Source organism: Rutidosis leptorrhynchoides, chromosome 11 (assembly GCF_046630445.1).
Source record: "Rutidosis leptorrhynchoides isolate AG116_Rl617_1_P2 chromosome 11, CSIRO_AGI_Rlap_v1, whole genome shotgun sequence".
Lineage (NCBI taxonomy): Eukaryota > Viridiplantae > Streptophyta > Magnoliopsida > Asterales > Asteraceae > Rutidosis > Rutidosis leptorrhynchoides.
This window is the reverse complement of record NC_092343.1, coordinates 99558645-99630733: the sequence shown is the minus strand read 5'-3', so window position 1 is coordinate 99630733 and position 72089 is coordinate 99558645. Positions and strand designations below refer to the sequence as shown.

The window sequence follows — 72089 nt, the reverse complement described above, 5'->3', positions numbered from 1 at the left end:
AACATACAGTTGCTCATGTGCATACACAAAATTTGTTTAGCTGAATCAATAGATAAACGCTTGCAGCTAATAACTATATAATTGGTAATGAGTACAAAACTCTCAATATTTATATGGGGACATGTAAATTTACATGATGCGATATTAATTCGCATTAAACCAAGTGCAAGTCATAAATATTCTCCATTACCAACTTAATTTTGGTCGAGAGTCAAATATTTTCCATCTTAAAACATTTAGTTGTGCGGTTTATGTTCCTATCGCACCACCACAACGCACTAAAATGGGTCCTCAAAGGAGGATGGGAATATATGTTGGATATGAAACATATTCAATTATAAGATATATTGAACCCATGACGGGTGATGTTTTTACAGCACATTTTGCTGATTGTCATTATAATGAAAAATTGTTCCCTATATTAGGGGGAGAAATAAAAAATAAAGAAAAAGATGTTTCATGATGTGAACATAAATTAATGTATCTTGATCATCGCACAAAAGAATGCGAAAAGAAAGTTCAAAAATAATACATATGCAAGAACTTGCAAATAAATTACCTGATGTATTTACAGATACAAAAAGGAGTGACTAAATCATATATACTAGGAGTAAATGCTTCAGCTAGAATTGAAATTCTAAAATCTGCCAATAATGTCACTCGTGAGTCTTTGCCACGCCAGAAACATGTGAGACCAATTGGTTCCAAAGATAAAAATTCTCGAAAAAGAAAATCAGCTGATAATAAGGTAAAAGAAAGTGTTCAATAAGAACCACAAATCAATACTCCTTTTGCAGAGGAGATTGATGATGTCAATACGGAAATTGCAATCAATTATGCACATTCAAAAAAAATATTATGGAACCGAAATGACATGAAAAATCTTAATGAGATATTTTCATATAATGTTGCATATGACATCATGAATGATGATGATGATCCAGAACCAAAATCTGTCATGGAAAAATAAACACGATTGGGATTATTGGAAAAGAGCAATACGAGCTGAATTTGAATCGCTCAATAAAAGAAAAGTTTTCGGATCTATTGTTCTCACACCTAAAGATGTTAAAAATGTGGAGTATAGATGGATTTTTATGCGAAAATGAAATGAGAAAAATGAAGTTACAAGGTATAAAGTTAGACTTGTAACTCAATATTTTTCTCAAAGACCGGGAATTGATTATGATGAAACTTATTCCCCTGTTATGGATGCATTTACTTTTAGATACTTAATCAGCCTGTCAGTTTCTAAAAATCTAGAAATGCATCTCATGGATGTTATTACTGCTGATCTTTATGGATCACTTGATAGTTATATATATATATATATATATATATATATATATATATATATATATATATATATATATATATATATATATATATATATATATATATATGTATGAAGATACTTGAAGGATTTAAGGTATCAGAAGCATCAAATGAAAAACACAAAGAAATGTACTCAATTAAATTACAAAGGTCTTTATATGGATTGAAACAATCGAATCGCATATGGTATACCCGATTAAGTGATTACTTGATAAGAAATGGGACAAATAATCTTATTTGCACATGTGTCCTTATTAAGAAAACAATGTCCGGATATGTGATTGTAAGTTGTTTATGTCAATCATCATAACATCATATGAACAAATAAAGAGATCAGTATTGCCTTGGATTGCAAATTGAGCATATGCCTAATGGTTTACTTGTACATCAAACAACTTATACCGAAAAGATTTTAAAACATTTTTAAAGACAAAACCATTGGTTGTTAGATCACTCAATATTGACACTGATCCATTTTATCACTGTGAAGATCATGAAGATCATTGGAGCTCTTATGTATCTTACAAATTGTACAAGACCTGACATATCTTTTGCAGTTAATTTGTTAACAAGGTTCAGCTCATCTCCTACCAAAAGACACTGGAATGGGATAAAACACATATTTCGATACCTTCGAGGAACTACTTATTTAGGATTATTTTATTCTAACGAATCAAAACAAGATTTGGTTGGTTATGCAGATGCAGTTTATTTATCTGATCCACATAAATCTAAATCTCAAACTGGATATATATTCCTAAATGGAGGTACTGCAATATCATGGCGTTCTAAAAAACAAACACTTGTTGCAACATCATCAAATCATGCTGAAGTGATTGCATTACATGAAGCTACTCGGGAATATTTTTGGTTGAGATCAATGACACAACTCATTACTGATTCTTGTGGACTAGAACGTGATAAAAGTCCAACAACTATCTATGAAGATAATGCAGCTTGCATAGCACATATGAAGGAATGATATATCAAAAGTGATCAAACAAAACATATACCTCCTAGATTCTTCTCATACACTCAAGACCTCATTAAGGACAAAGGGATTGAAATGAGATATGTTCAATCAATCAAAAACTCTGCTGATCATTTCACCAAAGCACTTTCAACTGCTATTTTCAGAACGCATGTTCACAATATTGGCATGAGGCAAGTTCAAAAGATGTAACAGCTCAGCAATGTCTACTTGAGGGGGAGTCAACTATATGCTGTACTCTTTTTCCCTTAGCTAAAGTTTTTATCCCACTGAGTTTTTCTTTGGCCAAGGTTTTTAACGAGGCAGTAACTTATAGTTGATTTCAAACAAAACAAAATTGGTATCCAAGGGGGAGTGTTATAATATTAGGCTTTAATGGATAGTCAATTTTGTACAAATCATAGTCAATATTGGATACCTCTTGTATAATATTTTTTTGTACTATAAATACCCATGTATGCAAGCTAAAAAACTTGCACCCTCCATTATACTTACAAGAATCATTTCTCTCATTAGTATTCTACTCCTTCATTACTAGAATTTTGTAGTAAGTTTAAGCTACCAATGTTGTTATGAACAACTAAATTACAACATTTTTAACTTTGTAATTGTGTATTTTTTTTCTCCCGATGTTGGGCTCCATTCTTGGATTAAACTTGTTACATAAAGGGTTAGTATACCACAGTAAATTTTATGCATTATTTTGTTTTTAACTTTGTAATTGTGTATTTTTTTTTTCTCTTTTTACTTAGCGAGATATCGACATCGAATACTCTTATGTGTCACTGATACACGCGTTAGGAGGAAACTCAATTCGCGACGATGTTGGCAGTACAATCGAAGTTTGGGAAAAACCTCACAAAGACCTTCCCAAATCGCATTGATGTTGACAGTAACATCAAATGTTGGAAACTCCCTACTTGAAATGAGAATCGAACCTGAGTTGATAGTAACCCAAGTTGGATCCTACCTCCATACCACTCAAGTTAAGCTTCGATTAATTGTGTATTTTATGTTTCTAGCTACACAAATGTGCTTTCATTTCAATCTAGCTCTAAAAGCATGAAATAAATCATAGGTATCGTGTGTAGGATATAACATCCAATAAGATGAGTTATGTAAAACGTATAAGATGATATAATACGTATAAAAAGTTGACGGTTACGAGTTATTAGTTAAAAGCTATTAGCTAGAAGTACTTTTACCAAACATACCCATAGTTAAAAGGAAACGATATAAAAAGTTTCCTTAATATGGTCTAGCGTTTATTCATTGTGATTTGTCTAATCACGTCTTTCGCTTTTAGTGTAGATGCAAATGAAATAGGGAAATTGAAAATGTGTGAATGAGGTGATATCTGTTATAATAATAATAATAATATAGATATGGATAGTCAATTTTGGTGTATACATATAGTCAATTTTGGTACACAAAGTATGTATTTTTATATTGAGATTTTAGGCTATAAATACTCATGAATGCAAGCATTAAACTTGCACCATTTTCTCACACTTACAAAGTGTTTCTTTCTTTCTCTCCATTATCATCTTTGTTCTTACACTTCATTATTAGTATTCTAAATCAAGAATCAAATCACTAAAGGTAGTTATAAGCCTACTGAATTATAACATCAAGAATCAAACCACTAAAGGTAGTTATAAGCCTACTGAATTATAACACGTTATCAGCACGATAATCTTAATACTAAATATGGTTGGCTCTGCCACCAAAATGATATATGGTCGGTTATACCACCAAAATGATATATGGTCGGTTATACCACCAAAATGATATATGGTCGGTTATACCACCAGAATGATATAGGTCGGTTATACCACCTGAAAAAATATATGGTCGACACTGTCGCCAAATTTTCATTTATGTTTACTAATATTTATATTTTTGTTATATAACATTTATTTATGATTGCTTACACATGGTCGACACTGTCACCTACTTATCATTTATGTTATATTAAATTTATGTTTAATGTTTATATACTTATGAATATAAATTGACTCTAATTTATCATGATGTTTGTTTTAATTTTTGATAATAGAAAATGTCGAATCTGGAAAAGCTTAAATTTACTCCTTTAGAATCAACTGGAAACAACTACATGCCATGGGTTATAAAAGTAAAAATGCATCTTAAATCAATGGGCATTCTTGAAACCATAAATGAAAACAATACTTGTTCTGAAAACGAACAAGCTACGGCATGTTGCTTTATTCATCAACATATTGATGAATGCTTACAAAATAATTATGTGACTGTAGAAGATCCCCATGTTTTATGGGAAGGTCTCAAAAGCAGATTCAATAATCAAAGAGAAATTTTACTTCCAGCTGCAATGGAACAATGGAGAACATTAAGGTTCCAAGACTTTAAGAAAGTAAATGAATACAGCTCAGCTCTGTATAATACATGTTCACAACTTAAATTCTGTGGACATGAAATTAGTGATGCAGACATGATGGAGAAAACTTTCTCCACAATGAATGCTGCAAACATCACAGTGCAAAGAAATTTGAGAATGCTAAAGTTCAAAACATATCCTGAACTTAATTCATATCTCTTAGTTGCAGAGCAAAATGATGAGCTATTAATGAAAAATCAGCAATCCCGTCCTACTGGTACACTTGCAATCCCTGAAGCAAATACTGCAAATAATTATAAACAGGGACAAGGACGCGGGCAAGGTCGTGGTTATAATAACCATCACCATCATCATGCCAAAAGCCATAACTATGGTAGAAACCATCCTTATGGTAATGGTAATGGGCGTGGACGTGGTTGTGGTCGTGGCCGTGGTGGTCAAAGAAATAGTAATCCACGAAAATATAAATATCAACCACAAAACAAGCCCATTAAACAAGATGTTGAAGAAAATTCTTCTAAAAATTCTGAAGAATCTTGCTACAGATGTGGTAGAATGGGCCACTGGGCTAATACTTGCCGAACATCTAAACATCTTGTTAAGATGTATCAGGATTCGCTGAAAGGTAAAGAAAAGGAAGTAAATTTTGTGGATAATATTGATCCAACAGTCACTGAGAAACCATCTGATTTATATGAAGATTTCTTGAATGTTTAAGTTGTGTGTCTTTTGAAAAATAAATGATTTAATATCGTCTGTCTTTGTCATTATGTTTGCTAAATGTTTCAGTACTATCTATTTGCGTTTAAAATATTGTGTAATATTAATGTACTCACTATTTATTTCTTATATATGAAGTTCAATATGAATTTTGCTGGAATACAACATCAATCAAGTGGTGGAGATCTCTGTATAGCAGACAGTGGAACTACACACACTATACTTAAATCCGAGAAATATTTTATTGATCTAAAACCAACGGAAGGAACTATACATACAATATCAGGACCTGCTAACTTGATAAAAGGGATAGGAAAGGCAAATTTCATACTACCAAATGGTACAAAATTTTTAATAAATGATGCCTTATTTTCTCCCAAGTCAAGCAGAAATTTATTGAGTTTCTCCGACATATACCTTAACGGGTATGATTATCAGTCAGTGACAACAGAAAATGAGAAATATTTAAGTATCACTGACAAGAGTCATGTGGTTGAAAAACTGCCAAGACTTAGTTCTGGATTACATTATACACATATAAATGTACCAGAAATACATATGGTAGTTAACGAAAAATATATTGATCCTGGTGTATTCAGTTTATGGCATAACAGATTAGGCCATCCAGGATCAACAATGATGAAAAGGATTATTGAATGTACTCATGGACATCCACTAAAGGATAGAAAAATCCATCATGATACAATGGTTCCATGTACATCTTGCTCTCTTGGAAAATTGATAACTAGACCCTCACCACTTAAGGTTGAGAAAGAATCACCAATGTTTCTTGAAAGAATTCAAGGTGATATATGTGGACCAATTCATCCACCATGTGGACCATTTAGATATTTCATGGTTCTAATAGACGCATCTAGCAGATGGTCTCATGTTTGTCTGTTATCAAGCCGTAATGTGGCATTTGCAAAATTTCTTGCCCAAATTATTAAATTGAGAGCTCATTTTCCTGATTACACCATTAAAAGGGTGAGACTTGATAATGCTGGTGAATTTACATCTCAAGCATTTAATGACTATTGCATGTCTATAGGAATTGTTGTTGAACATTCTGTTGCTCATGTGCATACACAAAATGGTTTAGCCGAGTCATTGATTAAACGTTTACAGTTAATCGCTAGACCATTGATAATGAGAACAAAACTCCCTGTATCTATATGGGGTCATGCAATTTTACATGCTGCTGCATTGATTCGCATCAGACCAAGTGCAAGTCATAAATATTCCCCCCTACAACTTGCTTTTGGTCAAGAGCCAAATATTTCCCATCTTAGAACATTTGGTTGTGCAGTGTATGTTCCAATTGCGACACCACAACGTACAAAAATGGGTCCTCAAAGGAGGTTGGGAATATATGTTGGATATGAAACATCTTCAATATTAAGGTATATTGAACCTATGACAGGTGACGTTTTTACAGCACGTTTTGCTGATTGTCATTTTAATGAAACATTGTTCCCTAGATTAGGGGGAGAAATGAAAAATAAAGAAAATGATGTTTCATGGTGTGAACCTCAATTAAAGTATCTTGATCCTCGCACAAAAGAATGCGAGACAGAAGTTCAAAAGATAATGCATATACAAGAACTTGCAAATCAATTGCCTGATGCATTTACAGATACAAAAACGGTGACAAAATCATATATACCAGCAGTAAATACTCCAGCTCGAATTGAAATTCCAAAAGCTGGCAATAACGTCACTCATGAATCTTTGCCACGTCAGAAACGTGGAAGACCAATCGGTTCAAAGGATAAAAATCCTCGAAAAAGAAAATCAGCTGATAATGAAGTAAAAGAAAGTGTTCAAGAAGAACCACAAATCAGTACTCCTACTGCAGAGGAGATTGATGATGTCAATACAGAAATTGCAATCAATTATGCATATTCAAAAATATTATGGAACCGAAATGAAATGAAAAATCTTGATGAGAAATTTTCATTTAATGTTGCATATGACATCATGAATAATGATGATGATCCAGAACCAACATCTATGGTTGAATGTCAAAATAGACATGATTGGGCTCAATGGAAAGAAGCAATACGAGCTGAATTAGAATCACTCAATAAAAGAAAAGTTTTCGGATCCATCATTCTCACTCCTAAAGATGTGAAACCTGTAGGATACAGATGGATTTTTGTTCGAAAAAGAAATGAGAAAAATGAAGTTACAAGGTATAAAGCTAGACTTGTAGCTCAAGGTTTTTCTCAAAGACCGGGAATTGATTATGAAGAAACTTATTCCCCTGTTATGGATGCAATTACTTTTAGGTACTTAATCAGTCTGGCAGTTTCTAAAAATTTAGAAATGCATCTCATGGATGTTGTGACTGCTTACCTATATGGATCACTTGATAGTGATATATATATGAAGATACCTGAAGGATTTAAGGTACCAGAAGCATCAAATGCAAAACCCAAAGAAATGTATTCGATTAAATTACAAAGATCTTTATATGGGTTAAAACAATCGGGACGTATGTGGTATAACCGATTAAGTGATTACTTGATAAGCAAAGGGTATACAAATAATCTTACTTGCCCTTGTGTTTTCATTAAGAAAACAACATCCGGATATGTGATCATAGCTGTTTATGTTGATGATCTTAACATCATAGGTACAAATAAAGAGATCCATGAAGCCATTCAACTTCTAAAGAAAGAATTTGAAATGAAAGATCTCGGAAAAACCAAGTATTGCCTTGGTTTACAAATTGAGCATATGCCTAATGGTTTACTTGTACATCAAACAACATATACTGAAAAGATTTTGAAACGTTTCAATATGGACAAGGCAAAACCATTAAGTACTCCTATGGTTGTTAGATCACTCAATGTTGAAGCTGATCCATTTCGTCCATGTGAAGATCAAGAAGACATTCTTGGACCAGAAGTACCATATCTTAGTGCAATTGGAGCTCTTATGTATCTTACAAATTGTACAAGACCTGACATTTCTTTTGCAGTTAATTTGTTGGCAAGGTTCAGCTCTGCTCCTACTAAAAGACACTGGAATGGGATCAAACACATATTTCGATACCTTCGAGGAACTACTGATTTAGGATTATTTTATTCTAACGAATCAAAACAAGATTTGGTTGGTTATGCAGATGCAGGTTATTTATCTGATCCACATAAAGCTAAATCTCAAACTGGATATGTATTCCTAAATGGAGGTACTGCAATATCATGGCGTTCTCAAAAACAAACACTTGTTGCTACATCGTCAAATCATGCCGAAGTGATTGCATTACATGAAGCTACTCGAGAATGTTTTTGGTTGAGATCAATGACACAACTCATTACTGATTCTTGTGGACTAGAACGCGATAAAAGTCCAACAACTATCTATGAAGATAATGCAGCTTGCATAGCACAGATGAAAGAAGGGTATATCAAAAGTGACCGAACAAAACACATACCACCTAGATTCTTCTCATACACTCAAAATCTCATTAAGGACAACCAGATTGAAATGAGATATGTGCAATCTAGCAAAAACTCTGCTGATCTTTTCACGAAAGCACTTCCAACTGCTATTTTCAGAACACACGTTCATAACATTGGCATGAGACATGTTCAAAAGATGTAACAGCTGAAGCGATGTCTACTTGAGGGGGAGTCAACTCCATGCTGCACTCTTTTTCCCTTAGCTAAAGTTTTTTTCCCACTGGGTTTTCTTTAGCAAGGTTTTTAACGAGGCAGTAATTTATAGTTGATCTTCAACAAAATAAAATTGCTATCCAAGGGGGAGTGTTATAATAATAATAATAATATAGATATGGATAGTCAATTTTGGTGTATACATATAGTCAATTTTGGTACACAAAGTATGTATTTTTATATTGAGATTTTAGGCTATAAATACTCATGAATGCAAGCATTAAACTTGCACCATTTTCTCACACTTACAAAGTGTTTCTTTCTTTCTCTCCATTATCATCTTTGTTCTTACACTTCATTATTAGTATTCTAAATCAAGAATCAAATCACTAAAGGTAGTTATAAGCCTACTGAATTATAACATCAAGAATCAAACCACTAAAGGTAGTTATAAGCCTACTGAATTATAACAATATCACATCTCTAAACATGTATATTTATAGTTTAGTGGTACGTGAATAATCATTTCAAGTATTGAAAAGGCAATGTTTTGGCGGTATCGAAGTCACTCTTACAACATTAAAGTTGAGGATTTGAGTCTTGCTTAGGACATTTCGTTATGTATATATTCATGTCAATATGAGCTGAGTATATTAATATGAGCCGAGTATGTCAGTTTGAATTTTAAAAAAATCATTTCAATTATAATATAAATATTAGTGGATGAATTTGTATTAGGTGTGAGTTTGGCATTGAAAAAAACTTAAAGAAAATATATTGCTAGACCAAAAATCTTAAGATTATCTTAAAAAAAAAAAAAAAAAAAAAAAATTATTATAGGAGTAATATCTATTCTAAAACTCACAACATTTTAGCAAATCTGTGAAAAAGGGGGGGCAATAACGTAAATTACGCCAAGGGGATCTAGGGTTTTTCCCTTCAATTGCGAGGGCTCTATAAGTACGATGCGGTCCCCATACCTGACACTCCAATTTATCTCCTTCAAATTCATTCCCAACTTCTGTTTCAATTTTTTTAATTAAATTAATTAAATTCGGTTTTGTTGAACTTGTTTAACACAAATTCCTCTGTTAATATTTTATAACTGAGAGACATATTAATTGTCTCGTCATTTTAATAACAGAAGGATAAAGTAAAGATGGCAAGATATCGTTTCAGTCGTTGTATATCTGGTTGACGATCTGATTGTTGCTTGTCCACATTTTTATCTTCCTTAAATATTTGATTATTTTTTTGAGTTAGTTTAAAAAATAGATAGTGCATATATTTTGTTTAACTTACATTAGACACTTTACTTACTACTGAGTACGATTTAATGATTTATTTAAATAAAATGTAAAATAATAATGTAATCTACAATTCAAAAAATTGTTGCGTTTTTTTTTTATTTTTAAATTAAAAATTTTATGATGCCTGTAAAAGATATTGAAGAAGAAGGATTATTAATGAGAATCACTCAATTTATATTTATATACGATTTAAGTTACAATTGATTGATATTGATATTGCACTGGCATTTGAAATAAACATAAAACCATATTACCATTTTAGCAAACCTTAAACGACAGCAAAAAAAAATTATTGATGCATCTAAGCATTTGTTATTCCACATCTTGACCGAGAACTTCACTAGACAGTTGAACGTATAACAATTGTGTGTAAAAAACTTCACTAGACAGTTGACTTGTGTGTAAAAAAATGTAATAATAATAATATATATCATAAATAAATATAATATAATTAGTAAACACCTTATTTTTCTTCTCAAGTAAGATGATTAATCATCTTATGACAATCTATGAAAAACTAGAATCAACCACTGAATCCAGCTTTTAGCTCGTTTATGAATAAAAAAGGTGTGTGTAAGAAAAAGTTCTGAAATAGAGTTTGTGAAATGTGAATTCTTAGCCTTGTTAGATTGATCTGTGTCATCCCAGTTGATGGAACATTTCTAGAGAAAGCTTTAGCTATAGAGATTTTTCACACGGTGAATTTTTTTAAAAAACTTAGTAGCTTTTTAGGTAAAATATGGAAATTTTTGATCAAAATATGAAGATTTTTGAGCAAAATATAGAGGTTTTTGAACAAAATATGGAGATTTTTGAATAAAATATGAAGGCTTTGGTGAAATAAAATAAATTACTAGGGGTAAAATTGAAAATTTTAAAATATTTACATTGAAAATTGCAAATCCGCATTTTTAACATATGTCATATACAAGCATTAGCTAAACCTTTAAGAAAACAAATAAACAAAGTTTACAAATATAATCTTTGCAACAAACATGTGAGAATGATAATGATGTAGATATTAGTTTTGATATTAGAAGATAGTACACGATTACACTACGTATATTTTGTTAGTAACTACTGCTATATCCGTATAATTATACAAATACACTTGATTTCTGTCTACTGCTTTTTGTAAGTCGGACCTGAAAATGATTTCTTTATACAATCTACGATTCCTTCACAGTCGGTATTTGGCAGGACGCAACCTAAATCATCTTCAGTAGTAACGTTATCCTTATAAACAGCGTGCGGAGAACGCAGGCTCCCATGAGTTTGGCATGTTTTCATTGTCTTGCAATGTTCAGCCTCATCATCCCTGATGTTCATGAACACGTCGTACATATTTTCTGGAAAAAAAAAATGGAAAATTACAGAAAGTTGAGGATAATGAACCATCAATCGCCAGTTTTATTGTTAGACAATTGCATCCGTTTTCTTTTTAGAGAAATAGAAATGCAATCACGGATCATACGATTTAAGATGTGTGGAAAAGTGACTAAGACGATCACTTTTAATGGATGTCACAAAAATTACTCACCATACTAATTGTGCACCATGTTCACCTCCTTAAATACCCCTGTGAACAGTAACGTGTTTACTCGGGTATTTTAGTAATTTGACATTTTTATTTGTTCCCAATTTTTTAATTATTCCGTTCGTTTGCTTTTTGCCCAGTGAAATGGGGCCCACACACCCCTCGTTAATAAAGAAAATGGGAGTGTTCAGTTACCTATTTTTGGCCTTCGAGTATTGGGTATCCTTGAGGTCTGGAATTCATCTGAAAATAAACACCCAAAAGGTGAAGCTTAATAAAAGATTAAAAAGGGCAACCCTAATTCACATTTTTGACATTTATGGGCTAATGTGTTTCTTTTTTTCTTTTTTTTTTCTAATAGGTAAATCGACAGTTGTGCAAAGCGTATTAAAATAATGTATAAAACCTAAGACATCTTTATGTTGAACAGAATCACATATACGAATTGTCATTGTAATAACGTTAGTATAACTAATTATTCATATAACTTGACGTATGATTTGGCAAAGAGATTTTTTGCCGGTCAGCTCAACTGACCCGATGAACAAACAAATTCAAATTACCCATTTAACCCCGTAAGTCGACCCACCCAACCTGCTAATTTTGCGAACGGGACTAATTTTGCCCCATGGACTAAAGTTGGACTTACCAAACAAGTACATGTCTCCTTGTGTGTAGTAGTTCACAGCAACTTTAGACGGAGCCTGTTTTTTCAGTTCATCTGTACAATAAATAGCAAGTTAAAAAAAACTATTAGAGGCTCAGATAAGGAGAATATGATCATATCCTAATATTGCAAATCTGAAATATCATTATCATTTATCATCCACCAATATAGTAAAAACATAAATCTTAGAGTGTTACCTCCTTTCTCTTTGATGAATTCGTCGTAGGTTTCAAACGCATGGCTCTCCACACATTCAGAAAAGTGATCTGCATAAGAAACGAAATAGATACAGAAAGTAAAAAAAATGCAAAACACATCAAAACAAAAAACTATTTGTTTACAAAAGGCTAAATTAAAATTATGATACTTACATGCCATTCTTGGACTCAAAGCATACATTAATACCGTCATGATATAATAAATGAATACAGCAACTTGTGCAAAGAAACGGTCAAACCACCAAGCGTTTCCTCCTAGTTCCTGCAGCAAAAAACATCCGTTTATAAATATTAGCGTACACCTTAAAAGGTATTTGTATCCCAGGTGCATTTATATAAATGTTGTCTTGATAGCTTTTAGATCAAAATAAGTAAGACTATTTTGCCTAAAATACAATTCAAAGAGGGCAACTTGGATGCATTTACTTAACATTGGCCCAGCCTGGGTTGTGCTTTATCAGTAATGAGTCGAACAATTAGATTATTTTTTAAAAAAAAAAAAAAAAAACAGGGTCAAATGGATATAACGAGTTAATACGGGTCAAAAGTTGCCAAAGTGTGTTCAACTATGGCATAAACGCGTCAAAATTGTCATTTATAAGGATTGTTATATATCTGAGATATTTTTCAATTTTATGATCATATTTTGGCAATCGATAATGATAAGAAAAAATTAAATTGTTGGACACATGTATGCCCCGGCCCAACCCGGTGCGTTTTTTTTTTTTTTTTTATCTGTACAAACAGCTAACAGCGTCCACATAAGGCCCTCTAGACCCCAATACTCAACGCCGACCCACCCATATCATCACCCTATTCTTATAATAGACGTACAATAACCTTTTGTATTTTTAAGTTATGTGTCAAATAATACATGATTGCAAAACATTTCATTAAACATTTAATAATTTGATTAATTAATTGAAAACTAAGTGCTTGTGAAAAAAATGACCATATTAGTTTTAACTTACTTCCATAATAAGCAGATGATGCATCTCGTTCCAAGTCTCGGCAAAATGCACTTTCAGATAGTCTCCTCTTCTCCACCAACCGCAACTTTCGTACAAGTGCAGCACCGATATAAAAGCTGTGTTATAAAATATTGTAACGATCTATTATTTTGAATTCTAAATAAAATGACCTGGAAGGTTCTATGCATTAAATTTAAACTTTGTCTGACTCCAAGTTTAAACCTGTTTTAACCCTTTCTTATCTAATAACCTTATTGGTTTTTATTATTTATTTCACTCACTAAAGTTAGCACATAAGTAGAAATGGCGAATTCGTAAGTGAATTGGTTGAAATTGAGAAGATAAATTAACATTTACCAAAGTATGGGACCCTCGCTATAGTTTCCAGAACGAAAAATCTTGGATAATCTCGGTCATGATACAATATATCTAACATTTTGGATAATGTGTCCTGAAACAAAAGAAAAACCATCACCTCTTTATAAGTTCTATAATTAAAATACCATTCAAGATTTATGAATATCATGCTTAAATCGCAATTTCACAGTGTCATGCTTCCGATTTAATCTGAGAAGGCATCAACAAGTTTATAGTAATACCAGTATTGCAGAACTCGGAATTACTCGGGAGTACTCGGTTTTTGCAACTGGATGAGAACTCGGTCAAATTTGGTCAAACTCGGTCAAAACACGGTCAAACTCTGCTAAAACTCGGAATTACTCAAAAACTCGGTCAAAACTAAGCCAAAACTCGGGATTACTCGAAAAATCGGTCAAAGTCAAACATGGTCAACATCCGAGAGTACTCCCTAAAAAGTCCCGACCGAGTACTATCGATTTTTTGCAACCTTGAGTAATATTTGAATATTTCTACAAACAAAAAGGTTACATTCATACCGTAAGAAATATATTTATAGACTGTTCAGATTTAATGACCCATCTCTCCATAGAACTTGAAGGTTTCTGGTTAGGTGGCTCGCCGGGATTTCGGCCGGTTTCATCAGGGAAAGTCTTAGGTCGAAAAGTTTCTTCTACAGCTACTTTTTCCTCGTCCTCTCGCAAAGTGGTTGCTTGGATCTTTGACAACCTCCTACATACGTACAAATATAACTAAGACGCAATAAACTGTATACAAGCATAATCTGATAATTGTAACAAAGGCAACAAATTAACAAATTAAACATAGAAAAATCACCAAAACACCATCTATCATCTCCTGCTATTTTCATGCCATAATGAAACGGTTCAAACATTAGAAGCCAATATTAACAACAATATACAAGTCGTACACTAAGCTGATATATGTAGGTCATTTTTCGATTGCACCACGTAAGGCTATGTTATATTTGTACACTTGCAGCTTAAAAAGCGTATTCACATTGATCAACATGTTTGCTTATCCTAATTTTTACCTACACTCGTTTCATAAACGGAACCCCATTATCACAACATAGTGGACTTCTAAACAGAGCCATCTCTGATTTTTCAGACGCCATGATCGAAGTAACGTTAATAACACAAACTTAAATTTTAATTGAGGAATCTAGTATAGAAATTAACTAGAGTTTTTTGATTACTCAATCATCTTAGACACAATCAGGCCCAATTTTTCTAGCTCAACACTCAGATATTTATCATATTATCATACTCCGTATAATATACACACTATAATCCTATATATACACATACACGCATTATTAAGCTCCCTCTGCTTCTAAAGTTGCAAATTATATACACTTAATAGACAAACAAAAACCCTAATAACAACCTACACAATACAATAATCATACTCCGCAAACATAAACAAACCCTAGCTTCTTCACAGTATATCAACTTAAGCTGCATATTTAAAAAATCTCAACTACATGAGTAAATTGAAAAATTGAAATTACATTCACATAATTAAGCTGAAAATACCTAAGCAATTAAAAAAAAAAGAAAAAAGAAATACTATTAACTTACCTGAACTGGAGCTGATGGGAGACAGTGAGTGGAGTATGAACAGAAAGAGGATTAAAGAAAGATGAATGATTGGAAACAGAATTAATTACAGGTTTTAAATATTTGGATGGAGAAATTAAAATTGGAAGCAGAGCTGTTGAACATAAAGAAATTGTCGTCATAACAAAAATACACACACGCACCAGTTTTTGTGCATTGAAATGAACAAATTTTGGGGGTTTTTAACGCCTAAAATGAAAATGAGAAATAATTATTATTCACGTATTTTTAAAAAAAAGCCACCCAAGTTTAATGTTTTTTGTTTTGGTCTCTATCGGTTTGTTCGGTTGTTTAAAGATTTACTTGTTTCTTTCTTTGTTTTATAGTTATCGTTATTACAACAACAACAACAATAACAACAACAACAACACCAACCAATCCCACGAATGTAGGGTATGGGAGAGGTGGGGTGTAGACAATCATTCCTCGAACCCTAGATTAGAAGAAAGTCCCTACTCCACTCGCGGGTATAGAACCCGTGACTAGATAAGATCGTCCCTCCCTCTTCTCGAAGAGCCAAGAGATTGCTTCCTAAACGACCTCCGGTCATGAATGCTCCTCCAAACGGAATAGTGCGGGCATACGTACCTGTAGGAGTTATGTGCAGAAATAGCAACCATACAAAGTATCCATAAAAGAAAACACATATAGCAGTCATTTCATGACCCGTCCTAATCCATCTGGACGAATACATTACAATTGATTTCATCGCGAGGTACTTGACCTCTATATGATACATTTTACAAACATTGCATTCGTTTTTAAAAGACAAACTTTCATTACATCGACAGTTGACGGCATGCATACCATTTCATAATATATCCAACTATAATTGACTTAGTAATAATCTTGATGAACTCAATGACTCGAATGCAACGTCTTTTGAAATATGTCATGAATGACTCCAAGTAATATCCTTAAAATGAGCTAATGCACAGCGGAAGATTTCTTTCATACATGAGAATAAACATGCTTTCAAGTGTCAACCAAAAGGTTGGTGAGTTCATAGGTTTATTATAAAATAATAAAATTCATCATTTTGATAGACCACAAGATTTAAATGCTGCATGGTACAAATGGGCCCGAATCCTACACCCACATGTAATGTACATGCGATATCTTTTAAATACAGTACACCTTTCTCGTGTACGAAATCATCTTTCATAAATCTTAGTAACCGTACACATATCTCGTGCACAAAAATAACATACACATAACATGTGTATAAAATCATTCTCTCGATACATAACATTCAATTTTCATTTCTTTCATAGCTTGGCTTGGTAACCGACCTTAACATATAATGCGCATAATAATATCCCCAAAACAGAACATCTCGTCTGTATAATAATCATATAAACTTCGAAGTACTAAACACCACGCCCACTAGCTCTTCCGTCTAGTGAACATTCTGGGTGGGGGTGTTAAACCCGGTAGCTACCTTTAGGATTCGCGTCAATTAGGCGTGCACTAATTCTCAAAATTAGTGATGTTCCCTAATTCTTAGGTTACCAAGCAATAATAATCAGGGGAAAAATATTCATATCAATTGTGGCAATTATCACGTCCACATAATTCAATGGTGGCAATTATCACGTCCACATAATTCATTCGAGGAATGTTTTGCTTGTGTCTATCTCGTCAAACATTTATAAAAACATTTCATATATTGGCAGTTCAAAATGTATTTCAAAAGCATTTAATAAAGCAGTTGTAAAAGTAGCGCATGTATTCTCAGTCCCAAAAATGTAAAGAGTAAAAGGGAATCAAATGTATAATGCCCCGTCCTAATCCATTTGAACGAAGTCCATATCGATTATAAACGATTCACAATAGTTGATTACATCGCGAGGTACTTGACCTCTATATGATACATTTTACAAACATTGCATTTGTTTTTAAAAGACAAACTTTCATTACATCGAAAGTTGACAGGCATGCATACCATTTCATAAAATATCAAACTATCAACGACTTAATAATAATCTTGATGAACTCAATGACTCATATGTCATGAATGACTTCAAGTAATATCTCTAAAATGAGCAAATGCATAGCGGAAGATTTCTTTCGTACCTGAGAATAAACATGCTTTCAAGTGTCAACCAAAAGGTTGGTGAGTTCATTAGTTTATCATAAATAATCATTTCATAATTTTAATAGACCACAAGATTTCATATTTCCATTTCTCATAAACATACGTCCCATACATAGAGACAAAAATATCATTCATATGGATTGAACACCTGGTAACCGACGTTAACTTAATGCATAGAATATCCCCAAAACAGAACCTCTCGCCTGTATAATAATCTCGAAGTACTAAAGCATTCGTACCCCGAATGGAACTTTTCAAGGTCCATAGATCTATCTTTAGGATTCGCGTCAATCAGGGGCCATTTCCCTAAATTCTTAGGTTACCAGACTTGAAGGGCGATATTCGGTTTAATAATCCAACCATATAATGTAGTTTTTGATCACTTGTGTCTATTTCGTAAAACATTTATAAAAGCAGTGCATGTATTCTCAGTCCCAAAAATATATATTGCAAAAGCATTTAAAAAGGGAGCAAATGAAACTCACCTATTGTATTTTGTAGTAAAAATACATATGACGACAATGAACAATGCAAGGTTGGCCTCGGATTCACGAACCTATATTATTTGTATATTCATTAATACATATGATCGTAATCGAACAATTTTATATATTATAACTTTATATATTATTCATTTAATTTGTTTATATATTTGAAAAATGATTATTATTTATATAGTTATATATATATATATATATATATATATATATATATATATATATATATATATATATATTACAAATACCTAATTTATTTTATATGAATATTTATATTAAGATTGTTGATATAATATATTCATACTTATATGTAATATTACTTGTAACAATATTGATTTTACTGATAATGATAGTCACGATACTGATTTTAGTACTTACATAATAATAATACTAGATATAATAATTATAATTATGATAATAATGGCATTAACAATTATAATACTTGTAAAAATAACAATAACTAATAATAATAATAATAATAACAATAATAATAATAATAATAATAATAATAATAATAATAATAATTATTTTCATATAATAATAACAATAATACTAATAACAATAATGGTAACTAAAATCATAACAGTAATAATAATAATGATAATAATTATAATTCTTGAAATAATAATAATCATAAATGTTTATAATGTTAGGGATTATATCATCATGATCACCATATCATACACCATAATTGATTATCAATAACATGTCTATTTCTTGTAATATCATTATCTTCATATTATCATTCTTGAATCATTATTATTGCTATTGCTATTCTAATATCACCATTTTAACATCATAATCATTCGTCATCTAAATCATAATTGTAATTTTAATCATAAATCATAATCATAATTCATAACTCATAATCAGAAATCATATGTCATAATTCATAATCATACATCATAACCATATTTCATAATCATAACCGGTTATCATTATCACGATATCAATATCATCTCATATCATCTGATTTCATCATTCTCATATATATCATTATCATCATCATTCTAAGTCATAAACATAATTATCATAAGATATTAATCGTTATCATCACTTAATCTAATTCTATATCATTTTCATCATAATCATACATCATCATATATTATTCATTAACTTAACAAGAACAACAACAACAACAACAACAACAACCACAACAACAAAAACAACAACAACAACAACAACAACAACAACAATAATAATAATAATAATAATAATAATAATAATAATAATAATAATAATAATAATAATAATAATAATAATAATAATAACAATAACAATAACAATAATAATAATAATAATAATAATAATAATAATAATAATAATAATAATAATAATAATAAAAATCACTACCTCTAAAAATAGGCTGAAAAAGAAAAAGGTGCCACCAGCGGGACTCGAACCCGAGACCTCCCGTTAACTATGACAACCCTCTAACCATCCGATCCCATCTTTTTTTCTGTAATCATAGGTAACCCATTTGTATTTAACCATGTTTTATTTTCTGTCACATTTTCTTCCTCTTCTACAACTATAAATCGACCAGGTAATCTTTTGAATCAAAACAACGAATTTAATTTTTGTTTAAGACTCATAAACAACCAATGATATATATATATATATATATATATATATATATATATATATATATATATATATATATATAGCTGTGTTTTTGATTAATCAAAATAAAAAAAAACATAAAAAAAGAACACAGCAGAATGCTGTTCGACGCAGTGAAAAACAAAAAAAAAATTGATTGTTACTTTGAGAACGTTTTAGGTAAAGCTTTCAACACAATTTATGTTCCAAATCACGTCTAAAAAATTTATAAATTGTCAATTTAACTTGAATTGAAACGAATAACACGAATTCGATCATAGAACAAAAGTTAACTTTTTGAAAACAAATCTTTGACCTCAAAATTCGTTTTAAATTTCGCAAATTGAGACCTAAGAACTTACAGAAAGATTACATGGACGATTACTAACAAGACTACAATCTTAGTTTTTGAAATTTATTTGAATTCGAGTTAATTCTTACCACAGGCCACGAACAGGGACGATTCTCTTTCTTTAAGTTTTTCTGTTTGATTTTTCCAATTATCAACAGACAGTAGCAGTGTATTTGATAATGATGATGGTAATGGATTGATTAAAATAGATACTAGTTGGTCGATTTGGCCAGACAGTTGTTCACGAGTAGATATAAGAAAAGCAGAAAAAAATATAATAGAAATAATGATAGCAGATGTTACGCGTGAATATATAAATATCAGATCTATTTTGTATATTTATTTATTATTTTTATTTATTAATAATTACATTTAATAATATAATAACAATGCTATTAATATAAAAATACTAATAGTAATAAATATAATATTAATGATAATAATGATAATGATAAAGATAACACTAATATTATTTTTATAACAAATTATGCTTAAGAAGTCTTATATATATATATATATATATATATATATATATATATATATATATATATATATATATATATATATATATATATATATATATATATAAAGTTAATAATATAAATACTGATATTGTGACAACCCGAAAATTTCCGAGTTAATTTAAACCAAAAACCTCTACATGACTTCATTTAACTTTGAATGAAATACCAACGATTCACGAAAATTATTACGTATTAGTATTATTATTAATATTATTTTAAACCATATTATCATTTACAATCATTATTATTATTATCAGTATTATTAATATTAATATTATTAATAATTATTAATATCATTAATATAATACTAATATATTATTATTAATATTATTAGTATTAACACTTTTACTAAAAAATATTAACATTATTATAAATATCATACAACTTATTATTTATATTATTATTATTATTATTATTATTATTATTATTATTATTATTATTATTATTATTATTAATAGTATTATTATCATTAACATTATCATTTATTATTATTATTGTTAATTATATTATTATTAATATTATTATGAAATATCATCATCCTTGCTATTTACATTATTATTATTTTTATTAATAATGTTAGAAGTATAATAATTATTATTAATTTGCATTAGTATTAGGATTATAATAATTATTATTAATATTAATATTATTATTCTTAAAACTAATACAATAACACAGAGATATATAAAATCCATTAAGGCCGACAATTACCTAAATTTTCTGGTTAAATCACGATCTTCTTTATATTTTATAAAAGATAAATTAGGTATTTTTACTTTTAAATTTTTTATTTATTTCTGTTTGATTAATCTGAGTCGACACCCATTTATAATATGTGTAATCGACCATCTAAGTGTTACATGAATTATCCTCCATTGCCATTAGCAGTTTAAAACCACCACAGCTGCAATTGAAATTGAACAACAAAATAAAAATAGAAAAATAAAAAGCCGCTGTCCCTGTTCTTGTTCATATATTCAAAACTTCGAATTTAAAATTTATTTTAAAATGTAATTACACAGTTGTGTTAGGAATCGTTCACTCATACTATCTTCAAAATTTCAGATTCCAATTCTTTCTATAAATCTCTAATTTTCGAGTCAAAGTTTAGATTTTAAAAAGTCAAACGACTGTTCTTCGTAAAATTCGAACTCTGTTTAATGTTTTAATTTCAATTGACGATTCCAGTAGTTTATAGATATGATTTGCAAACTATTTCATGAAGGAACCATAGTCTAAAAATGTCTTAATAATTAAATTAAGTTTTAAGTTTTATATATTTTTTTTTCTTCGTCGAATACTAAACTGCTGCTGCAGTTCTTTAATTTTTTTTAATTCTTTTCTGGTAAATCCATACAAACTGAAACGTTTATATTTAAATTACAAGTTTTAATAATTAAAAGGTTGATTTCAAGGATTCTAATCGACAGTTTTGTGAAGAAGATGAAATAAGAAACATAAATAATACGGGTTAAATAAAATTGATTATGGGCTAAATCAGAAAAAGCAGAAGCAGTGTAATGGTTTAGAGTGTTTACGAATTAGCGAGAGGTCACGGGTTCGAGTCCCGTCTTGGGCAATTTTTTTGGAATAAGGTAGTTCCTTCTCATTATTATTATTATTGTTATTATTGTTATTATTATTGTTATTATTAAGCATTAATATTATTATTAGTATTATTATTACTAAGTATTAGTGTCATTTAGTATTATTATTGTTATTATTAATATTATTATTTACATATAACATTTTATTGTTATTAAAACTGTATTATTATTACGATTATTATTATCATATTTACTACTAGCATTATTATTACTGTTACCATCCTATTAAAAGTATCATTTTAATTAAATTTATAATCCTTATTAAAATTTCATTTAAGTTATTATTATCATTATCATAAAAAGATACAATTTTCATTTATAACTGTTAATATTATTTTAACTTATAATATAACTATGTTTATATTTTTATAATAAACATTTCTTATTTATTTAAAATATATCCTATAAATATATTTAATTCACTATTTTAAGATAACATACAACACAACAAACATATTATTATTAATAATACATATAAACATGTTCGATTACGATTATACGTGTTAATATATAAACTTGATATAGGTTCGTGAATCCGAGGACATCTCTGTACTTGTTCAAGTGTTATCATACGCATATCATACAAACTATCGTATCGTGAGTTCATCTGCTCCCTTTTTATATATTTTTGGGCTGAGAATACAAGCATAACTTTTATAACTGTTTTACACGTATCAAATATTAAACTGTGATATGTTGGGCTATGACCAGCAAGTCCCCAACCGACAAGTATAAACGATAACTTGTACGGGGTAAACTTGAAAGTCTAGTCTAAATATCAGTACCAACTATTAAACCGTGATATGTTGGGCTATGACCAGCAAGTCCCCAACCGACAAGTATAAACGATAACTTGTACGGGGTAAACTTGAAAGTCTAGTCTAAATATCAGTACCAACTGTTAAAACTATGCTATGCCTGGCTATGTCCGACTAAGTCCCTACAGTGATATTTTTAATTGCTGCGACATTCTTAATTATTGGGGATAGGCCTATCGGGAGTAACGTCTCCGATACATTTGACTAAGTCTTTGTATTACTTGATAATGAAATTAAACGACAAGGACAGAACAACTTGTCACGGGGTAAACAATGTTTAGTCTAAATATCACGCACTGGCATAACTTTTTGATCATGCGAGAGATCAACTTGACTGGATCTGAGTGATCTACTTATGAAAAACAAATCTTGTGGTCTAACACTATTCCTGAAATCATTATTTATGACAAACCTATGAACTCACTCAACCTAGTGTTGACTTTTTAAGCATGTTTATTCTCATGTACGTAAATATTGCTTCCGCTGTATATCTACTGCCTTGATGATGATTGCTTGCTATGCTTGGAGTCTTCATTACATATCATATCAATTAAAGACATATTTATCTTCCGCTTCAAAACTCAACAAAACGTCTCATGTAGAGTCGTTCTCGTTTATACAACTGTGATTTGATATAATTAGACACAAATACCCCAGGCCCTATTTTGGGGTGTCAAAGATTGGTATCAGAGGAGGTTGTTGTAGAGAACCAGGATTGCATTTTATGTCTGCCTTATACAATTAGGTACCTTAGCAATGTAGGACTACAACTTTCCTTGACCATAGTGCCTTTAATTGTTGCCTTTAACTGTTAAATGTTATACTATACTTTAGAAACTTTACTTATCTTAGAATGACGGGCCAATCTAAGAACTCTGCTCATTCTCCTAAGTACTATCCAATTCCGCCACCATATTTAAATACGACACGTCATACTTCCATTATTGCATAAGTGGAGTATAGACACATCATATCTTATCATATCTTATCATATCTATCCCAATAGACTTTGTCTAACACTTTTCCTAAATTTTCTCCGTAAATTACTGAAATCTTTTTGCTATAAATATGTATTCAAGGAGACGAATATATCATTTAATATTCAACACCCATTTCAAATCAAACCCTTATTCCAAACACATAATATGAATTTCTCACCCGATTCCTCAAGTTCCTCTAGCTCTGAAGATAGCGTGACGGGAGCACACCCACCAATCAATTACCGTAGTTTCTTCAGAAAATGGGGATGGGTTCGCGAAATACTCACCCTATGGAGAAATGAAGAAAGTACTCCTTATCACGAGCCAAATTTACCACCAAATGTCGGAGTACTCGATTCACTTACCGGCGAACCTGTTCGCAATACCTTTTTCACTCTTTTCGCAAGGATTTTCCGCCTTGAAGGTCGTCTCACTGTAGTCAAAGACAGTATTCGTCCTCTACTCCCAAATTCTAATCAGATAGGGTTATTAGAAGAAGTTAGAAGACTTCGAACTAAATATCAAGAATTGACAAACCTTACTGAGGAATGGGTAGAACAAATCCATAGACTCGGGCATAAAGTAGAAACCCTGGAGGAAACGGTGCACGATTTAGAAGCTAGGCTCACACCTACCACCCAAGTACCACAAGCAACACCAGCAGCATAACTAGCATCACCACCAGTACCATCAGTACCATCATCACCATCAACAACAACATCCGCATCCCACGCCTCAATATCACACTCAGTATCTCAAACATCAACATCATATGCCCATAGATACCAAGGAATATTAGTAATAATGAGCTAAGATGTATTGACTCATTCTTCGTGAAGAATTATATATGTATACCTTATATATATATATATATATATATATATATATATATATATATATATATATATATATATATATATATATATATATATATATATATATGATTTGGAACAATAATAAATCTTGTCGTACTAAGCAATTACGTGAGAATCTCAACTAGTATGTACTACTTGGTTAATTCATATCACTAATATGCTATGATGTACCTCCTTCGTTAATGACTTAACAATCATTAATCACTGCTTCAGCATAATAAACTCCATTTCATAATAAACTAAGTATATTAATCAAATACATGTTTGATTGTATACTTTCATTTTCGATATACTCGAAACTTTTTAGAAAAACATCATTGTCTTGCGAATTTCACAAGAATTCCACGAGCACCGACTTCATATACCGAAGTATATCAACAATAATGAACGATGAAGTATTGATTCATAACTTCATTAGTGAAATATTCTGCGACAAATATGAAATCTCTAAGGTTTTGGAGATTATTTATTCTCGTTTCAACCGTAAATCAAACGAGTTTAATCTTATATTAACTCATTAAACCCATGATTACATCTGAAAAATATATATATGAACGTATATCTTCATAAAGATTGTAATTCTTTTGTACAAACTGTTAATTGTGAAAATATTTTAACGGGTAGGTAAAACTCGAGAAATATTTACATCTCACCTTAATACACTGTACGTTATTCAATTTCGATTCATATATCATTAATTATACGCACTACCTTCACAATGATACACAATCATCTTCATACAAAATCAATTACACATTCTGAAATTAACGTATCGGAATTCAAGTAAAGCTTTTGCAGGTGTTATCTTCCTAAAGATTACTACATTCATGAATTATATTCATTCATATTCTATGATGAATTATCACATTAAACCACCGAAATTATCATTCATTTCTTTTGAAATCAACAACGCCTATTCGTCAACCATTAAATTCGTTGACGATTACAGTCAGCGTTTAATCATCTAAAAAAAATTTCTTGAAACCATTGATAACTGATGATTCAAATATAGATGCATTAAATGCAGAGGAAACAGAAGAATTTTCCTCGTCATTGGATCTTAGAAATTCTAAGATATCACCGTATCTTTCATTATAAATACCTCTATATTTTTGAAGATATCTTTATAACGATTCTTATCAGCAATTAATTATCTCTTTGTGATATCTTTATCATAAAGGAAACTGTTTTAGTTTCTATATTCTGTAAAATTCAAGTTTAAATTATGAATGATTTGAAGTAGTGTTGGGAATTGAAGCATGAGTTAGTATAATATAATGACGTCAGGCCAACGTGATTATATTACAGTAAGTCATGCTAAATTTTTAATGGAAGATGATGATTCATAGACTTTATAATCATCATTTGCCATGTTACACGACTCTTACATTCTATTTAAACTCTAAACATATCAAGAAAATATTTTTCTTGATGATTCGGTCTTTTCCAGATATTCTGGTAATATGACAAATCAAATCGTGCTATTACCTTTCCTTCTGCTTTGAATATCATGATCATTCGAAACTTCATACCTACGAATTCTGGACCGTTACTTGCTTTACAAAAGCATGAAGCTTCGACATATAAGGAAAAATATAAAGCCCGATAACAACACTGAAATTACAAACCGTGTATATCAATGCGTATAGCAATATAAAGACACGGGAGAACTAAAAACACAATAAATCCTAGAGCATAGTAGAAGTAAACAGACTCCTCTGGTGGGAGTTGGAAAAGAAGGAAGATTATGGCGATAACCAATATTAGGTCAAGAACAAGAACTGGATTGAGCATATTAACAAAACTTTTGGAAGTATAAATTGAGAAAGAAAGTATAGAAGTGGTGAAGATAATGAAACGGAAGAAGCTAATTTATAGCAAAATTTTAGACACAGTAATCGAGGCAATTCACCGCATTTAATTAAAGAAAATCCTAATTTCCTTAATTACCGGAGAATTAAATCCTATAGACTACGAAGATTTCCTTTAATTCCTTGAATCCCGGAAATCAATCGTGACTACGTCAAAAGTTAAAGCGAACATTTAATTTTCTCATTTCAATCTTTTGCGATAGCTTCGTTTATACTCTTTCTATAATCGAATCATTTTATCCACATTATTCAAAGGTGATAAAACTCTATTTTTTTTTCAACTCATATTCATCATTACAATATCCATGTTGTAAACAATGATGATCTCTATCAAATTTCATGACTATGATTTTCATGAACTTCTCTCTGTTTTGTCTGCCCTAATATTGCAGCATAAATGCTCAAGGTTTTAAATGAGCTCAATATTATTCATAACACATTTCATGTATCTAATTTACTGAAATGACTTGCATAACATCATCATTTTGAATGATCTCTGCATTAATGATAAAATGCACTTCGTAGAAGAACCTGTAGAAATTATGGTTCGTATGACTTAAACGCTTGAAACAAAACAATATTCTATCCGTTGGAATTCACGCAAGGCCCCGAGCATACCTGGGAACGTGAAGACCAAATAAAACGAAAATATCCTCACCTGTTTACAAATAACACTGATGGATGGCAACAACTAAAATTTCGGGACAAAATTTCTATTAACAGGGGGATACCGTGACAACCCGGAAATTTCCGAGTTAATTTAAACCAAAAACCTCTACATGACTTCATTTAACTTTGAATGAAATACCAACGATTCACGAACAATTATTACATATTAGTATTATTATTAATAATATTTTAAACCATATTATCATTTACAATCATTATTATTATTATCAGTATTATTAATATTATTATTATTAATAATTATTAATATCATTAATATAATACTAATATATTATTATTAATATTATTAGTATTAACACTTTTACTAAAAAATATTAAGATTATTATAAATATCATACAACTTATTATTTATATTATTATTATTATTATTATTATTATTATTATTATTATTATTATTATTATTATTATTAATAGTATTATTATCATTAACATTATCATTTATTATTATTATTGTTAATGATATTATTATTAATATTATTATGAAATATCATCATCCTTGCTATTTACATTATTATTATTTTTATTAATAATGTTAGAAGTATAATTATTATTATTAATTTGCATTAGTATTAGGATTATAATAATAATTATTAATATTAATATTATTATTCTTAAATCTAATACAATAACACAGAGATATATAAAATCCATTAAGGCCGACAATTACCTAAATTTTCTGGTTAAATCACGATCTTCTTTATATTTTATAAAAGATAAATTAGGTATTTTTACTTTTATATTTTTTATTTATTTCTGTTTGATTAATCTGAGTCGACACCTATTTATAATATGTGTAATCGACCATCTAAGTGTTACATGAATCATCCTCCATTGCCATTAGCAGTTTAAAACCACCACAGCTGCAATTGAAAATGAACAACAAAATAAAAACAGAAAAATAAAAAGCCGCTGTCCACGTTCTTGTTCATATATTCAAAACTTCGAATTTAAAATTTATTTCAAAATGTAATAACGCAGTTGTGTTAGGAATTGTTCACTCATACTATCTTCAAAATTTCAGATTCCAATTCTTTCTATAAATATCTAATTTTCGAGTCAAAGTTTAGATTTTAAAAAGTCAAACGATTGTTCTTCGTAAAATTCGAACTCTGTTTAATGTTTTAAGTTCAATTGACGATTTCAGTAGTTTATAGATATGATTTGCAAACTATTTCATGAAGGAACCATAGTCTAAAAATGTCTTAATTATTAAATTAAGTTTTAAGTTTTATATATTTTTTTTTCTTCGTCGAATACTAAACTGGTGCTGCAGTTCTTTAATTTTTTTTTAATTCTTTTCTGGTAAATCCATACAAACTGAAACGTTTATATTTAAATTACAAGTTTTAATAATTAAAAGGTTGATTTCAAGGATTCTAATCGACAGTTTTGTGAAGAAGATGAAATAAGAAACATAAATAATACGGGTTAAATAAAATTGATTATGGGCTAAATCAGAAAAAGCAGAAGCAGTGTAATGGTTTAGAGTGTTTACTGTAACACCCTAGGCAAATCCCACATCACCCACAGACATGAGTGATCATGGGATTATAAGGTAATACTCACGCTTAAATGACACAACGCGTTTTGGGATCACAGGCTGAGTAGAAGTGCGAGTATGTTGTGGTTAAGCGTGCTCGGGCGAGAGCACTACCAGGATGGGTGACCTCTTGGGAAAGTGCTTCTCGTGTGTGGTCGCCAAGAAAAAGCCGTGCGCCTACGGGCAAAGCGGACAATATTGTGGTCATGTTAAGCTGGGGTGTTACAGAATGGTATCAGAGCCACTCATGTGCCGTTGGGGGTGGTGGGGCAAACCTCATCGAGGACGATGAGTCCCTAAGGGGGGAGGGGGTGAATGTAACACCCTAGGCAAATCCCACATCACCCACAGACATGAGTGATCATGGGATTATAAGGTAACACTCACGCTTAAATGACACAACGCGTTTTGAGATCACAGGCTGAGTAGAAGTGCGAGTACGTTGTGGTTAAGCGTGCTCGGGCGAGAGCACTACCAGGATGGGTGACCTCCTGGGAAAGTGCTTCTCGTGTGTGGTCGCCAAGAAAAAGCCGTGCGCCTACGGGCAAAGCGGATAATATTGTGGTCTTGTTAAGCTGGGGTGTTACATTTACGGATTAGCGAGAGGTCACGGGTTCGAGTCCCGTCTTGGGCAATTTTTTTGGAATAAGGTAGTTCCTTCTCATTATTATTATTATTATTGTTATTATTATTGTTATTATTAAGCATTAATATTATTATTAGTATTATTATTACTAAGTATTAGTGTCATTTAGTATTATTATTGTTATTATTATTTACATATAACATTTTATTATTATTAAAACTGTATTATTATTACGATTATTATTATCATATTTACTACTAGCATTATTATTACTGTTACCATCTTATTAAAAGTATCATTTTAATTAAATTTATAATCCTTATTAAAATTTCATTTAAGTTATTATTATCATTATCATAAAAAGATACAATTTTCATTTATAACTGTTAATATTATTTTAACTTATAATATAACTATGTTTATATTTTTATAATAAACATTTCTTATTTATTTAAAATATATCCTATAAATATATTTAATTCACTATTTTAAGATAACATACAACACAACAAACATATTATTATTAATAATACATATAAACGTGTTCGATTACGATTATACGTGTTAATATATAAACTTGATATAGGTTCGTGAATCCGAGGACATCTCTGTACTTGTTCAAGTGTTATCATACGCATATCATACAAACTATCGTATCGTGAGTTCATCTGCTCCCTTTTTATATATTTTTGGGCTGAGAATACATGCGCAACTTTTATAACTGTTTTACACGTATCAAATATTAAACTGTGATATGTTGGGCTATGACCAGCAAGTCCCCAACCGACAAGTATAAACGATAACTTGTACGGGGTAAACTTAAAAGTCTAGTCTAAATATCAGTACCAACTATTAAACCGTGATATGTTGGGCTATGACCAGCAAGTCCCCAACCGACAAGTATAAACGATAACTTGTACGGGGTAAACTTGAAAGTCTAGTCTAAATATCAGTACCAACTGTTAAAACTATGCTATACCCGGCTATGTCCGACTAAGTCCCTACAATGATATTTTTAATTGCTGCGGCATTCTTAATTATTGGGGATAGGCCTATCGGGAGTAACGTCCCCGATACATTTGACTAAGTCTTTGTATTACTTGATAATGAAATTAAACGACAAGGACATAACAACTTATCACGGGGCAAACAACGTTTAGTCTAAATATCACGCACTGGCATAACTTTTTGATCTTGCGGGAGATCAACTTGACTGGATCTGAGTGATCTACTTATGAAAAACAAATCTTGTGGTCTAACACTATTCCTGAAATCATTATTTATGATAAACCTATGAACTCACTCAACCTAGTGTTGACTTTTTAAGCATGTTTATTCTCAGGTACTTAAATATTGCTTCCGCTGTATATCTACTACCTTGATGATGATTGCTTGCTATGCTTGGAGTCTTCATTACATATCATATCAATTAAAGACATATTTATCTTCCGCTGCAAAACTCAACAAAACATCTCATGTAGAGTCGTTCTCGTTTATACAACTGTGATTTGATATAATTAGACACAAATACCCCAGGCCCTATTTGGGGGTGTCAAAGATATCAATATTTATAATGAAAATAGTAAGGATGTTAATATAGTAATTATATTTTAACTTTCAATTATATTTAATATATTGATATTTCAATTTATTAAACATGTAATATAACATATTTTTTTTATTTAATATTTACTTACAATTATATATCGTGTCTTTACAAGTATTCATTTATTTAAGTTCGTTCAATATTAATCGATTGACAATTGAGTGTTACCTACCTCGAAGCCATACCTATATACTTGTATATATAGATTTATTTTAATAATAAATTTCATCATACCTTATATTATTTTACCTATTTACCTAAATCAACTAAATCGTATATTACCTTAAATTACATTTTAATTTAATATTTATCTTTAATATACTTTATTTATATATATAGATATATTTTAAATAATAATTATTATAATATCCTATTTTTATTTTATTAATTTTTAATAACAACAACAAATAATACATCAAATTATATTTTAAATTATTATTTATATATACATACTCACATATCTATTTACAATTAATTGTTCGTGAATCGTCGAGAGCAATCAAAGGTCAATTGAATATATGAACATCGTTCCAATAATTTCTAGACTCAACATTACATACTTTGCTTATCGTGTCGGAAACATATAAAGATTAAGTTTAAATTTGGTCGAAAATTTCCGAGTCGTCATAGTATGAACTCACAATACGATATTTGTAGTAAAATATGCATACGACGGAACTGGACAATGCAAGGTTGGCCTCAGATTCAAGAACCTATATCAGTTTATATATATTAAAACATATAATGGTATTCAACCAGTTTATATATATTAATTATATAATATAGTACTTTATTTAAAATAGTAAATTAGATATTCTTAAGATATGTAATAATTATATTCTTATATAATATCTTTTGTTTGTTAAAATAATAATTGTGATAATACAAAAATAATGATAATAATACTAAAATGATAAGTTTACTACTAATAATAATTTTATTAATACTTGTAATAATAATAATAATGATTATAATACTTATATATTTGATAATAATATTAATAATTTTAACACTAATAATAATAATAATAATAATAATAATAATAATAATAATAATAATAACAATAACAATAACAATCATAATAATAATAATAATAATAATAATAATAATAATAATAATAATAATAATACTAATAATAATAATAGAAATAAAATAAGATTATATACCCTATAATAAGCTTTTCTAAAAAGAATTGCAGTAACCCAGGCTCGAACCCTTGACCTCTCGTTAACCGACCCAACACCCAAACCATTCACTCTATTCTGATTTTCTGTTTATATCCGGTTCCAAAAATAATTAACCCGTATTAGATATTCTCCTATTTCTTCTTCTTCAAATGCAACCAGTCGACCAGGATTGAATTATAACCATCACACCTTTCAAGTTTAATTTAAATTCGTAGTTGAAACATAAACAAAATTCGTTTGGGAAATTTTATTTAACAGAAAAAGAAACTAATTAAGTCTGTAACAGACTTTATGAAGAACACAAATGACTCAACACCCAGTTTATTCAAATCAAATTTAAATCGATCAATATAATTACAACACTAAATTTTGTTTGTTTAAAACAATTTTTACGAACCAGAATACCTGTTTATGTGTAAATTTTATTAACATAAAGAATTTAAATTAAAAAAAAAGAACTACAGTTTAAAATATCACACGATGAACTCAATAATCAAACTCAAAATTTAAGACGTTTTATATATCGATCCCTGAATGAAAAATGTTGGAAATCCTCTTTATGAACTATCTGACTCATCAATTTAACTCAAAACATTAAAATACTTTCGAATTTCACTATGAACAGATCATTTGACTTTTTGAAAAATTTAGTTTGACTCATGAATTAGGACTCGATACTAAAAATTGGCGACTGAAAACTTCCAGATAGTTTAAATGATAGATTCCTAACAAATTTACATTTTTAGATTTTTAAATTTCTTTTGGATTTGAGAATTGAATAAAAAGTTTCAAGAACAGAGGTAGTAGACATGTTCTTGAATTTTTTTTTATTAAATTTGATTAAATTCACAGCTGTAAAAGTTGTTTGTGATTTAGTTGTGAATATAAGGTCGTTTGATATCAATTATCACTGAATGTGATCGATTATATAATGTATTGATGGTTGTCAGGATATTCAATTGTACATAAATAAATAAAAAAAATATAAAAAGTGAAATCTGATCATACTAACGATTTAGATGTTTAACAGATTAGGATTTAAACAAAAATCAGATAGAGTTAGTTGATTATGATGTGGAACTAAATTTGATCCTTTTATGCATAAATACGTATGATTAATTATTAATACAATATAAAAAATACTGTTTTATGTATAGTATCAGTATGTATATACGTATATATTCAATTTTTGTATAAATCTATATATACAAAATATACTTATCAGTACTTATGTATGGTATGTATATCATGATTGTATATATCTTTATATATATATATATATATATATATATATATATATATATATATATATATATATATATATATATATTTATTTATAGCTTGTAATCAATCTTATGATTAATAATTATAAATATCATATTAATACTCTTACTATTATGAATAATAATAATAATAATAATAATAATAATAAGAGTAATAGTAATATCAAATCCTAACAATAATAATTTTTAATGTATTTGATAATAATAATAATATTATCAATGGTAATTATAGTAGTAATAATAATAATAATTATTTTTATAGTATTTATATCATTAATAAATAATAATACTGATATTAACTATATAAAACTGATAATAATAATTTTTATTCATGATATTATTACTACTTGCATTATTTATGATAATAATGATAATTGTAAAAATAACAATCATAATGCTAATTAAAATTTTACTATCAATTATAATAATGATATTAGTAATAATAATAATAATATTAGTAATTATAACATCTTACATGTATTAACCCTCATATCTATATATTATATATTGAAGATAATAATTTAACAATGGTGATATTAATATTAATGTTAATAATAATAGTGAAAGTAATAATAACATTGGTATAACAATTTATATTTTAAACTTGTAATTAATTTGATGTAATATTTAATAGGTATGTAATATATATTTTACATAATATCTTTTATCAGATATTGAATATTTATAAATTATATATATATATATATATATATATATATATATATATATATATATATATATATATATATATATATATATATATATTTGTAACTAATTGTTCGTGAATCATCGGTAATAGTCAAAGGTTAAATGTATGCATGAACACAGTTCAAAGTTTTTGAGACTTCAACATTACAAACTTTGCTTATCGTGTAGAAATTATATAAAGATTAAGTTTAAATTTGGTCGGAAATTTTCGGGTCGTCACAAGTCATGCACAACAGTAGGACAAAAAACATGGATAATATAATGTGCAAAATTATGTAAATCCAAGTAGACATGCAAACAATCAAAATACCCAGCCACCCAACCCATAATCCCACTCACACATAAGCATGTATAAATAACTATACCTAAACATGTATACATATAGAGCCATTCATAGGTATATATACCTAGGTACAGGTACAAGCATACATATATAAACTAAGATACAAGCACTTAGATAAATACATTAATACATATACAGATACAAACATATACACAGAACCTATATATAACATGAATAAAAACATATAGATACAGAGGCATATACACTTATACATAATAAATATTGAAGCTATATAATATATAGATATAATTATATAAGTGGTGGTAAAAAAATATATACTACACATTGAAGGAAAAAAATAATTACAGATTACTCAATTATACTAATTCTACTCCTCCACAAACTCCTATCAGAAGTCATGTCCTCCGTCAGTAGAAGCTCTTTCATGTCGAGCTTCAATCTATCCTCCAATCCACGTTTGGGTTTACCCCTTCTCCTTACGCCCCCAACAACGAGAGTCTCGATTCTCCTAACCGGGGCTAAAAGTGGGCGCCTCATAACATGCCCAAACCATCTAAGTCGACCTTCCCTCAGCTTGTTGGTTATGTTCCCAACTTCCAAGTTCTCCCTAAAAACTCCATTTGGTATCATATCTAGCATGGTCTTACCACACGTCCACCTAAGCATCCTTATTTCTGCCACCTCTATCCTCCTCTCTTGGGCTTTCGTCATTGGCTAGCACTCTAAGCCGTACAGCATGGCTGGTCTAATTGCCACCTTGAAGAATTTCCCTTTCAATTTAAAAGGTATCTTCTTGTCACACAACACCCCTTTCGCTGCCCTCCACTTCAACCATCCTACTCGTATACGATACGTCACGTCCTCATCTATCCTTCCTGATTTGTGAAGCATCGAGCCTAAATATCTAAAGGACTCTTGTGGAGGTAAAATCTGATCCCCAATTCGGACATCCACTATATCCTCTTGTTCCTCTTCGTTCGTCTTAAAATCACATCTATGGTACTCCGATTTAAGTCTGCTAATCCATAGGCCCTTTGATTCTAGGGCCATCCTCCATTGCTCTAGTCTTCTGTTAAGCTCATCCTGGGAATTTGAAACTAATACAATATCGTCGGCGAATATTAGGCACCATGGGATGTTATCTTGTATCCCGTGTGTTAGTTCGTCTAAGATCAAAGTGAAAAGATATGGGCTAAGGGCCGATCCTTGATGTAAACCTACCTCTACCGGGAAAAACTCTGTGTTTCCTACCGTCGTATGTACCCGAGTCTTCGCCCCCTCATACATATCTCTAATGGTTCTTATATATCTACTTGGGACGCCCCTAACATTAAGAGTCTCCCAAATCAGCTCGCGCGGGACACAGTCATAGGCCTTTTCCAAGTCTAAGAACGCCATGTGTAGGTTCTTTTGTTTTTCCCTATACTTCTTCATAAGGCTTCTAACGATGTGAATCACCTCCATCGACGAGCGTCCTGGCATGAAACCGAATTGGTTCTCTGAAACCATTGTCTCGCGTCGTAGCTTCGTCGCAAACACCCTCTCCCAAAGCTTCATAGTATGACTAAGTAACTTTATGCCTCTGTAATTACTACATATTTGCGCATCTCCCTTGTTCTTGTAAATTGGAATAACCTCACTGAGTCTCCATTCCATAGGCATCTTTGCGCTTCTAAACGTCGTGTTAAAAAGGTTTGTCAACCATCTAACCCCATCTCCTCCTAGGCACCTCCACGCCTCAATCGGAAGTATAAAGAAATGCAACTTCCCCATAAAAATTAGCTGAAAAAGTATAAAGAAATGCAAATAATTGTGTAGTTGAATAAAACCAATTAATATAAAATTAATCAAGCAAATACTCCAGTCCAAGGTGCCGAGATGCAGAAGCTTTTCAAATGTGTCAAAAATATTTAATGTTCTTCCCGTTTGGTCGTCAGCGTTTGCTTTGCCGAGATGTAAATGGTTTCTAATAGCTACTTGTTTGACTAGTTATCCATAGTGGTTGTATTTCGCCAGTTATCTCTTTTGTGTTTCTTTTGTAGCTCATTTTGATGTTTAAATATTGTGGTTTGGTTTTGAACTTTAGTTAGGTTCTAGGTTCTCGTTGAGCTCGGTAATTTATTTGATTGTGCGTTTTTGGGGACTATCTTTATTTAATGAAGTCCCCAATTGATTATAAGAGTTTTAGTTTTTCTGCCGAATATGAAATAAAAAAAACTTATACAGCTGTTCAAAAAATAAAAAAAATAAAAAGAAAAAAAACTCAAGCTTGTTTATTAAATGTTCTTCACATTGTTGGTTATTAATGCCCAAGACACAACTTATGTCTATACTACTAATAACGTTTGAACCTATAGGGTCACACACAATGAACAAATAAATATCAATTACATATATGAATATGATTCGTATATTACAACCTTGTTATACATGTTGTGACATTGTTATTTAATAGAAATAATAATACTACAATTGTATGAGAATGACTACATATATATAAACATGTATGTGTGTAAGTAACAAGTATATTAGTTACTTGTTTCTATTTTGTTAATTATATATAATGTAAAAATATACACTATCAATTTTATATTGTATATTAAAGGATAAAAGAAAATAGAAGCCATGATGACCTTACTAATAGTTTAAGAAAAGTATAAATGAAATGATGAAGAATGCTTTTCTTTTATAATTAACTATGTTAATGATGGATCATTACTTGAGTATGTACATGATGATGTTTTATCAAAGAATCAATATATACGTATACTTGAGAGAATAAAAACTAGAACTTTCAAGTCTTAAAAGGAATTCATTTTTCCTCACTAAAAGATGTTCTAAGTTGTTTTTCTAAGTAGTGAAGAATTTACAAGGAAAACAAGATAGTGTTGTAAACAAGAAATAAGAAAGGTTGTTTCTTATACTTGTTTTTAAGGGTTGTGAAGGACTAGCATCCATTTGGTATTGGAAGTTTGTTTTCATGTGGATTACCGATAGAGGGAGGCTACTTTGGTTCCTAAATTCTTAGCATCCATAACTTCTCAAGTTCAAAGTCTTCAAAGGTTGTAGTATTTTAACTCACTATTTATTATTTAATTTTCTTAACAACATGCAATTGGATCCTTGGTGGGGAGTTTTTGAAAGGTTTAAAAATTATTGTACATGCTTCCGCTGCTAAATAGTTTTATGAAAAATTTCATACAAACCCCTACAGTGGTATCAAGAGCCGCTTTTGCATGTGTTAAGAAACTTGTGTTATATACAATAAGAACTTGTTCTTATTATTAGAAATGAACAACTTTTCTTCTAAAAAGGAAAAGTTGTAGATTTCTAAAATGCAACTTAAGAAATTTGTTTGCTACAATCATTCTTTTTGCATGCATGTATGGTTGTAGAAGTTGCTATATATATACTAGTTGATATATTAAGTTGCATGGTGCATAGAAAGCCTTTAGACCATTTTGTGATGTTTGGTTGTGTTGAAATTCGATTGGGTTGTAAATTATTCTTTCATTTATAATGGTTTGTAATAATTTTATTTTTCATGTTTTGTTTAATTTTGAGATGTAAAAGTATTAGTGTAGACTTGTATATTTTATCTATAAAAATGTAACAAGACATGAAGAAAATTCAAGATGGAGTTCTAAGCAATTTTGGAGCCATTTGCAACACCAAATGTTGACTAGGCAAGTGGGAGCTTCAAGACATCACAATGAAGCATGGATATTTGTTATGTCCTTAGAATGACCCGGTCCCTTCGTTTGGCTCACGAAAACCGATTAGGAAAAGGCTTGACTATGCACCTATTAATTGTTGTGTTTATGTTTGTATGTTGCATGTTTGAATATAGGATATTTGCATGCTAAAAAATATTTTTTTTTTCCAAATCAAACACAAATAAGAGTTTGGTAAATTTATATATAATTTTGAAAATGGTTTTTCGTAAAAGTATAAAATGAGTTTTAATAAAAAGGAGTTTTTACATAAAGCTCAAAGTTAACATTAAAATTATGAATTTTAATAAATTATGAATTTAATAAATTTAAACCAAACTCTTGTATAAAGTTTTAAATAAAATGAGTTTTATTAGAAACTAAAATTGGTCTTAAGTTAGTTCGCTCAATGTATACATATTAATATAGGATATTAGTTTAAAATTGGACACGCCGTGAGTGACTAAAATAGAGATTTTATAAACTCAAGACCAACATATAAAATGTGATTTTATCTAAAGTATACGTATAATATATTGTTGAATGCATGCAACAATTATTATACGAAATGTTTTGTCAAATTGAAATAATACAAAACACAAAATCCCTTTTAAAATGTAAGTTTATGCCATCCTTTTTAAGACACTCGCTTGTCATTTGTATGTCATTGTGGAGAGAGCATCAGCCAACCACCACGGTCGTCTTGTGATTACCGAGATGATGTTTCGCGATTCCCATGACAGTCTTGGGCCGAACATCATAGTTTTTAAATAGGACAACTTAATTGGTGATCGCTACCTACCTTGTTGATTTAAACTTAGTGGAGAGAGCATCAGCCAACCACTCAAGGTTAAATGTAACTTGGATTCTAGCCTTTAACAAATTAATTTTTCATAAGAAAGTTAGGGTAATTAATTATTAAAGGATCAAATATTAAAATACTAAAAGAACTTTGTTAATTTTGTAGATGTCACCCAATGCAATTACACCCGTTCACCACCTTTCTCTAAGATCTGTCTTAGAGAAGGAAAAACTCAATGATACGAACTTCTTAGACTGGTATCGTAATTTGAGAATTGTTCTCAAAGTCGAAAAGAAGTCGTATATACTTGATGAACCCGTTCCCGAGGAACCCCCTGCTAATGCCACTAAGAGCATCCGAGATGCTTGGACTAAGCATATGGATGACTCCACAGAGGTAGCATGCCTCATGTTAGCCACCATGATTCCAGACTTGCAAAAGGACCTGGAACATCATGATGCCTTTGAGATGCTTAAGCAGCTAAAGGAAATGTTCCAGCAACAAGCTAGGCAACAACGCTTTGCAACTGTCAGAGCGTTACACGCATGCAAGATGACAGAGGGGACATCTGTAAGCTCTTATGTTCTAAAAATGAAGAGCTACATAGATCAACTTGAGAGGCTTGGATCTTCCATTGGTCCTGAGTTGGCAATAGACTTGATCCTCAACTCACTACCAAAGTCATATGACTAGTTCGTCTTGAACTACAATATGAACAATTTAGAGAAATCTATCTCGGAGTTGCATTTAATGCTTAAGACTGCCGAGAAGAATATTCCATCCAAAACCTCTGAAATCCTCATGATTCGGGAAGGAAAAATCAAGAAGCCACAAGCCAAAGGCAAAGGTAAAGGCAAACCTAAGAGTCAGGGCAACTACAAAGGCAAAAAGTTTGTCCCAAAGGATTCTGTCAAGAAGAAAGAAAAACCTGCCAAAGATAGAACGCAGTTGATGGCGAGTATAACTGTGTAGGAGATGAACGCGTGGTGGTTAAGTTTCCCTGGGTCATCCTAACAGCTGTCAAAAAATAAAAAATAAAATCTCAAGCTTGTTTATTAAATGTTCACATTCACATTATGTTTAACTTTGGGTTCGAACTCATTTAACCTCAACTTGATTTAAGCTTTTGACAGAACGAGCTTAGCTCGTGATTAACTTAGACTCATTTAGAGCACTAAATTGTCAACTCAACCGCAATCTCATATAAGATGTTAAAATGTCGGTTTCAAATCTCAAACATAAAATATCTTAAAGTAACCAAACCTCAAGGGTACTTATGTAAAATAAAAACAAGTTGGCTTAAATAGCTTACACCCTCATCTCCTTTAAACCAAATCACAAGATTAAATCAACCATAATTTCATCATCATTCATCAATCATCCATGGAAGAAGATAAAGAAACCTTAGTAACAATAACCAATCACGATAAACCAAAGTCAAAGTCAAACTATTGGATCATTGATACACTTGAATCAACCCGGTATTCATGGATCTTTATTGATCAATCCAACCCATTTAAAGTTACACTTTCATGGTTCATATTTTTCATATTTACTATTGGTGTCCCAATCTTATCACATATTGTGTATCAATGTAATACATGTGATCATAGTCATCAACGGCCGTTTGATATGATCGTACAGTTGTCACTATCGATTTGCACAACTTTATCGTTCATTAGTTTATCGTCGTTTGCTCGAAAATACGGCCTTCGAAGATTCTTGTTTCTTGATAAGTTGTCTGATGTTAGTGCTAAAGTTCGTGATGGATACTCTGATCACCTTCATGTAAGTTTTCTTTTTCTTTAATTTTTGAGTTTATTTTGATTCACTCAAATTATAATAAATAATTTTTACTTTAATGCGTTAACATTAACCAAAAAAAGTCAATCACTCACATGTAAAAAGTTAACTATAAATATCTTTAAACTTCTCAATTTATCATCATTTATTATTACTTCAAATCATCTATTTCTGAAACAACTTCATTCAAAATAGCAAAATTGACATTATGAAATCAGTTTTGTTAAATTTATTTTAAATACAACAGTAGTTTTTAGGAGATACTGTAATTTTTTTTTTAATGGAGGGAGTATATTATTAGTAAAAATAGTTTGATTCATCGAGTAACTTTTTTATATTTGTTTCATTTTGGTATTTTGGTATCCTTTTAAAAAAGGATTAAAATTAAAATCTTAAGGGTATAATAGTAAGACCACCGTATTGAGAAATTATGATTGAATAATAATAATTAGGTTATTACTTTATTTCATTTTTCTCCCTTAATCATGATTAGTTATAAGATTAGGGTATGATTTGTTAATTTTGGACTATGGTGCACGATTTCAATGGATAGATTGGATAGCGTGATTAACTTGAATTTTTCTTGCCTAGGAATAAAGTTAGGGATCGTTTTCGTGGGGTTTACATGACGGTGCTTTTTTTAATTATTACCATCATTTTAGCAATTTAAAATACAACTGGGAATTTAATCATTTTCTAATTTGCTAGTTCCAACTATAATCATTTTCTAATTTTGGTTATGGTAACTACTATTAAATGTGTTTTATAATGTTATACAAATACATAATAATAACATATAAACATACATAATACACAATAACAATAACACTAACAATATTATTTAGTTCTTCCGATTTCAATACTTTAATCTCCTTTATTGTTAAAAAGTTTAGCGTTAATATTCAATCTCATGTATAAACATACTCCGTATTAAACTTGCAACTTTTTTTTTGCCCTCTCAATATATATTTTCAAGTTCCGCCACTAATTTCTAAGATGTAGACAACTACATCAAATTCTTCAAGTAAATGACTGCTTAAGAGACATGAATATTTTTTGAATTCTTAATTGTTTCATAAGTCAAACCGAATGAAACCCCTGTTAGTATATCAGATAAATGTTATATTAAAAAGTGATGTCGTACGCATATGCTTTTTGAGAGAAGAAGTTAGTTGAATCACATTGAATTTTTTGACATGGGAATGACTTAAACACTCTTCCATTTACAATTTTCCATTTTCCTTTTTATCTTTTCATCTTTATGTATTTATTTTTGATACGTGGCGTAAAAGCAAACTAAACTAAATAATACACCATGACTCATGGGTGATGAGTCACATGACTAATGCCAAATTATTTCATTTTCATAGAAGATTGTCAAAGTTTACATCGTGCCATATGATATGGTTATCATACAACTCTGTTCACGATCTTTTGTTGAAAGTTGTGTAACTTAAAGCTTAGATAAATTACTCCTAAAAAACTTTCTTTTAAAAGATCTTTAATATTTAATGAAACATGGTCCACAACAGAAATGTACAATTACAGGTATTATTGGCACCAAAGAATGCTTAAAAGAGCTCCTCATGTTCTCACATTTCATTTTCAACACACAAGTGAAGCTTTATTATATATTTATATAATGTAAACAAGAAAAAAAATATTAAAAGCAGCAATTTTATAAAGTTTTGTTTAAATGAAAGAGACATTTGTGTGGGCGATTATTTTTACTTGGACATATGTGATTTAACCAGATTATCCTCTGAACGTTTTGACCCTTGTCAACAGTGGCGGAAATAGCATAGGGCCGGGGCAGATGCCCCCAGTCAATTTAAAATTCCTAGGTTTTTTTCAGGCTTAAAATTTCGAATATTTTGATTTTGCTCCGGTGTATTTGAAATTTTCAGGCTTAAAATTTGATTTTGCCCCCAACCCAAAAGTCTGTGACCCAAATTTTTTTTTGCCCCCGGTGATTTTTTTTTTTTGTTTTCGCCCCTGCTTGTGAATATCAGGACGTTAATTAGTTAAGCGTGATTGTTAATTTTAAAGAACTTTGTTAACCAATATTTGTTGCAACTAATGTCAAACTGATTATTAGAACAAAAATTGTTCTTTGATTATAAACAAAAGAAGGTTACCTAAACACTAAAACTGATTAATCACTTTCAAAACACACATTCTTAAATGTAAGTTTCTTAATTTTATTTTTGTGTTATCATATTAACATTTTCATTGCATGAATCTACATATATGCAGAGATCAATGAAGCTACTATGTTCATTCATCGGTCCATGTTTTCTAGCTGATTGCGCTTACAAAATATGGTGGTTCAGTTCAGGAGGAACACAAATACCTTACATTTCGAACATTTACATTAGCCACGCGTTCGCTTGCATTTTGCTTTTATGTTCATGGTTATATCGAACATCACTCTTTTTTCTTGTTTGTGTGTTATTTAAACTCACATGTTCCTTACAAATTCTTCGGTTAGAGGATTTTGCTAAAGTGTTTGAGAAACAAGCCGATGTGGGTTCAATATTGAATGAACATCTTGCAATTAGAAAAACGCTTCGTATTATAAGTCACAGGTTTCGTGCGTTCATTTTGTCAACTTTAATTTTGGTTACAGCGAGTTTGTTTGCTTCTCTGCTTGTTACAACTGAGACCGGTTCACTTGTCAATATTTCGACTGCTGGAGAACTTGCGGTAATATCACTTTTTTCCGTTAATTATAAGTAGTACTTCATCCGTCCCAAAATTATTGTCATAATTTTGACTTTTTAAGTCTTTCTTTTACAACTTTGACTTTAGATATTTTTGTTTGTGTTGTATAATATTTAATGAAAGTTATACCAATAAAAACACATTTTAAAACTGAATCTATTCATATAATTTTCATCAAATGTTATATAGTAATAATAAAAATATTTAAAGTCAAAATTTAAATGAAAGACATTGAAAAGTCAAACGAGACAGTTTTTTTTATCCGTTAAAGTATGAATGGGTCAATTTGGGTTGTTGATAAAATTCAGCATTTTAATTCTTTATAACAGAATAAGAATTTAGATGAAAAGTATTTGCAGATCAATCTAGCAGTGACCCGATCTGTTTCAACCTACAAAAAAAAAAAAAAAAATTACCCATTTTGACACGTTAGCCAACTCATCCATTTTGATTGTGTGGCAGCTGTGCTCATTGACACTTGTGACGGGTCTAAGCATATGTCTACGAAGTGCTGCAAAAATCACGCACAAAGCTCAATCTGTGACAAGTTTGGCAGCTAAATGGCATACTTGTGCCACTATTGATTCGTTTGAGGATGTGGGGCCCAATGAAGAGACTCCGATGGCTAATGCTAATGACAAAGTTTGTTACAATTTTAATGCTCATATGGATTCAGATATGGATGAAGAATACGAAGATGAGTTGGATAATACAAAGATGGTTCCGATTTATAGGAACACACTCACGTACCAGAAAAGACAAGCCTTAGGTAAACTTTATTTGGTTTTTAGGTGTAAAATTTATAATTAGAATCGTATTACTAAAGATGACCTGTTTCAACCCAAACCGTCAAGAATCTTGCTTTATGTTTTGAAATTCAGTATTAAAAATTTCATTTTTTTTTTTTTTGTTTCTTGCAGTGACGTATTTTGAAAACAACAGAGCTGGGATCACTGTTTTCGGATTCATGCTGGATAGATCATCCCTACATACAATCTTTGCCATTGAAATGTCACTTACACTTTGGTTACTAAACAAGACAATCGGTTTCACATGAACATTCATAGTACCGCATACGAAATTAGTCCACTTTTTAAGGTTTGGTTCAAGATATGCTGAAGATTATCCAAAAAACAGCTTCAATGTAAGTTGCTATGTAATCAAGATTTTGCTGCACTGTCCATTATGCTACTTTGCGTGGTAATATGGGTCAAATAACCAAATGGGTCATCCTGAAATCAAGATTTCGGTTTGTTGCCATGTGTCTTCAAAGGGGTAGAACCACTTGGCATCGTATAATTTGTGGAATGATCGATCTGATTTGTCATCTAGGAATCAAGTTTTCTATCATACTATTGTGAGAGTGAGAGGCATTTGTATTTTGTTTCATTCACTTCATTGTTTCATTTGATGCATATGTATGTAATATGTACTCCATATGTACGTATATGTATATGTATATGCATGTAATGTATGTATATATGTATGCTTGTATCTCCTTTCCCTTTGCCCCTGTTAATCTATATATATTTAGTAATCTTTTAACTATTCGAGTAACAGACTTTAATAATATGATATATGTGATTATGTAATATGTATTATGATAATTATGATAAAATTAAAATGCACACACAAACATGAATGTTCCTATAAATCTGAAAATATGAAAATTATTGAAAAGTTGAAAACTTGTAACAAACTTACTAGCCCAAAAGAAACATTTCCAATAAACATAGAGTTTTGTTAACCAACTTATTGTTTATGATTCAAGCTGCAATACATAATATCATACTTATATATACTAATAATACCATTATTCATAAGTAGTTCATAACGAGTCACAATCGACCGACGGACTAATGGGAACACTGAGGTCGAGATGACATAACGATGTGAGTTTAGCTGCGTTGTTTAAGTTGATTGGGAACATTGTAACTGCGCCTTTAAGGCATTGACATGTTATCGAACCAAATCTTGTGCACTAGCGCAACATTGTGGGCTAGGCCCGTTCGAGTCTCCAAACAAGAAAGAATCGCAACTCATCAACTTAAAGATTACTTGACCACAGTCAGTTTGTGCGTCGACGTGTTGTTTTGACAAAAGAACGAATGAGATCACCAAAATCAAAGATAGTGGAATTATGTTTCGAATTTGAGCCATTGTTGTTTTTCTTCAAAAGAATGAAATATTAAGAGTTTTTTTTTAGTAGAAGTATATTTTTTTTAGATGATGATGATGGTTCAAAGGAATAGGTATTTATAGGGGGGTTTGAATTTGATTGATAGGAATGAATTTAAAGCTAGTTATTAATGTGTTATAATCTTCGGTGATTTCACAAAGGAAACGGTTTCAAACAATAACTTATTGATTAGAATTTCTTATTTTAAGTTCAAATTTGTGACATTAAAGGACATTTTTCAATACTATGTATTTTTAAATAAATACTCCTCTCCGTCCCATAAAAGAAGTACACATTACTATTTATATATTTTTCAAAATAAATGTCTCTTACTCAAAATATTACTAAAAAGTCACTGAAAATTCAATACTACACTTTTTATATACAGAAGTTAGCAAAACATTTACTCATAATTTCTTCTCTCACTTACCTTGTTAAAGAAGCTAATTAATTCGAATTCGAATAACATATTAAATGAAGAACAAAATATACATTTTAACAACATATTTAAATCAAACATTTTTTGTTGGTGAACACTTTTTGTAGGACGAAGGGAGTAGAAGGGTATTGTTAATATGTTAAAATACATTTAGTGAACTCGTAATTTATTAAAATATTTGAATTTATTATTATAGTATATTTGTAAAAAAAAAGTAAATGTCATATTGAATTAAGAGTTAATTATACGATTGGTCCTTATGGTTTATCTAAAATTATACCACTCATCCCTATCTTTTTAAAATTATAACGTTAGTCCCTATGGTTTTCAGATTGTATAGTGCTGGTCCATTTCGAACTTCGGTTAACTTCTTTCGTTAAATGATGGGCAATTTAATAATTTCTTTAAGATGAGGGGTTAAAAATGTAACTTTGACTTGTCCTTTTTCTTCTCAGCAACAGTCATCTACGACTCTTTGCAATTGAATCTACACACTAACAAAGAGCATAAACTTTATGATGTGATACAGGTGTTAAAAATGAATCAACAATATATTGAATACCACCTTGTGCAAATCTTAATTACATTGTACTAAAACAAACACATATATCTCAAAAACTTCTAAACATTCATCATTAAGTTAATTAGATAAAAATCATATTTTGAGTGAAGATGATGTACGAAATGTTGGATTAGAGTGAAGATGAAGAAATGCAAATAAAATTGTGGATTTAGGCACGTTGAAGTAAAGGGGCAGGTGCTTGCTAGAGAAGAAAAAAGACAAGTTGAAGTTACATTTTAACCCCCGATCTTAAAGAATTTATCAAATTCCTCATCATTTAACAAAAGAAGTTAACTGAAGTTAGAAATGGACCAGCGGCATACAATTTTAAAACCATAGGGACTAACGATATAATTTTAAAAAGATAGGGACAAGCGGTATAATTTTGAATAAACCACAAGGACCAATGGTATAATTAACTCTTGAATTAAACATTAAATACAAATATTTTAAGAAAATTTTAACTTAATTAAATTCGTATTATGTGTTAACGGCACATAAGTAACAAACCACATAATGAGTCATATACTCGTAAGTATATATCAATCATTATCAATTATCAATTATCAATTATCAATTATCAATTATCAGTTATATCTTTTATTAAAACATTTAGTTAAGTATAATAGATTAATAAATTTTATTAACCTTAATATCTATATATAATCATATAAAGCTCTAGAATGATGATGTCACCATTAAGCTAATTACCCTTTAATTCTCATAATGATGATGTCATAATTATATATTAATTTAATTAAAAAAATAATACCAAATCTTTTATAAAAAGAAATAGTAATATCTCCTAAATTGTAATTTAAATTTTCTAAAAAAATTTAAAAGGCATTTATTATTACTAATATAATTATTATTATTAAAAATATAAATACTCAACTTTGAGCGAACTTTATTATTATTATTATTATTTACTTTTAATATAATAATTAAAATTATAATTATTATATTATTAATATTCAAATATGGATTCTTTTTACGAAATTAATTACGTTACATATGTATGCGAAAATACATGTCTCTATATATTTGTAAAAACAACGACAAGTTTCTTAGTCAAACGGGTCATTAAAATAAATGATTTTAGCATTTACATTCACTTAAAACATGTCATTAAATTATTTCGTTTAAACAAACCCGTGATTTCACGGGTCATTTCACTAGTTTGATATAAAATGCTAATTATGTTAAATAAAGTTCCTCGTTTCAATTTGAATATATGTGCCAATAAGGGTAATAAACGTAACTTTTTTGTACACGTAATTTACATTTACAGTGGAAAAATAAAAGAGGTATTAGAATTATCTATGCGTAACTTAAACCATGCCAATTTAGACGTTATTTATTTTTCAGTAATTTAATGTAACGGTTTAGTTATGATCATTACCATTTTTGTAAGTTTTTATGTTAACAGGACATGTGTATGTGATATAAGTTGGAGATAATAAATTCACGTTTTATTGAACTAAAAACCAATTAAGTTTTTGTAATGGTGATCTAAAATCTAAAGATTATATACATGATGATATACAAGAAGGTACTGTTTTGTAAATTGGAAATTCATTCTTTGACAAAACTTCAAGAAAGTTGTAATGGAAATAGAGCAGTATAAACCAAAGTATACGAAACAATTAAGAGCACAAATTTGGAACGATTTTTTCGATTTTATGAATACAATTTCTAAGATTATAATGGAAACTCTCTTAAAACCGAAAGTAAATCACAAACGTCCTTTCAACAACTTATGACTATAAAGTAAAAGAACAAAGTTAAGAAACAATCGTTCGTTTACTTTATATTCAGGAGTTGTTAAAGGGCATGTGTCCCAACAAATTATAATAAAATGATCGAATTGAATTAAAACTAAATTATTTACAAAATTTTTAGTACATAATAAATGTGCTACCTATAAGAGAATGGTAATGAAAAATGAGACAACTTAGACAACTAATTAAGATAATGACAACTCACTTTCTAAATATTTTACGTAAAAAAAATTGAGTACAGATTTCCTCGTATCATATGTCGCTGCAAACTTATACTCCGGCTGCGTGTTACAAAACGTTAAGACCATTCCCAATCGTGTCTGTGATATCACGGGCAGTTGGACGTTTTTGGACAAAAAAGTAAAAACTGGATGTGATGTGGCACTAACATTTTTTAACCGTTGTGCTAGTTTTTTGTGTTAAATATTGGGTAGGATTACGTGGTAAAATTTGATTAGAAATGAGCCGAGAAAAAATAAACTAAATATTAAATATATCTTGAATGTGATTGGTGGAAGTGAAAACTCACGGATAAAAACGAATCCGTCACAAAAGTAACTAACGGAAGCAGCAACAACTAACTGACACCCCGAGAGGGCCGTCAGTTTTCGTCATCTTGTGACACATCATCTGACGGAAGGGAGTTGACGTTCTGATAGAAATGGTCTAAGTTTGTTCTTAGCGGACATATGTGTGTTTTTGTTTTTTTTTTTTTTTTATTATCTATAAGTGGTTTATTAAGTGTAAGGGTCTTTCATTCATTTTTTTTTCTTTCTAGAATGGCGATATTGGCATCATTCAAAGAGACTTAACCACCTCCGCGATCACATGCCACACACACACATGTTAGGAGGAAACCCGATTCGCGACAATGTTGGCAGTACCATCGAAAGTTAGGAACCCAATTCGCGACAATATATAGATTTAAGGAAGGTAACTTCCAAAGAGTTTAGACCACATCTTATGTAGCGTTCTTTTATCTCCCCTGTGTGATTTTAGGGAAGCTCGTTACCGCAACGCTAGTTCACTCATTCGACTTCTTCGATTTAAAAAGGACGGGTATACAACGTCCACAACGTCCTTACACAATTTTCCATGGTTTGATTGGAGTTGTGATGATGTGTGCTCGTGGAAAAGAGGGTTGTTATGATATCTTATTGAGGGAGGTGTTGTAAAAGGTTTTGAGTAACGTATTAAAATATGATTAATAATTAGAAGAAAATAGAAAAATTAACCATCACCAAAGTGTTTATAACTTAGTGGTATGTACATAGCCTCTTCAACCAAGAAGTTAAGGGTTCAAGCATCGTAATACAATATGTATGTATTTTTGTTGGGTGTGTGATATTCCTTCGAATTATGACAAATTATCTACTATCTCCATCTCATTTTAACAATTCACAAATATAAAGCACGCATTTTAAGATATATCATTATCACACTGTACTTTTTGTGTGTTTTACATTTTTACCCTAAAGTCTAGATCTATACGAAAGGCACTTTTTTTTCTTTCTTTCTTTCTTTCGGTTTCATTGATAGCAGAATATACTACTCTATCGGGGTGGTAGCGCTATACTATTGGAAAGAATAAAAAAGGGGCCTGAAAAACGTAATAGGCCGTTTTACCTACATATTTGTTTTACATGCATAATCTGAGAGTATAAAAGAACTTTGCACATTTATTATTATCTATTTAGGGAAATGCACTGTTAATTTAGGACAACTCAAAAGCTTCTTGCCCACTTGCTACAATCCGGCATGAATCTTTAGGTAGGTTCTGCAGAAGGGGCGTATCTAAGAAGAGGCAATCGGGGTCAGATGTCCCCGATGATTCAACAAGCTTTAAGGTATTTTTCTAGACATTTTAGGTTAGGTTCTTGGTTTTGAAAAAAAATTGCACCCAGTCCTTAAATTATACTTGGTCCAAGTACGTAAATGTCTATCGTATTCGTAGCAAATAAGTAATGAAGGTAATAAAAAAATAAGCTCTGCAACTGTGTTTTAATGGAGAATGGGTAACCTACGCTCGAAGAAGATGAGTACTAAATTGGTAAAGTGAAAAACTAAATATTCAGAAACTTTATGGTCTTTTTTTTTTTAAAATGGCTCTTATAATAGCGATATTGACAAATTTAGTCCCCAAACTTATTTTTTCATGAAAAAATAAAATTATACTCCGCACTATAGTTCTAACTAGATTCAGATCGGCCCGCGCGTTGCGGCAGGGCCTTTTCGGTCGCGTATTCACATTCAACATAGCGTTATATACTTACATAACCAAAAACACGGTGATGAGGGTGTGGTTGGATCCACGTGGTTAGTACCTAGTGTTCCTAATGGCCTGCGCGTTTTTAGAACCGGGAAAATCATGTAGGCGTGAGCGTTTCCAGAACTAGAGAAATCGCGTAAAAAATGAAGATGGAACCATGGGTGTGATGTAGTTAGTTTGGTTCGTTAATTGTGCGTCTGTTTATATGTATGGAAAATAACCCGAAATATTTAACGTTTTCTAAAAAGCGTCCGTTTGGCGCGCACTTAGTTTCGTTGTGTTCGTAATTTTTTTTCCGAGTTAAACGGTGATGTCGGAAGAATTTAACTCGCGGCGAGCGAAAAGATACAGCCCGTTAAAAATGTGGGTGGAGTTTTTTAAAAAGCATATTAATTTTACATGTTTAAGCCATGCAAATTCGGCATGTTTAACATTGTTGAGGGTGTGTTTTGTAAGTTTATATTTTGTTGTCGTTTTTCCCTAATAAAACGACCAGATACCTGGCCTCCTTTAAATATCGTTTTCATGACGTATATGTGTTGATAAATAGAGTTTTATCACCGTTGAATAATATGGATAAAACAATCCGATTATTCGAAGCGTATGAGAGAAGTTATCGTAAAAGAGTGAAATGAAGAATAGAGATTCGTCTTAACTCTTGATGTAGTAACGATGATTTCGAGAATTTAAGGAATAGAAAATCTTCATAATTTAAATAAGATTTGATTCTTCGGAATTTAAGGAAATTAGGATTACCTTTGATTAAATGCGTAATCTACCTCGATTGCTATGTCTGATATTTTGCTATAAATTGACCTCTTCAATTTCATTTATTTTCACCACTCCTATAATATTTTTTTCTTATTTCATACTTACAAAAGATTTGTGAAAATGCTTCATTCAGTTCTGATTCTTAATATTTTCTTGGCTATCATATCATTCATTCTTCTTTTCCATCTGCCACTAGAGGAGGTTATTTTCTTCTACTATTACCTTGGGGTTATATTATTTTTCATTCTCCCGTGTCTTTATATTTGATAAGGCTAAAAAGGAACATATATTTCATAGCAATATCCCTCCTAAATAATAGGTTTTCATATGTAATTGTATTATATTTTCATTGTAATTGTTTAAATAAATAAGTGCGAAGACAAAAGGCGAAAACGAAGATTTGAAGACACAAACGTCCAAAAAGCTCAAATGTTCAAGATACAATTCAAAAGGTTCAATTTATTGATGAAAAACGTCTAAAAATGACAAGAGTACAAGTTACAAAACGCAAAGTACAAGATATTAAATTGTACGCAAGGACGTTCGAAAATCCGGAACCGGGACATGAGTCAACTATCAACGCCCGACGCAACGGACCAAAAATTACAAGTCAACTATGCACAAGAATATAATATAATATTTAAATAATTATATAAATTATTTATATATTATATATATTTAAAAATTATGTCGACAAGCTATGAGACAAATGATCCTGAGCTGAATTTTCAAACTCCGCGACTCGCGGAGTTTGAAGGCTAAAAACTCCACGACTCGCGGAGCTGTCAAAAATCAAAACTCCTATAAAAGCTCACGAATTCTGCGAGTAAAAAAAAATAATAATAATAATACTCCCTAGTATAATATAAATAAATATATATATGTATATATAGTATAGATTAGTGTTATATTAGATTAGTTTGGGTTATGTAAAAGTTATTTTTACGGGTTTTTAAAGTCGGAGCTCTGTCCGTGTAACACTACGCGATAAATAATCAATGTAAGCTATGTTCTCCTTTTTAAATTAATATCTCGTACTTAAGTTATTATTATGCTTATTTGAGCCAAAGTAATCATGATGTTGGACTAAATATTAAAGACGGGGTAATTGGGTTTTGTACCATAATTGGGGTTTGGACAAAAGAACGACACTTGTGGAAATTAGATTATGGGCTATTAATGGGCTTTATATTAAATTAACGATACCTCGTTAATTTAATATAAAGGTTATGATTTGAAGTATCTATATATAACCACATACGCTTAATCGGACACGATGGGCGGGATATTTATAAGTACGAATTATTGTTCATTTGACCGGACACGGGGATGGATTAATAGTCAATGGACTCATTAAAACAGGGGTGGATTACATTCAAGGGTAATTGGTGTAATTGTTAACAAAGTATTAAAACCTTGGTTTACACACAGTCGATAACCTGGTGTATTCATTAAGCAAAGTATTAAGACCTTGTTACAGTTCGAATCCCCAGTTAGTTGGAATATTTGACTTCGGGTATAAGGTTAAATTTGCCGAGCAGTTTATAATTATGACCAATGAACTATTATGGACAAAAACCAGATAGGTTTCAAATACATCCAGGACAAAGGACAATTAGCCCAGGACAATAAATTAAAATCAAAACGTCAAACATCATGGTTACGGAAGTTTAAATAAGCATAATATATTTTATTTCATTTTTCCTCGTACTTTTATTTATTGTCATTTTAATTATTGTTATTTATTTTATATTGTTATTTAAATATCGTCATTTACTATACGCTTCGCTTAAAATATAAATCGACAAGCCGGTCATTAAACGGTAAACCCCCTTTTATATATTATTATATATAATTATATATATTTTGTACAAATATAGTTGTTTAAAAATATAGTGTGCAATAAGCCCGCTCCCTGTGGAACGAACCGGACTTACTAAAAACTATACTACTCTACGATTAGGTACACTGCCTATAGTGTTGTAGCAAGGTTTAGGTATATCCCACTTGTAAATAAATAATTAAAACTTGTGTAATTTGTAACGTATTTCGTAGTAAAATATAGTACTATCACGTACCCCCACGCTACCACATCAAGTTTTCGGCGCCGCTGCCGGGGACTTGGCGAAACGCTATATTTTAATATATATTTCTATAAATATATTTTTAGAAAAACAATATCAAATTTAAAAAAATAAAAATAAAAATAAAAAACCGAAAAAAAAAATAAAAAAATAAAATATATATATAAATCTAGTTTTACGATTTTTATTTATAAAATTATAAAGTAGTTCTATTTTTATATAAGTTTTTATTATATAAATATTTAGATTTTAAAACAGAAAAATATAAAAAAAAAAAAAACGTCGAATTAAAAACTGTACTAGAGTTGAATTTTGGAACCCCGCGACTCGCGGGGTTTGCTGCATCGATTACTGCGACTCGCGGAGACACTCTGACACGGGTACACAGAACCCTAATTCAGCATTAATTATGGATAATTATTAATTATTATTATTATTATAACCCTAACTAATTATTATTATTATAATTACTTTTACTTTTTATTTAATTTATATATTTTAGTTAAATTAGTTTAATTAATTTGTAAAATTAATAGTTTTAATAAATAAATAATATAAAAATAATATTTTTATAAAAATTGTACTTTTTACAACTTTTTGTATATTTTTATATTTTGTCCCTTTTTAATCGTTTTAGCGTAATATTTGTATTTTTAGCTCATATTTAGTTTTAAACTTAGTTTTTGCCATAGTTATTTTTACTTCTAGATTTTTAGGCTTTGCCGTAAAATCCCTTAAGTGCTTTTTCTTTAGACTAAGATTTAGGTGCTTTAGAATTTTGCGACGCCGTTTTTATATTTTAGTACCTTTTTAAGTTAATACCATTTAGGATATAGTTTTTCTTTTAAGCTTTAATATTTTTAGACGCAACTTTTAATTCTTAGTTTTTAATTCCTTTTTAAGTTACGACGCGCTATTTTCTTATTTTTATTTTTCGACGTTTTTCGACGCGCATTCTTTTTCTTTCTTATTTCTCGACGCTTTAGTTTTTAGGACTTAGAAATTTTCTCTATTTCTTATCTAATATCTCAAACAGAAAGAAAAATTATTTAGGTGGTTAAATTAATGGACGTTGACAATTTTCTGCTTCGTAGTAATAGTTGGATTTGTTAGTGGCTGAGTTGTGAGCTTTCGATTTAAAGGGTTCTGGCTCCCTGCTGCATCTTTTGGCTATTCGAAACGTGGGCAAAAGCAGAAAAGTCTATTAATTGGACAACTTATATAAGTTTTTCTATTTTTATAACTAATAGGATAATTAGTAAATGCACCACATTGTAGCTAAAATTTGGCCATCGCAATAAAATGGAAAATTTTGAAAACAAGGCTATGGAAACTCTTTTTGATATCCAAAATCAATTAAATCAATACTCTCAAACGAGTGTTGATGACAATTCGTTCGGTCAATCTTGGATCACGAATGACGAAACAATAACTGGTTGTGAAATCTGTGGAGATTATCACTCAACATGGGAATGTTATTATTACGTTCCTATGAAAAATTACGCACCCACGGAACCTGAATGGAATGATTATGAAGAATACAATTCAAATTGGGATTATTCCCAAGAATATATCCAAACTCAACAACCAGTAGACGAGGAAAATTACGTGTCTGAAAATTTATTAGACAATATGAAAATCAAACTCGAAGAACTCAATGCTCAAAATGAACAAATGAGAGAGTTTGTAAACCGGCAAGCTGAAACTCTATCAGACTACACACCTGTTGATCTGAGGAGTCGTGTGCAAGAAAATCTCATATCATCAAATTTTGATGAATTCGAGAGCTCCGAAATCACCAGCTATCCCGATGATACTTTTTATTCAGTCTTACCAATTTCACAACATATCGACACATTAGCCTCTACCGACGAAATCATCGATCCATCAATGGATAAAGAAGAAGTAAGGGTAACAAATTGGTACTCTTGGGAATACGATAACGTTGAAAATTTTACCCCCAAGGCCAAACCGAACTTCACCATTCCACAACCTTCCAACCCAATATTCTCAATAGACGAGTCATCCACCGGAAATGAACTACGAGCTGTAATAGATAATGACACCTCGAATTTCACCCAATTGGGTAATAGAGGTGAAAACTTTGACGTCGAGAATAAAAGGAAGGAAACGTTAGAAATTGTCCACCCTATAATATGTATGTCGGTGTATATCGATCCATTTGACCAAGAACCAGAAAAGAGACATATCCATTTACTAAAAGCTACACTTAAAAAAGAATTAAGTAGTGACAATCGGGCGAGTCTAAACTTTAAACCCATTGATATATTATACACCACCCGAGATGTAAATAACTGGCTCACTACTCTAATTCATGGAACTTATTCTACCGACTTCACATGTCGTCAGCTAAGTGTGGGGAAGTTTAACCCCACTTAACGTTAAATTAGGGGTTCGGGTTAGTGCATAACTCGTTAATAAACATGCATAATAAATTAGGGTAAAAGACGCATTTTCAAAAATTATCAAACAGTTCAGAAAAGCAACTGTTTTTGAAGAAAAAAAAACATGTGTGATAAAACAAGAAGGAATGAACGATGAGGTGCACCATCTATCATCCTGCAATTTTATGGTATCTTTAACTACTTTCTACACTAATCACCCTCATGAATTTATAATTATAGTCTGATTTCATGCAAATGAGGGCATTGCATGATCTTATGTGTGGGGAAGGGTTATAAATTCTCTCGGGTTTACACTTGGTTTTATTTGCCAAATTTTGTGAAAATTTGAAAAAAATTTCAACTAAATGAAGTCAAAATCATGTTTATACATATTTATAAACGATGAAAACTAGGTGTTAATACCGAAATTATCGTTACCTCGGAAAGGACATAAATTGAGAAACACCCTAAAACGATTGAATTCATTTAGAATGGAATAAAGGAGAATAAAAAGGCAAAGAAAGAAACTAAGTGTGGGGAGAATGTGCCAAGTTATTCAATTAAAAACTATCTATCACATGTTTCTGTAAAGTTTATTGCAGGTGCTTTTGTTTTGGACTAAATTAACTGTTTTACCCGATTTACTGTAATGAAAGATGGATCTACACGATGAATCAATTCCATCATTTAAAGGAAGTAAAGTCTTCCGAAAAAGACACGCGCTTCTTGATTTAGGTCATGAAGTTGTCGTCCAGACCAGCTGTAGGTTGACAAAAAATCTAGAAAAGTCATCTCTAAAATCAGCAGGAAATCCACGGACCTCATCATCAAACAGGGTCGCCAAGTGGTCAAATTTATCCTAACCATGAGAAGGATTTATCTCGTAAAATGGGGAGGGCGCCGTGCAAATTAGCTTGATAAGACTAATGAATCAGACCCCCAGAAAGGATAATCTCCTTAAAGATTAAAAATCAGCTTTTAAGCCTGATATTACTCAATCCTTGAGATTGACCTTAAAGATTGAGAATTACAAACTCATGGAATTCAATGATATCTAAACTCGAGCTTGAACGAGAAAATATTTTGATCAAAATTACAAACCGATTTGTTTTCTGAAAACCCTATTTTCAATGCGTTCATTACCATTGAACGTAAAATCCTAGGAATTCACCTGGAATTCATTAGGTCACCTGAACCAAATCGGGTGTCAACCGTAAGAACGGTGGTTGCATAGCATGGTCAAAGACAAGACCTTGTGCCAGACCGAAAAATCATAGGATGATCTTTACTATTGCTCCTACAAAGGACAGTAATAGCATCCGACACGTTTATAGACCATAATCAAAAGCATGTCACGGGACATTGCCTTAACAGTTGCTTGTTCATCACTTTCCTTTACAACCGGACGGTAGTTTGCCGAAAGGTAATATACGGGACAAGTAAACTGGACGTGTTGCTTTCCTAATACAAGGTTAGCAAGTGGGTAACACAAAACCACAAGTGTTGAGCTAAAATTTTCAAATCTGAAACCCACACAACCCACAAAAATATTTTGCAAACACCGGTGAAGGGTTATTTCGGAAAACTTATCTAGGGTAAAAGCTAGATTGAATTTTCAAAAGATCAAATATTTTCATAAAGATCCAATTTCCTTAAGGATCTACATTTTCATAGTCATGTGGGACTGTAAACCGCCTTTCAAATGTGCACTTTGCTTTGGAAACCGAAAGTAAATCGGCTATTTGATTGCAAGTGTCGTTGACCTAAACCCGAGGCAACTGTGGATGACACACCCACCTTTAACCATGGTTCTATCGTTACTATCATTGTTTATACTACCGTATCAAAATCACTGATGTATAAAGTGTGAAGAATAAAGAAGTGATTCGTGTGATTTAATTTCAAGTTCTGTATTGCTTGAGGACAAGCAACGCTCAAGTGTGGGGATATTTGATAAGGCTAAAAAGGAACATATATTTCATAGCAATATCCCTCCTAAATAATAGGTTTTCATATGTAATTGTATTATATTTTCATTGTAATTGTTTAAATAAATAAGTGCGAAGACAAAAGGCGAAAACGAAGATTTGAAGACACAAACGTCCAAAAAGCTCAAATGTTCAAGATACAATTCAAAAGGTTCAATTTATTGATGAAAAACGTCTAAAAATGACAAGAGTACAAGTTACAAAACGCAAAGTACAAGATATTAAATTGTACGCAAGGACGTTCGAAAATCCGGAACCGGGACATGAGTCAACTATCAACGCCCGACGCAATGGACCAAAAATTACAAGTCAACTATGCACAAGAATATAATATAATATTTAAATAATTATATAAATTATTTATATATTATATATATTTAAAAATTATGTCGACAAGCTATGAGACAAATGATCCTGAGCTGAATTTTCAAACTCCGCGACTCGCGGAGTTTGAAGGCTAAAAACTCCACGACTCGCGGAGCTGTCAAAAATCAAAACTCCTATAAAAGCTCACGAATTCTGCGAGTAAAAAAAATAATAATAATAATACTCCCTAGTATAATATAAATAAATATATATATGTATATATAGTATAGATTAGTGTTATATTAGATTAGTTTGGGTTATGTAAAAGTTATTTTTACGGGTTTTTAAAGTCGGAGCTCTGTCCGTGTAACACTACGCGATAAATAATCAATGTAAGCTATGTTCTCCTTTTTAAATTAATGTCTCGTACTTAAGTTATTATTATGCTTATTTGAGCCAAAGTAATCATGATGTTGGACTAAATATTAAAGACGGGGTAATTGGGTTTTGTACCATAATTGGGGTTTGGACAAAAGAACGACACTTGTGGAAATTAGATTATGGGCTATTAATGGGCTTTATATTAAATTAACGATACCTCGTTAATTTAATATAAAGGTTATGATTTGAAGTATCTATATATAACCACATACGCTTAATCGGACACGATGGGCGGGATATTTATAAGTACGAATTATTGTTCATTTGACCGGACACGGGGATGGATTAATAGTCAATGGACTCATTAAAACAGGGGTGGATTACATTCAAGGGTAATTGGTGTAATTGTTAACAAAGTATTAAAACCTTGGTTTACACACAGTCGATAACCTGGTGTATTCATTAAGCAAAGTATTAAGACCTTGTTACAGTTCGAATCCCCAGTTAGTTGGAATATTTGACTTCGGGTATAAGGTTAAATTTGCCGAGCAGTTTATAATTATGACCAATGAACTATTATGGACAAAAACCAGATAGGTTTCAAATACATCCAGGACAAAGGACAATTAGCCCAGGACAATAAATTAAAATCAAAACGTCAAACATCATGGTTACGGAAGTTTAAATAAGCATAATATATTTTATTTCATTTTTCCTCGTACTTTTATTTATTGTCATTTTAATTATTGTTATTTATTTTATATTGTTATTTAAATATCGTCATTTACTATACGCTTCGCTTAAAATATAAATCGACAAGCCGGTCATTAAACGGTAAACCCCCTTTTATATATTATTATATATAATTATATATATTTTGTACAAATATAGTTGTTTAAAAATATAGTGTGCAATAAGCCCGCTCCCTGTGGAACGAACCGGACTTACTAAAAACTATACTACTCTACGATTAGGTACACTGCCTATAGTGTTGTAGCAAGGTTTAGGTATATCCCACTTGTAAATAAATAATTAAAACTTGTGTAATTTGTAACGTATTTCGTAGTAAAATATAGTACTATCACGTACCCCCACGCTACCACATCAATATTGCTATACGCATTGATATACACGGTTTGTAATTTCGGGGTTGTTTTCGGGCTTTATATTTTCCATTATATTTCGGAGCTTCATGCTTTCGTTTTCTCTTCCCGACTTTAAGTCAAGCGAATAATGGTTCAGAATTCGTAGGTATGAAATTTTGGATAAACAATACTAATGTTCTAAGAAAGAAATTGTAATGGCACGATCTTGATTTGTCAAATTACCAAAATATCTGGGAAAGCCCGAATCATCAAGAAAAATATTTTCTTGATATGTTTAGAGATTAGAATATAAGAGTCGTGTAACATGGCACATGATGAGGGTGGAATCTGTGAACCCTTATCACGTTCCATTAGAAACTCAGCATGACTTACTGTAATATAATCACGTTGATCAAGTGTCATTATATTATACTAATTCATGCTTCAGTTCCCAACACTACTTCAAAACATTAAATTTTTTTCGAATTTTTTTCAGATGTTAGAAACTAAAATAGTTTCTTTTATGTTATAACACAGATAGCGCGAAGAGATGAATGATTTCAAATAAGAATGGTTATGAAAATATCTTCAGAAATATCGAGGATATTTATAATGAAAGATATGATGATATCTTAGAATATTTAAGATAATGATGATGATGAAGAATATTGTCCGCAAAGGTTTTAGAGTAAAGAGCAAGGTATTTACTAAGGATTTTAGCAGACACTGAATCATTTGGATTCTTTGAAGGCAGGTTCAGTCTTTGTGATTTATCCACAGCCTCCTTCATACTTTGCTCAATCCGTTTTCCAGTTTCAAACCTTCTCTTTTTCTCAGCTTTACCACCATACTATTCTTTATCATTAAACTTTTGACTGTTAAGGTCGTTTATAGTTTTTGCTGCTTCATCAACATTTTTCCAATTTCAGAGAACTAGTTCATAGTTTGGGATGTTTTTCAGAAACTTCACATTCGAAGTATGTAAGTCTAGAAAATAGACATTATATGTATATATAACTGTTGACGTAGAATTGCTGCGATATTCGAAATACTGATTGCTAATTCCCGGTAGTTGATATGGCAATTATTGTTACAAGATATGGATGAGTACATGATACAGTTTCAATGAGTATAAGGATTTTTCGGAAGGTCAAAGATCAATGAAGTTATTGGTAAATTTACTGCTAATGTGGTGGAACATGAAAGGTTCCCCAGTAACGAAAACTTATATACCAAAATTACAAGTCTGAAAGGTCGTCGTTGACTGGTTGAATGTTTGATAGTACTGGATACTTTGAAAAGGAATTGCAAGGTTATTTTTGGTAAAAACAATGCTAAAGGATCTTGCATAGTTTTGAAGTCAAAGCATAGCTTTGAAAGATGTAGAGATCTAAGAATGATGTCACCGGTTCAGAGTTATGGCTTGAATTCTGATCCGTCGATATCAGAATATGTGATTGAATTTGCATGAAATGATTGTGTATCATTGTGAAGATAGTGAGTATAGTTAATGATTTTTGAATCAAAATTGAAGAATGTACAGTGTAACATATTAATTGTGAACTTAAATATTTCTCGAGTAGTACCTACCCGTTAAAGATTTCACAATTAATACTTTGTACAAAAGAATTTTTATTACCGTCTTTATGAAAATATATGTATGTATATTTTTTTCAATTCTAATACAGATTTAATGAGTTAATATCATATTAAGCTCATTTGATTTTCGACTTGACTTAGAAATGATTAATCTCTAAAACATTAAAGATTACATAATTTTTGCGAAGTATTTCGCTAATGTAATCGATACTTCATTATTTATTCTTATTTCTCGGTGAAGGATGTTGATGCTTGTGGAATCTTTGTGAACCTTACAAGGCACAAATGATGTTTTCTGGAAAGTTTCGAGTACATCGAAAATGAAAATGTTAAATCAATTATGTAATTGAATAATACACTTGGTTTATTATGAAATGGAATTCATTAAGTTGAAACAGAGATTGTAGTTAACAATGGTTAAGTTGTTAAGGAAGGATGTACATCATTGCATATTAGTAATATGAACTAACCGAGTAGTACCTACCAGTTAAGATTCACACGTAATAGCTTAGTATGAAAAGATTTATTTTGATTTCAAAATTCATATATATTAAATATACATAAAATTTCTTCAGGGGAAATAAGTTAATACTTCATCGGTTATTGTTGCTGGTATTTCTTGGTAACTACGATGCGTATGACGTTGATGTTCAAGGTACATATTGTGATGTTGAGGCTTGCGGTGCGGATGTTGTTGGTGGTGGTAATTGTACTGTTGGTGTTGTTGTCGGTGGTACTGTTGATGCCGGAGATTCTGCTGGTGCTTGTAACCTTTGCACCATATTCTCCAAAGCCACTACCCGAACGCGAAGCTCGTTGACTTCTTCTACTACACCGGGATGATTGGCGGTTCGGACGAGCGGATGAATAAGATCCAGAATTTGAGAGAGTATATGATCATGACGAGATATTCTGGAGATGAGAGAGAAAATGGTATTACGAACAGGTTCGCCGGTAAGTGCTTCAGGTTCTTCACCAAGAGGGCAATGTGGTGGATAGAAGGGATCGCCTTCTTCTTGTCTCCAATAATTAAGTAGGCTACGAACCTATCCCCAATTCATCCAGAATAGATGATGGCTAATTGGTTGATCCATTCCGGTTACACTGTCTTCGGAATTCAGTTGAATATCCATATCAGAATAGCTGTCAGAGTTTAAGGAATTTGAACTAGATACGGGATCCATCTTGTATAATTAGGGAGATGATTTTTTTTTTATATAAATTAGATTATAGAATTTAGTTTGGTATTCTTCAATACATAATTTACATATGTATATATAATACCAAATTCCATAAATCACGGAGAAATTTTCGGAAGATGTCAGGAAAAGTTTACAGTAACAGATACGCTAAGATATGAATTTTGTCTATACACTATTCATGCAATCAATGCAGTAAAACGTGTCTAGACTAGGAATGATAAGCAGGTAATTTCCGACAAGAAATGATAAGCAAAACTTTTGACATGCAGACACAGTCGAAGTCCAGACTTACTAATGCATCCTAACAACTATCAGTTAGACACACTTATGCAAGACCTGGTTCGCTAGGACCAACACTCTGATACCAACTGTGACGATCGCTTCAAATCCATATGGACGAACACGTCATTCATCGATTTCATTGCGAGGTATTTGACCTCTATATGATACGTTTTGTAAACATTGCATTCTTTTAAAAAGGCACACCATAAATGAATATTAAAATCAAAGGTTTTCGACATCTGATGATTTCTACATATAGACAATCACCATAAATAATAGTTTACAACAGTACTTCCGTTGACAATGCAGTCAAAATAAGATACATGGTGATAATTTGGTGAATGCAACGTTTTCTTGAAAAATATGCCATGTAAGACTCCATGCACATAGCTTGTCTAACATATAAGCAAACAGCGGAAGACTTCTAGGGAACCTGAGAATAAACATGCTTAAAAGTGTCAACACAAAGGTTAGTGAGTTCATAGTTTTAATTTTGCGCATAATCTGTATATAAAGGTGGATCACAAGATTTCAGTTGTTTCATCCAGAAACGTTTATCAAAAATATTCTATGAAATTGAGCACCCTGGTAACTAAACTTTAACGTATATATAATAAGTACCCCTGTTTTAACATGCATGCAACCAACATGTACAATACACGCAAACCAACGTGTACTAAACTCAAATAACATACGTTTGTTTTATAGTTCAGGCTAGGTTTCTATACCTGGAACAGACGGGGATGTCAAGCCCTATGGATCCATATATAACTACTCGCGCCCACCAGTTCTTATAACCGGCAGTTACTAGTTACCAAAGCTAAGGGTTTTTCGGTTCAAACTCGGTGTAGAATTTAGTATGTACTTGTATCCATTACGTTTAAAATAAAGTGCATGTATTCTCAGCCCAAAAATATAGATTGCAAAAGCAATTTAAAAGGGAGCAAATGAAACTCACCTTAGCAGCACATAAAGTTGTTCACCGAAATGTGATCGAAACTTGGAATATCAAATAACCGTAGATCTCAACCTAGAGAGCATATGTTGGTCAATAAATGTCTATCAAGCTAGGTCTGGTCATAGTGTATCATAATCCTGATGCTAGAGATCGACATATAAAAGTTATCCAAAGTCATTTCAAAAAGTCAATTTTGACAATAGTTCACAAAACGTGATGTACCTTATATAAGGATTCATTTACTCGGTTGGTAATATTCAAAAATTCATTTTATCAATCTCGTAAACAAGTTGTTTAAATATTAATTGCAGATTCAAAAGCAATTCCAATTAACGTCAATCATAATTCAGTTGATCATATCTTTTAATCCGTTCATCGAAACTATTCGATATCTAAATGAAAAGTTATCGATTTTTCGTTAGCTTTCCAAAAACATGTATATCATATACCTTTTACCAGTAATATATGTATTTAATCCGTGATTCATCATAAACTGTTTAACGACAAAATTTAGCATACAAGCATGTATAAATACATACACTCGAGCATTAGTCAGGGATACACTATTTGAAATGTCCCGTTCTTATTGATTAAAAACGTTCCATATTAATTGATTTCGTTGCGAGGTTTTTACCTCTATATGAGACGTTTTTCAAAGACTGCATTCATTTTAAAACAAACCATAACCTTTATTTCATCAATAAAGGTTTAAAAAGCTTTACGTAGAGTATCAAATAATGATAATCTAAAATATCTTGTTTACACACGACTATTACATAATGGTTTACAATACAAATATGTTACAACGAAATAAGTTTCTTGAATGCAGTTTTTACACAATATCATACAAGCATGGACTCCAAATCTTGTCCTTATTTAAGTATGCGACAACGGAAGCTCTTAATAATCACCTGAGAATAAACATGCTTAAAACGTCAACAAAAATTGTTGGTGAGTTATAGGTTTAACCTATATATATCAAATCGTAACAATAGACCACAAGATTTCATATTTCAATATACATCCCATACATAGAGATAAAAATCATTCATATAGTGAACACCTGGTAACCGACATTAACAAGATGCATATATAAGAATATCCCCATCATTCCGGGACACCCTTCGGATATGATATAAATTTTGAAGTACTAAAGCATCCGGTACTTTGGATGGGGTTTGTTAGGCCCAATAGATCTATCTTTAGAATTCGCGTCAATTAGGGTGTCTGTTCCCAAATTCTTAGATTACCAGAGTTAATAAAAAGGGGCATATTCGATTTCAATAATTCAACCATAGAATGTAGTTTCACGTACTTGTGTCTATTTTGTAAATTATTTATAAAACCTGCATGTATTCTCATCCCAAAAATATTAGATTTTAAAAGTGGGACTATAACTCACTTTCACCAAATATCACTTCGTCGAGAATTTGACTTGGCCACGGGTTGATTCACGAACCTATAACAATATATACATATATCAAAATATGATCAAAATATATTCACAATATTTTCTTTATTACGTGTTGATGATTTTTAGTTGTCCAGTTAGCGGTCCGATGTTAGAAGTCCACAATTGATCGTACATGAATAATTTAATATATATATCTTGATTCAATCCACGACCCAGTTTATACATATCTCAGTATTGATCAAAACTCAAACTATATATATTTTGGAATCAACCTCAACCCTGTATAGCTAACTCCAACATTCACATATAGAGTGTCTATGGTTGTTCCGAAATATATATAGATGTGTCGACATGATAGGTCGAAACATTGTATACGTGTCTATGGTATCTCAAGATTACATAATATACAATACAAGTTGATTAAGTTATGGTTGGAATAGATTTGTTACCAATTTTCACGTAGCTAAAATGAGTAGTTTTTACCAATTTTGTTTTGCTCGCCATTTCTTCGTTTCTAATCCGTTTTGAGTGATTTAAGCGGCCACGGTTTTGTATTGAACTTGAATTTATGAAACTAAATAGAAAAGGTATAGGTTTATAGTTGGAATTACAAGTTACAAGTCATTTTTGAAAGAGGTAGTCATTTCCGTCGAAAGAACGACATCTTGATGACTGTTTTGAAAAACATACTTTCACTTTGAGTTTAACCATGATTTTTGGATATGGTTTCATGTTCATAAGAAAAATCATTTTCCCAGAAGTATAGCTTTTAAATCAAAGTTTTTCATAGTTTTTAATTATCTAAACCAAAACAGCCCCTGGTTGTAACTACGACGGCGTAAATCCGGTTTTATGATGTTTATCGTGTTTCCGGGTTTTAAATCATTAAGTTAGCATATCATATAGATATAGATCATGTGTATAGTTGATTTTAAAAGTGTAGTTAGAAGGATTAACTTTATTTGCGAACAAGTTTAGAATTAACTAAACTATGTTCTAGTGATTACTAGTTTACCACTTCGAATATGATAGCTTTTTATGTATGAATCGAATGATGTTATGAACATCATTACTACCTTAAGTTCCTTGGATAAACCTACTAGAAAAGAAAAAAATGGATCTAGCTTCAATGGATCCTTGGATGGCTCGAAGTTCTTGAAGCAGAATCATGACACGAAAACAAGTTCAAGTAAGATCATCACTTGAAATAAGATCGTTATAGTTATAGAAATTAAACCAAAGTTTGAATATGATTATTACCTTGTATTAGAATGATAACCTACTGTAAGAAACAAAGATTTCTTGAGGTTGGATGATCACCTTACAAGATTGGAAGTGAGCTAGCAAACTTGAAAGTATTCTTGATTTTATGTAACTAGAACTTGTAGAATTTATGAAGAACACTTAGAACTTGAAGATAGAACTTGAGAGAGATCAATTAGATGAAGAAAATTGAAGAATGAAAGTGTTTGTAGGTATTTTTGGTCGTTGTTGTATGGATTAGATATAAAGGATATGTAATTTTGTTTTCATGTAAATAAGTCATGAATGATTACTCATATTTTTGTAATTTTATGAGATATTTCATGCTAGTTGCCAAATTATGGTTCTCATATGTGTTAGGTGACTCACATGGGCTGCTAAGAGCTGATCATTGGAGTGTATATACCAATAGTACATACATCTAAAAGATGTGTATTGTACGAGTACGAATACGGGTGCATACGAGTAGAATTGTTGATGAAAATGAACGAGGATGTAATTGTATGCATTTTTGTTATGTAGAAGTATTTTGATAAGTGTCTTGAAGTCTTTCAAAAGTGTATGAATACATATTAAAACACTACATGTATATACATTTTAACTGAGTCGTTAAGTCATCGTTAGTCGTTACATGTAAGTGTTGTTTTGAAACCTTTAGGTTAACGATCTTGTTAAATGTTGTTAACCCAATGTTTATTAAATCAAATGAGATGTTAAATTATTACATTATCATGATATCATGATGTATTAATATTTCTTAATATGATATATATACATTAAATGTCGTTACAACGATAATCGTTACATATATGTCTCGTTTCAAAATCATTAAGTTAGTAGTCTTGTTTTTACATATGTAGTTCATTGTTAATATACTTAATTATATGTTTACTTATCATAATATCATGTTAACTATATATATATATCCATATATATGTCATCATATAGTTTTTACAAGTTTTAACGTTCGTGAATCGCCGGTCAACTTGGGTGGTCAATTGTCTATATGAAACCTATTTCAATTAATCAAGTCTTAACAAGTTTGATTGCTTAACATGTTGGAAACACTTAATCATGTAAATAAGAATTTCATTTAATATATATAAACATGGAAAAGTTCGGGTCACTACAGTACCTACCCGTTAAATAAATTTCGTCCCGAAATTTTAAGCAGTTGGAGGTGTTGACGTATCTTCTGGAAAGAAGTGCGGGTATTTCTTCTTCATCTGATCTTCTCATTCCCAGGTGAACTCGGGTCCTCTACGAGCATTCCATCGAACCTTAACAATTGGTATCTTGTTTTGTTTAAGTCTTTTGACCTCACGATCCATTATTTCGACGGGTTCTTCGATGAATTGAAGTTTTTCGTTGATTTGGATTTCGTCTAACGGAATAGTGAGATCTTCTTTAGCAAAACATTTCTTCAAATTCGAGACGTGGAAAGTGTTATGTACAGCAGCGAGTTGTTGAGGTAACTCAAGTCGGTAAGCTACTGGTCCGACACGATCAATAATCTTGAATGGTCCAATATACCTTGGATTTAATTTACCTCGTTTACCAAATCGAACAACACCTTTCCAAGGTGCAACCTTAAGCATAACCATCTCTCCAATTTCGAATTCTATATCTTTTCTTTTAATGTCGGCGTAGCTCTTTTGTCGACTTTGGGCGGTTTTCAACCGTTGTTGAATTTGGATGATCTTCTCGGTAGTTTCTTGTATTATCTCCGGACCCGTAATCTGTCTATCCCCCACTTCACTCCAACAAATTGGAGACCTGCACTTTCTACCATAAAGTGCTTCAAATGGCGCCATCTCAATGCTTGAATGGTAGCTGTTGTTGTAGGAAAATTCTGCTAACGGTAGATGTCGATCCCAACTGTTTCCGAAATCAATAACACATGCTTGTAGCATGTCTTCAAGTGTTTGTATCGTACTTTCCCTTTGCCCATCAGTTTGTGGATGATAGGCAGTACTCATGTCTTGACGAGTTCCTAATGCTTGCTGTAATGTCTGCCAGAATCTTGAAATAAATCTGCCATCCCTATTAGAGATAATAGAGATTGGTATTCCATGTCTGGAGACGACTTCCTTCAAATACAATGTGCTAACTTCTCCATCTTGTCATCTTCTCTTATTGGCAGGAAGTGTGCTGATTTGGTGAGACGGTCAACTATTACCCAAATAGTATCAAAACCACTTGCAGTCCTTGGCAATTTAGTGATGAAATCCATGGTAATGTTTTCCCATTTCCATTTCAGGATTTCGGGTTGTTGAAGTAGACCTGATGGTTTCTGATGCTCCGCTTTGACCTTAGAACACGTCAAACATTCCCCTACGTATTTACCAACATCGGCTTTCATACCTGGCCACCAAAAATGTTTCTTGAGATCCTTGTACATCTTCCCCGTTCCAGGATGTATTGAGTATATGGTTTTATGAGCTTCTCTAAGTACCATTTCTCTCATATCTCCAAATTTTGGTACCCAAATCCTTTCAGCCCTATACCGGGTTCCATCTCCCCGAATATTAAGATGCTTCTCCGATCCTTTGGGTATTTCATTCTTTAAATTTTCCTCTTTTAAAACTCCTTGTTGCGCCTCCTTTATTTGAGTAGTAAGGTTATTGTGAATCATTATATTCATAGATTTTACTCGAATGGGTTCTCTGTCCTTTCTACTCAAGGCGTCGGCTACCACATTTGCCTTCCCCGGGTGGTAACGAATCTCAAAGTCGTAATCATTCAACAATTCAATCCACCTACGCTGCCTCATATTCAGTTGTTTCTGATTAAATATGTGTTAAAGACTTTTGTGGTCAGTATATATAATACTTTTGACCCCATATAAGTAGTGCCTCCAAGTCTTTAATGCAAAAACAACCGCGCCTAATTCCAAATCATGCGTCGTATAATTTTGTTCGTAAATCTTCAATTGTCTAGACGCGTAAGCAATCACCTTCGTTCGTTGCATTAATACACAACCGAGACCTTGCTTTGATGCGTCACAATAAATCACAAAATCATCATTCCCTTCAGGCAATGACAATATAGGTGCCGTAGTTAGCTTTTTCTTTAATAACTGGAACGCTTTCTCTTGTTCATCCTTCCATTCAAATTTCTTCTCTTTATGCGTTAATGCAGTCAAGGGTTTTGCTATTCTGGAAAAGTCTTGGATGAACCTTCTGTAGTAACCAGCTAGTCCTAAAAACTGGCGTATGTGTTTCGGAGTTTTCGGGGTTTTCCACTTTTCAACAGTTTCTATCTTTACCGGATCCACCTTAATACCTTCTTTGTTCACTATGTGACCGAGGAATTGAACTTCTTCCAACCAAAATGCACACTTTGAAAACTTAGCGTACAATTCTTCCTTCCTCAATACTTCTAACACCTTTCTCAAATGTTCACCGTGTTCTTGGTCATTCTTTGAGTAAATAAGTATGTCATCAATGAAAACAATGACAAACTTGTCAAGGTATGGTACACACACTCGGTTCATAAGGTCCATGAACACAGCTGGTGCATTAGTTAAACCAAATGGCATGACCATAAACTCGTAATGACCGTAACGTGTTCTGAAAGCAGTATTTGGAATATCATCTTCTTTCACCCGCATTTGATGATACCTGGAACGTAAGTCAATCTTTGAATAAACAGACGAGCCTTGTAGTTGATCAAATAAGTCATCGATTCTCGGTAGTGGGTAGTGGTTCTTGATGGTAAGTTTGTTCAACTCTCGGTAGTCGATACACAACCTGAATGTACCATCTTTCTTCTTGACAAACAAAATAGGAGCTCCCCACGGTGATGTGCTTGGTCGAATGAAACCACGCTCTAAAAGTTCTTGTAATTGGCTTTGCAGTTCTTTCATCTCGCTGGGTGCGAGTCTGTAAGGAGCACGAGCTATTGGTATAGCTCCTGGTACAAGATCTATTTGAAATTCAACGGATCGATGTGGGGCTAATCCCGGTAATTCTTTCGGAAATACATCGGGAAATTCTTTTGCGACGGGAACATCATTGATGCTCTTTTCTTCAGTTTGTACTTTCTCGACGTGTACTAGAACAGCATAGCAACCTTTTCTTATTAGTTTTTGTGCCTCCAAATTACTAATAAGATGTAGCTTCGTGTTGCCCTTTTCTCCGTACACCATTAAGGGTTTTCCTTTTTCTCGTATAATGCGAATTGCATTTTTGTAACAAACGATCTCTGCTTTCACTTCTTTCAACCAGTCCATACCGATTATCACATCAAAACTCCCTAACTCTACTGGTATCAAGTCAATCTTAAATGTTTCGCTAACCAGTTTAATTTCTCGATTCCGACATATATTATCTGCTGAAATTAATTTACCATTTGCTAATTCGAGTAAAAATTTACTATCCAAAGCCGTCAATGGACAACTTAATTTAGCACAAAAATATCTACTCATATAGCTTCTATCCGCACCCGAATCAAATAAAATGTATGCAGATTTATTGTCAATAAGAAACGTACCCGTAACAAGCTTCGGGTCTTCCTGTGCCTCTGCCGCATTAATATTGAAAACTCTTCCGCGGCCTTGTCCATTCGTGTTCTCCTGGTTCGGGCAATTTCTAATAATGTGGCCCGATTTTCCACATTTATAACAAACTACATTGGCATAACTTGCTCCGACACTACTTGCTCCGCCATTACTCGTTCCGACACCATTTGTTCGTTTCGTTCTGTTAACCCCTGGTCCGTAGACCTCACACTTCGCCGCGCTATGACCATATCTTTTACACTTGTTGCAAAATTTGGTGCAGAACCCTGAGTGATACTTTTCACACCTTTGGCATAGCTGCTTCTGATTGTTGTTGTTGTTGCGGTTATTATTATTGTTGGGATGATTGTTGTTGTTGTTGTTGTTGTTGTTGTTGTTGTTGTTGTTGTTGTTGTTGTTGTTGTTGTTGTTGTTGTTGTTGTTGTTTTTGTTGTTGTTGTTGTTGTTGTTGTTGTTGTTTTTGTTGTTGTTGTTGTTGGGCCTTTTGTTGTAGTTGCGATTGATGTTGCGATTGTTTGGATAGTTGTTGCGATTATTGTTGTAATTGCTGTTGTTGTTGTATTGGTGATTCTTATCACCGTTTTCCTCTCATTTTCTTTTGACTTGCTTCACATTGGCCTCTTCAGCAGTCTGTTCTTTAATTCTTTCTTCAATCTAGTTCACTAGTTTGTGAGCCATTC

General features: G+C 31.3%; 3 protein-coding genes and 1 non-coding gene across 4 annotated transcripts; 3 read left to right on the top strand and 1 right to left on the bottom strand.

The window, feature by feature from the left end:
• The first annotated feature begins 10147 nt into the window (after positions 1–10147).
• On the top strand, positions 10148–10272 carry LOC139879316 (small nucleolar RNA snoR111). The gene has a single exon (XR_011770163.1). It is a non-coding gene; the product is annotated as a small nucleolar RNA snoR111 (small nucleolar RNA).
• Positions 10273–11298: 1026 nt separating this feature from the next.
• LOC139877073 (ubiquinol oxidase 4, chloroplastic/chromoplastic-like) lies at positions 11299–15912 on the bottom strand. The gene is made up of 9 exons (XM_071864482.1): positions 15714–15912; positions 14649–14841; positions 14110–14203; positions 13753–13868; positions 12935–13043; positions 12761–12829; positions 12546–12617; positions 12092–12139; positions 11299–11708 (listed from the first exon to the last, which is right to left on the bottom strand). The coding sequence occupies exons 1-9, from the start codon at positions 15872–15874 to the stop codon at positions 11482–11484; spliced, it is 1089 nt and encodes a 362-aa protein (XP_071720583.1). The 5' UTR covers positions 15875–15912; the 3' UTR covers positions 11299–11481.
• A 23645-nt stretch (positions 15913–39557) lies between these two features.
• Positions 39558–40085, top strand: LOC139874814 (uncharacterized). Its single transcript, XM_071862207.1, has one exon. The coding sequence runs from the start codon at positions 39558–39560 to the stop codon at positions 40083–40085; it is 528 nt and encodes a 175-aa protein (XP_071718308.1).
• A 619-nt stretch (positions 40086–40704) lies between these two features.
• On the top strand, positions 40705–45368 carry LOC139877099 (uncharacterized). Its single transcript, XM_071864514.1, has 4 exons — positions 40705–41180; positions 43452–43901; positions 44382–44688; positions 44840–45368. Exons 1-4 carry the CDS (start codon positions 40776–40778, stop codon positions 44974–44976), a joined length of 1299 nt encoding a protein of 432 aa, XP_071720615.1. The 5' UTR covers positions 40705–40775; the 3' UTR covers positions 44977–45368.
• Positions 45369–72089: the final 26721 nt, after the last annotated feature.

Bases quoted from the DNA above. Each gene is read 5' to 3' on its own strand.
- LOC139877073 (XM_071864482.1), bottom strand. From the start codon at position 15,874: ATGACGACAATTTCTTTATGTTCAACAGCTCTGCTTCCAATTTTAATT. The intron at 14,204-14,648 runs GTATGAATGTAA...CTTTTGTTTCAG, and splicing joins CTATAAATATATTTCTTACG to GACACATTATCCAAAATGTT. The intron at 12,618-12,760 runs GTAACACTCTAA...TTTATTGTACAG, and splicing joins ATTCATCAAAGAGAAAGGAG to ATGAACTGAAAAAACAGGCT.
- LOC139874814 (XM_071862207.1), top strand. From the start codon at position 39,558: ATGTCACCCAATGCAATTACACCCGTTCACCACCTTTCTCTAAGATCT.
- LOC139877099 (XM_071864514.1), top strand. From the start codon at position 40,776: ATGGAAGAAGATAAAGAAACCTTAGTAACAATAACCAATCACGATAAA. The intron at 41,181-43,451 runs GTAAGTTTTCTT...ACATATATGCAG, and splicing joins GATACTCTGATCACCTTCAT to AGATCAATGAAGCTACTATG. The intron at 43,902-44,381 runs GTAATATCACTT...ATTGTGTGGCAG, and splicing joins CGACTGCTGGAGAACTTGCG to CTGTGCTCATTGACACTTGT.